At 54.9% G+C, this 61,345-nt stretch overlaps 1 protein-coding gene across 4 annotated transcripts; it reads right to left on the bottom strand.

The window, feature by feature from the left end:
- Positions 1 to 15,508: 15,508 nt before the first annotated feature.
- LOC133345941 (trinucleotide repeat-containing gene 18 protein-like) lies at positions 15,509 to 55,648 on the bottom strand. Of its 4 annotated transcripts, none has more exons than XM_061557088.1 (28): positions 55,279 to 55,648; positions 44,902 to 45,103; positions 44,555 to 44,674; positions 43,164 to 44,414; positions 40,389 to 40,491; positions 39,608 to 39,825; positions 39,071 to 39,220; positions 38,142 to 38,347; positions 36,086 to 37,181; positions 34,255 to 35,610; positions 32,992 to 33,158; positions 32,294 to 32,442; positions 31,520 to 31,894; positions 30,961 to 31,108; positions 30,508 to 30,847; positions 30,093 to 30,386; positions 26,459 to 26,752; positions 25,736 to 26,265; positions 25,201 to 25,320; positions 24,623 to 24,743; positions 24,002 to 24,125; positions 23,717 to 23,792; positions 23,442 to 23,550; positions 22,727 to 22,864; positions 22,036 to 22,326; positions 19,811 to 21,615; positions 19,405 to 19,641; positions 15,509 to 19,263 (listed from the first exon to the last, which is right to left on the bottom strand). In XM_061557088.1, the coding sequence occupies exons 2-28, from the start codon at positions 45,017 to 45,019 to the stop codon at positions 19,057 to 19,059; spliced, it is 10,143 nt and encodes a 3,380-aa protein (XP_061413072.1). In that variant the 5' UTR covers positions 45,020 to 45,103; positions 55,279 to 55,648; the 3' UTR covers positions 15,509 to 19,056. The 4 variants fall into 4 exon arrangements, with proteins under 4 accessions (XP_061413072.1, XP_061413098.1, XP_061413082.1 ...); XM_061557114.1 differs by having other exon boundaries at positions 25,736 to 26,247; XM_061557098.1 differs by having other exon boundaries at positions 34,255 to 35,607.
- Between the last annotated feature and the right edge of the window lie 5,697 nt (positions 55,649 to 61,345).

The following is a 61,345-nucleotide window of genomic DNA, read 5'->3' as shown; positions in this document are numbered from 1 at the left end:
TCTGCAGGTCCTGAGCGCCGGTCCAATGGCACGGTTGACTTGGCCCTGAGAAAGTGGAACCTTTCCATGACTTCCATTCTGGCCACTCGTACGGGAGGCCGTCCAAACGATCGATTCGCTGTCCACCTCCGATTAGCACGGTTGGCTACGTAGGGTCCGAAAGAAGTTCAGCGTACATACACGCGTACAAATCGATGGCGCAAGTTGTGAAGGCTCATGCAAAGAGGCTGGGCCAGGCAGCCAGGAGGCCATCATCCGGCCCTACCCAAGACCTTCTCATCACACGCAGACTACACAGCAATCCCGGCTGTCGCGCGTTCGCCGCTCGTCTCAGACCTTCGTTGTTCGAATCCAGCGGCAAGCCCTGATTAACACTCCCGGTGTGGTAACCAAAATAATGACTACGCAGCCGTCTGCTGCACTCACTGTGACCGGCGTCGCGGTCCAAATTCGAAAATGTAGTTGGACTTCTTTCGCACCGTACGTAGCCAACCGTGCTAATCGGAGGGTGGGGTAACAAGCATCTACACGGCACGTGTCTCAGTCGGGACTACACACCGCAATCATCGCCGCCCCCCCTCCGCCTGGCAGTCTGAAGCTCCAGGTCACCATGGCAGTGAGGCTCATTCCTGGTCTCTTGCGTCCCTCACTTCGCCGGGTTGAACAAGAAACAAAAGGGAAGAGTCTTCTTGGTTCTTTCGGTATAAAACCAGGACTGTCGAGGCGACAGACCTGGTTTTCACCTGAGGACGGCTGCTTGCGTTGTGGCCGAAACATCGTGAGAATTGTTTTATTATGTTTTATTTTTATTATTTTATTACTTCCCTTCTACGTGACTTTACCGAAAGAACCAAGAAGATGAATCCCTGCAGTCACGAAAGCTTTAAATCGAAAAAAAGGGAAGAGCCTGGGTTTTGGTTTTGACCCCAGGAGACCTGCGATGCCAGTGAGGTCAATCCCCAATGCCAGATCACATCGACAGCCCACGCGGAATGGTCCCAGCGACGGCACGGAAGCCGTGTCATCAGCAGTCAACGGCGGCGGCGTGGAGATCGCCAACGGATGCGTCACGCTCCCCGCTACGGTCCACCCAGTGTGGTGAACAGTGACCCTTACTCTGACCTGCCGACCCCAACACTAACCCGCTAAACCTCACTCAAAGTCCTCACCCCGACCAGACAATTCACCCCGGCCCTTCGCCTCGCCCCTTGACCCCCATTTAAAACAGTGCAGTGGAGAGCACCCGCAGTGTCACGTGATGGAGCCGTGACGCGCGATGATTGTGATGGAGGTCAGGATCTCGTGATGATGACGACGATAAGAATGAGATGATTAGAATGCATAAAAATGTTATTCGGAGTAGAATTGTGTCGTGATGATAATGATTGGTTGATGAGAATCAGATGATGATTAGAATTTGATGAGTAGGATTTGATGATGCTTGCAATGAGATATCGATGATTCGGATTTGGTGATCGTCATTAAAAACATCTCCCCCCTTCCTCCACTCCATCCCTCGACCCAACTCATGCCCCCCCCCCCCGCTCGCCATCTCCCGTTCCCCCGCCCCCGCCCCTCCCGGCTCCCCGTGTTTATACAGGTGGGCCCGTCCGGCGCCACGTGTCTGACCACGAACGCATTCCCGGGCCCCCAGTTTGGGGGCTCGGGAGGGAGGAGTTGGGGGGGGGAAGAGGAGAGGAGTAGATGGGGCGAGCGGGGAGACACACATCCCTCGACTGGCATCGTTATGACCATCATTAGCGTTTGATGTCGCCGTGGTGGTTGCTGTTGTTGTGGTGGTGGTTGTGGTTGTTGTTGGAGCCACGGCCGCTTATTACGTGACTCACATTCCTGGGGCTTGGGTCGCGGGGCCACGGAGTTTAAATCAACTTCATCATCAAAAAAACCCAGGGTGGCGCCAGCTCTCCCATCAACCCTCCCCCATCAACCCAGCTCTCCCATCAACCCAGCTCCCCCATCAACCCAGCTCTCCCATCAACCCAGCTCCCCATCAACCCAGCTCGCCCATCAACCCAGCTCTCCCATCAACCCAGCTCCCCCATCAACCCAGCTCGCCCATCAACCCAGCTCGCCCATCAACCCAGCTCCCCCATCAACCCAGCTCTCCATCAACCCAGCTCCCCCCATCAACCCAGCTCTCCCATCAACCCAGCTCTCCCATCAACCCAGCTCTCCCCATCAACCCAGCTCCCCCATCAACCCAGCTCTCCCATCAACCCAGCTCTCCCATCAACCCAGCTCCCCCATCAACCCAGCTCTCCCATCAACCCAGCTCTCCCATCAACCCAGCTCTCCCATCAACCCAGCTCCCCCATCAACCCAGCTCTCCCATCAACCCAGCTCTCCCATCAACCCAGCTCCCCCCATCAACCCAGCTCTCCCATCAACCCAGCTCTCCCATCAACCCAGCTCGCCCATCAACCCAGCTCCCCCATCAACCCAGCTCTCCCACCGTCCCAGCCCTCCCATCATCCCAACTATTCTATCTACCCAGCTCTCCCATCAATACATCTCTCACAAGTAATTAACACAGTATTCGATGCCTTTTACTCCCCAAAACTTGGCAGGACCCTCCTGCAAAAACAGTCACGAGACTCGGCGAGGCTTTCCTGGGTAAACATGCGAAATAATACTACTACTGTACTATAGTAACGTTTTCTTTTTCATCTAACCGCTAATGGTGGTGTTGATGGTTTCGCTCCCCCATCCTCGCCGGCCACGCTGTTTGTCGTGCGTAATGAGACGAACTCTGCTTCATTTGCACTGCGAATCCATCACGCGCGCGTGTGAGTACAGCTGCCTCTGGTACTCACCCACACACACCCACCCAACCAAACCCTCCCCCCACATCCGCGCACACCCAACCAGACGCACCCACCCACCCACCCAAACAACCACACACACACGCACCCATACACCCAACCATGCTTCGAACCAAGCAGTTACTGACCCAACCACAAACACGTTCACACGTCCACCCAATCACGCACATACCCACGGATACGCCCATGAATAGCTTCCACCCGTCTGCGCACTCACCCAGCCATCTACCCACTTAGCACGGACGCACAATTGCCCGTGTATGTATATTGGATATTCACGGTCTCATATACCGCCCAGCCACACAGCACTTCCCCATTCAACAACACCACACATTCAACGACCACTCACCCACCTACTAATACAACTCCACTCCTTACACACATATCTACCCGACCACTCACCCATAAACTTACATAATCACGTACCCATGCGTGCACGAGTCTACTCACGCACGCGCCCTCCCGCGCACACCCTCCAACTTTCTCACACACACACACGCCCCCATGCACGCAAGTCCACCCCGTACCCACCCACCTACGAAATATGGCTCCATCGTTTGATCGACCGAAATAAATGTAGCTCGCGTTAGACGCATCGAATCGCTCTCACCCACGCAACCACACACGGACTTATCCACGCAACCACACTCACCCAACCACCCACAGACTCACCCACCCACACTCACCCAACCACCCACACTCACCCACTCACCTACTCACTCACCCATCCACCCACCGACTCACCCAAATACCGTATTTTCAACTAGTAAATGTTCATTGTATTTTTTATAAAAATGTTAATTAACTTTGCACCACCAGATTTAACACGCAACACAAAGCTGGTATATTCACAATAATGCATAATTGATTATGCATATGAAGGATGTACATTGCTCTACAGATTGATATCGATTATTAAGATCGCCGGACGTGAATTGAATCGTGGTCCCTCTCGGCACTAGATGCCGCTATGTTCACCACGTCGAACAATTTAGTTTTTAACTGAATTGTAACAACTAATATAATCCCGAAGGGAAGGAATCATTGCACCACAAATACGAATTAATCACAGGCCCCCTGGGTGGCTCCCCCTGGTCAGTCCACGTGGGTTCCCCTAACCACTCCACGTGGATCCCCTTGGCCACTTCACGTGGATATCTTTACGACTCCGCTTGGGTCCCGTCAGCCACTCCACGAGGGTCCCCTTAGCTCCTCAACGTGACACCCCCTTAGCTACTATAGATTGGCTCCATTGACCGGAGGGGTTAGTGGGGGGGTGGGTATCCGGGTCCCCTTACCCCGCCCTCCCTTGGCTCCCATCCCCCCCCTACACCGGCGCCTCCTCGGCGTCTGAAAGTTTTTAACCTCAAAGCCGCTGCGGTTTTTTCCGTAAAAATAAAAATTATAAATAAGATTATTTATAGCGCGACCACAAACCCACCACGCGCTCAGCTCACACACCGTTGACACAGCAGGCGTCTTACACGAAGATCCCCCGTGTAGCCTCTAACGGATTCGTTGGGGCAAGTGCTGTTAGAGCACCGATTAAGGCCGGAACAGCACCATCTTATCCATATACACACGCGTGTGTATATATGCAAGTTGTGCTAAACCTGGAATGCCAAGTGTGATTCCTGGTCACTGCTAACATCAGTGATGAGGACTTCACTTCACGCAGAACATGTTACGGTGCACTGGGAGACTGGTAGCAACGTGAACAGTGGTAGCCGCAGCCATGACGAGAGGTACATAAGGCTGCCAGGAGGCGATCCGGCGCTATCAACAATAGTTCTATATTTACTATGATGTTTTCAGTCAATCAATACGCGTTTATACACGTCCGAAGAAACCGGAGCATGCAAAGAACACATTCCTGCGGAGGGAGCTGGTAGGAACGTTGGGTTGCTCGGTCAATGGCCAGGGTCAACGGCGGCGTGGTGTATTCCGCAAATATGCCCGACTGTGAGGGCGGGCACAAGCCGGCGTGGAGTAGGTTAAAGGTTGAGTTTTATAAAGGGCACCACGGGGTGGCCATCCTCTCCCCACCCAGCCCCCACCCATCCCATTTTTGATTCACGACGGACACAAGAATCCCGTGGGCTGGTGTAACTAGGTTCCTACCAGTAAAACCCAAGCATGTGTGAGGGTGGCAATTTGCTCCCGTGCGTTTCAGCTGCAAGCCACGGTATTGCACCTCGATATCCATGGGGAGTCTCTCAATGCCGAAGTGAGGGCGTGAGGCCCTGATGGCGAGTAACATCTGAAAACCGCCCTTAGCACACCACACCCGCAATCCCCACAGCACACACCAACCCCTACTGACCAGTGTGGGTGAAGTATGATCAAACAACCTCACCCAACCCCCCCCTCAAGTTGACACGATGGAGGGGGGGTTCATTTAGCAGTGGGTTGACGAAGAGGCTTGTAATTATCAGACGTTTGGACGGCGTTGCCTGCATAAGATCCTTGCCAGTGAATTCCTGGAGCGAACTAGCAAATGAAAGTGGACAGAAGTTGGTGAGCGAGAACGAGAGATGGGGGGGGTGTGATTATCGACCACAATCATTCGGATATCTGCTCACGATGGATACCACAACAGGTTTCCTGATACAATAAAAGAGACCAAATGAATAGGTAAACGATGAAGCCCTGATAAGATGAAAATACACAGAATATAGATTCGGCATAATGTAAACTAACAATAACCACGCAGAGAAGACAGGTTGCAGATGAGAAGTCGAAGGACCAGATGGACGGCACAGCAGAGACACGGAATGATGGGATCTAACAATACCTGAAGAAAACGCGCCATAGTCGGTAGGGTGGAGGGAAGCGGCGTCGACAGAAAGTGTCAACAGCACTCCGGTGCATATCAAGCAGCTGCTCTTCCCAGACCCAGCGTGCCGGAAAAAACACAGGAGTGAGATATCGCTTTACAGCTCAAGTTTATTCGTAACAACAATAATGTTCCACTTGGGTCCGACGGCTCGTGTCCACCACGGTCAAAAGTCCAGGAGCTGTGGAGCGCAAACAGGTTAAGCGAATGACAGCTAACGAGACACAGCGCTTCTCCCTCAATCGGTCTGTCATCAAGGAAAAGATTGAAACGGCAGATATCACACAAAATTACTGGTGGTACACCCCGAGATCACATCGGCAGCTATCTGAAACGCTTTTTCCTTCCAATATTAGGAACCCACTGGAGCAATGTACTTTAAAATCTAGATTGAAAAGTAATTTCTTTAGAACTGCTTTTTGTGTATAGTTGTTGTCCTTCCCCCGTACCTCCGATTAACATGGTGGCTACGTACAGCGCGAAAGAAGTTCAACATACATCAGAAAGCGTACAGCACACCGTGAAACCCACGTGGGAACAACAGGTCACCAGTGGTGCAGCGTTGTTGGGCATGGACCCCTCTGATAGTGATCGTGCAGGTGGGGTGGTTGTGATAGTGTAGGTGGTGAAGATGATAGTGGTGGTGCTGATGGTTGTGGTTAAAGCGACGTTGCATGTGGTGGTCGGAGTCGTAGTGGCGATGGAGATTGTGGTGGTGGCGCACTGTGTTGGTATTTGTATGGGTGATGGTGATGGGATTGCTGGAGTCACGCACCAACTGAGGCAGCACTTTCTCCAGGGTGCCACGTCCACCACGTCCACCGCCTCGCTCTCTGCCTGCCTGCCCGCTCGCATGGCGCCTCTGTCCGGGGTTGACAGGGCAGTGGGGGCCACATTGGTTACGAGTGGGGTGCCACTTTGTCCCGATTTTCGCAGGATCATCTTTTTGAGGAAGCTGTTAGTTTGGGAAATGTGTTAAGTCTTCCCGGAACTTTAAAAGTCCCAATTTTTTTTTTGTCAGTCACTTGGCCTGTGTCCAGCAAGCAGTATCAATGCATACACCACAAGTCTGTCGATCAGCATGTCGCATCGGTGGGGTAAAGTGCGAGTACACCCATCTCTCTCCCAACACGCCCGGTGAACGTGGAAGAGTAGACCAAATGCCCTCAAGAGTTCACTCTCTCGAGGAGGCCCTTCTGCCAGCAGGGTCGCACCTCTACAAATCTTCTTGGTTCTTTCGGTAAAGTCACGTAGAAGGGAAGGGAAATAATAAAAATAAAACATAAGCTTTACATCGAAACTCTACAAATCTGTTTTATATACTGGCTTGGGAAGAGACTACGGGAGGGAATACCAAGGTGTGGATGGGTAACCCAGCTCCCGCCTCACCGGTGACAAACAGGCGGAGGAGGCTGGTCAGAGCTTCAGGGCGTCCGCGTTCACTGCAAGGGAGACGACCGTGAGCAAAGCGGCTTCGAGGATGACAGCAACAACAGCAGCAGCTCTTTACCTTCAACCGGTTTTATAAGGCTTTACTGTAAACGATGAGAACTCATCGGGAGAGAAACGTCTCGATGCCAGCTCATACGGGTGCCGAGGCATTGCTGCTCATCTCGCTCCTTCACAGCCCTGAGGCAATGGAGGAACTTTCACAATCCTATGGCGGGAGCGGGTCCATCCATAGGGAAACCACTGTCGACTTTCATACGGAGTTGTATTCATGTGACAGGATAGTGTACAGGCTGTAAACAAGAGGATGACACTTATGATTTCTTGACGGCAAAATGTGAGGTGTTGACCGTTGGATTGGTCCTCCCATCATGCCTCGCGTGTCATGTGACATCACGTTGTTGTGTATAATGCACAGCCTTGTTTTAGACTGCGAAGAGTCAAAATTACGGACATTTATTGTAAAAATTATGCCTATACTGTGCCGACAAGTATAGTTGTCCTCAGTGTCCTGTCACTCTCGGAAGGGAATTGCAAATTATTTTTTATTATTATTATGGGCAGCCATTGCCTGGCATTCGAGTGTCGTTAGAAATGCCATCACTGGTGGAGTTGTTGAGACGTTCACACCTTTGGTCCTTTTCATCCTTGAAGTGTAGCGCCAGCAGCTTCCCAACCGTTTCCTGCAATCATAGAACACAAAACTTTAGATAACCATAACAATTTAAATTTATATAGCAGTTTTATTAGTTCCAGCCTTCGACTAAAGCATTCCGAAAGGTGTCCAATCTCGTGAGACCTCTAAGGCTAAGATGGGCTGAGCTTGGATGGTGCTCAGATCGGTGACAACGATGATACACCAACTGGTTGTCATAGCACTTGGGGAGCTTCGTGGTTATATAGCAGAGGGCAGTTATAGTAATACTCTTTGGTTTTTTCGGTAAAGTAACGTAGTTAAAATTTTTAATTAAATACATGAAAACTAAATTTAATCACGTTCGGGCGAAACACAAGCGTCCTTCTTCAGGTGGGGACAACGTAGCGAAAGCACAAGACACACTTAAGCGGTTGTGCTTTAACTAAGTTGTCCCTACCTGAAGGACGCTTGTGTTGCGCCCGAAACGTCGTGATTTAATCTAGTTGTTTCCATTTATTTAATTACTTTTTTTACCTGCGTGACTTTACCGAAAAAACCAAAGAGTATGAATCCTTGCAGTCACGAAAGCTTCACATCTAGAAGTTATAGTGTTATCTATTGTTATACCCCAGGCTCACACGTTTCCTGTCTTCAACAACCCCTACTCACGGGTGTGGTGAAGGTCAAGTCTGGCATGGGAAGGCCCTCACATCCAGCAATGGCCGACATCGCAGTTGACGTCGGCCGCGGCCAGGAACCAAATTCAGGTGGCAGAGTTCGGAGAACAGCGCATCAACCACTTTGCCATCACTCCATCCATAGCACACCCCGTAGCCAACTCAAAAGCGAATTGCTATAATCCACTGCCCACACAGCTTGCCAGTTCCCGGATCTGTCCAACCTCTGGGAGATTGACCCTAAAGCTTTCAACAACAGTTTTGTTGTTGTACAGGTAGTCCCCGAGTTACGATGGTCCGACTTACGATATTTCGATCTTACGATGGTGATAGCGATACGACAAATTGCAATAAACAACCTAACATCGTTCAAGTATGCAGACGGACAGAATCTTGGTGAGTACAGTACTATATGATACGTTACGATACGTTCAATTCATGTATGATACGTAGCTTTAACGATTTCATTTTAAGGTTACCACGATACGATACGTTCAATGCATGTTAAAAGTTTTATAGCAGATAGGATTGTTTTCTGAATTTTTTTAAATATTAAATTGCAGTTCATATAGGTAGGCTAATAATTGACCTTGTTTTTTTTTACTTTACATTTTACTGTGCAATACAGTATTGTAATTAATAAACACATACGGTATATAGTTTATACAGTACGGTACTGTAAATTGCTCTGTTTTGTTAAATTATCACCATTCTTTAAGACTTCTGGGTAGGCTAGGCCATCTTCGACTTACGATGGGGTCGTCGTAACGCATCTTCATCGTAAGTAGAGGACTACCTGTATTTGTTTTATGCACCCATGCTGCTGTTGCCACGAGCGCTACCGGCATGCCGGTTTGTTCGCCACGTTGCATTCACGACCCCTGGCGGACACGTAGCCAACCTGCCCCTCCCACACACGAGCGGCGACACTGCCCGGGACACATGGCAAGTAGTAACCACAGGCAATGCCGTGGGGTTTGTACTCATCCCGTCAGCCACACGGCCTCTTGTGAGTCGTAGACTTTCGGCGGAATTGGTCCAACACGAGAGAAACTCCCAAGTTCGAACCAATGCTGCCGGTGTGAACTGTCCAGATGGTTAGAGGCGAGCACCACCACCACCACCATCTCTGTTAGATATGGGTCCCGATTCACACGCAAAGCAATTGAATGCATCGGGGCCGTCCATAAATGACGTCACGCGATTTTGGACGATTTTTGACCCCCCCCCCCATCAAATATGACGTCACAAAGCTCTGCCCCCCCCCCCCCCCAAAAAAAAATGCTTCAAATCGCTTTAAACTATTGTCATTGTAGTGCGTATTAATGTGGCGCTGCACTGTGATTTTGTAGGAGAAAACATTTATAAAAAAGTTTAATTAAGTAGAACGTGTTGTCTATATTATTTAAAGTTGCGCATTTTGATGTGACGTCACATTTCTCAAACCCCGCCACCCCCCTCGTCACAAACGTCTGACACCCCCCCCCCCCCATAGGTGCGTGAAGTCATTTATGGACGGCCCCATAACACAATACGTTCTGGCGAGGGCTAAAAATGATTGTGTGTACATTCGTTAAATCGGCGCGGGTGTGTCCAGCAGCGTCGACGGTCAACACACAAACCCCTCGCCACTATCAGGCGCGTGCGGTGCGCACGAGATGGGGGGGTGGGTGGTCGTCACTAACAACGCGGACACATCTTCTTGGTTCTTTCGGTAAAGTCATCACGTAGAAGGGAAGTAATAAAATAATAAAAATAAAACATAATAAAATAATTCTCACGACGTTTCGGCCACAACGCAAGCAGCCGTCCTCAGGTGAAAACCAGGTCCGTCGAGGCGACAGAGTCTGAATGAAACAGCACACGAACTTTTTTAAATCCTTTATATTAAGCTTGCTTGCATGCTTAGGACCGTGCAAATCTTTCGGTCGTTATTTAACCCACTTCCCGTGATCCAATCGAGCTGACATTTTCCACACAGACTCGTTGTGCGAGACAATTAATTTTCGTGAAAAAAAACTTTCCAAAATTTTACACTTTTTAGGGAAATAAATTATATTTAATTACCAATTGTTTAATACTGCAGACAATCATCTGACCCATAGGTGGCAGCCATCTCAAGCCAGAGGACGAGAGGACTCTAGCCGCCACGCATATAAAGGATTATAGTGAAAAACTTTGTTTTTACGGGTTAATTTTTTTCATTCAGACTCTGTCGCCTCGACGGACCTGGTTTTCACCTGAGGACGGCTGCTTTGCGTTGTGGCCGAAACGTCGTGAGAATTATTTTATTATTATTTTATTACTTCCCTTCTACGTGATGACTTTACCGAAAGAACCGAGAAGATGAATCCCTGCAGTCACGAAAGAAGCTTTAAATCGAAATTTAACGCGGACACAGGCGGGTGGAGTATCGTGAGGACTGATGGAGGCCGAGACTCTGAGGGCAACATCCACTGCCCCTCGGGCTCCGTGCTGTGGATGCACCTGCACTCCACTGCTGGATGAGAACCACGCACTTTGACCATACTTCACCACGCCAGTCAGTGCGGTTTGGCGGTGGGGGGCAGCAGAGTTTGCTGGGCTGTCCTCTGCTACCCGCAACGCAGCAAGTCTATAGCACCTGCTATGCACGATGTCGCCGCCCATCAAAGCCCTAACCAGGCTCAACCCGACGAGATCTGACGCACGACGGGTTATTCTCTCAGTGAGCCGGCTCCCGACTGCGGTTGATAATAAGTTTGTGCAAACACGACGTTAAAAACAACAATAACTTAATGAGTTGTGAGGAGACGCGGCCGCTCGTTCCTCACCCGTTTGAAGTGGGCGCGCCATTGCTGATCCATGGCGACGCGAGGCGGGAAAACCACGGCGGGTTTCCACGCCCCTTTTATGGGCGTGGCCGTTGAAGCTCCTCCCCCTTTTGTAGGCGTTGTCATAGCGACACCCCGCCTCCTTTGAAGGTGGTGGCCATCGACGTGTCCCGCTCCTTTTATGGGCGTGGCCGTTGAAGCTCCTCCCACTTTTGTAGGCGTTGTCATAGCGACACCGTCGCCTCCTTTGAAGGTGGTGCCCATCGACGTGTCCCGCTCCTTTTATGGGCGTGGCCGTTGAAGCTCCTCCCCCTTTTGTAGGCGTTGTCATAGCGACACCCCGCCTCCTTTTAAGGTGGTGCCCATCGATGTGTCCCGCTCCTTTTATGGGCGTGGCCGTTGAGGCTCCTCCCACTTTTGTAGGCGTTGTCATAGCGACACCCCGCCTCCTTTGAAGGTGGTGTGCATCGACGTGTCCCGCTCCTTTTATGGGCGTCGTCGTGTGGGCGTGGTCATGACGTAGGACCCGCCCCGTTGTGGGCGTTGTCTTCCGGAGCCACGCCCATTTCAAGTCTATATTCAATCTGTATTCTTAGGTTTTTTCGGTAAAGTCACGTAGGTAAAACATCAAAATTAATAAAAATAAAATAAAGATCAGGACGTTTCGGAGGCAACAAACGTCGTGATGTTTATTTTATTTTATTTTTTTATTAATTTTGATGTTTTACCTACGTGACTTTACCGAAAAAACCTAAGAATATGAATCCTTGCAGTCACGAAAGCTTCAAATCTAGAATTAATGCCATTCAATCTGATTTAAATACATTAAATTAGCTTTATATTTTCTTGGTTCTTTGGTTCTTACGTGACTTTACCGAAAGAACCAAGAAGATGAATCCCTGCAGTCACGAAAGCTTTAAATCGAAATGTAGCTTTATATTCTTAGGTTTTTTCGGTAAAGTCACACGTAGGTAAACATTTTTAAAATTAATAAAAGTAAAATAAAAATAAAATAAAAATAACGACGTTTCGGAGGCAACACAAGCTTCCGTCTTCAGGTAATTTTAATTTTAATTTTTTTTTTACCTACGTGACTTTACCGAAAAAACCTAAGAATATGAATCCTTGCAGTCACGAAAGCTTCAAATCTAGAATTCAATTAGCTCTTTAAATAATAGTGACCACGGGGAGAGAGAGAGAGACACGCAAACTCCAAATATACAGCATTTAAAATGGTACCGACGCGGGCGATTGCCAATATAAAAACACGCAGGTGAAGAGAGAGATCATCTTTCGTGAAATCTTTCATTTAAAAAAAAAGGGGGAGGGGGGGGCACATAAAGCAAAGCATTGAAGAAAAAAACGAAATGATGAACGAAGCAAAGTGCCGTCTACACCAAGCATCTTCTTGTTTCCTCTGGCGGGGGGGCGGGAGGCACCGTTTGTGACACATTTGCGAGACTTTGCAGATCTTCTGTCCTATGGTTTTCTACAGGATAAGAGACCTATTGCAGGGGAGCAGCAAGTTGTTTCAAATGTTTATATCAAAGTTCTGTAGCCAATCCAAGGCCTCTGGCGGCGAGGTTGTGGATGGCTTCATCATCTCATGCGGCCGATGTGACCGTCCTGTGGCCAGATTGTCCGCGTATCTAAACTTCCGTGATGTTAATTGGTTTTTTACCCTTCTATCTGGCAACAAAACTGACACCTTTTTACAAGGAGTCATGTGTGCATAGACCGAAATATCTGCAGTCATAATACAAACAAAAGACATAACTCTGATAATGTGCACTGTCGTTGAAGTTGATTGGTCCACACCCGAGACAGCTTTTCTTAGAGCCTAGTCTCACATGGGTTGGACCAGATGACGCCAAAAGGTGCACAACTCAAAGACAATGCACCAGTTATGTCTTTTGTTTGTATTATGACTGCAGGTATTGTGGTCTATGCAAACATGACTCCTTGTAAAAAGGTGTCAGTTTTGTTGCCAGATAGAAGGGTAAAAAACGAATTCTCATATTTTTACTGGCAAATGAGGTTCCCATGGGTTTCCGTGATGTTGTGTCTGGCATGTCGCCCGCGTCGGGAATCCGGTGGGCAGCTGACGTTTATTCCCAATGTGGATGCGGTGTCTGTTGTTGTATGTACCGTTGAACTTCTTTCATACCGTACGTAGCCAACCGTGTTAATCGGAGGCACGGGGGAAAGACAACTAAACACAAAGCAGTTCTAAAGAAATTAGTTTACAGTTTACATTTAAAAGTGCATTGCTCCAGTGGCTTCCTCCTATCAGAATGTTCCAGACGTGTCTGAAAGCGTGCGATGCAGTGACCGTCTTTGTTCGATGGTTAGCCAAAAAGGCACCACGAGGATGACCGGAGTTTATACGATGGCTTGTGCTACTTGACGAAATCAGCAATGTATCGTGGTTCTTGCCACGAATGTGCGACCTTATAAATGTATTCTAGATTTGAAGTTTCCGTGGTTCTTTCAGTAAAGTCACGTAGGTATAACATTAAATAAATTAAATCACGACGTTTCGGGCGTAACACAAGCAATTGTCTCTGGCTGTGGTTGTCCCACCTGATGACGGGCGCTTGTGTTGCGCCCGAAACGTCGTGATTTAATTTATTTTATACCTACGTGACTTTACTTATACATTTATTCGTTCGGCAACCAGAATCCAATGCAGCTCAGCGAGCGCTGGGCGGACATGGTCGGATCTTGCAGTCCCCGTAAAAAATAATTTTGTACATGCTGCAGCTTGGTAAATGTGGCTTTTTGTGCCAGACATTGGTCACGATGGTTTCCCAGCAGGTGCGAGAGAGAGCAGTATGGACCGACCTTGGCCAGCATGAGGCCGTCTCGCCACACCGGTGCCACATGCCGCCGAGAAGTCAATAAATGCAGCCCCCTGTTTTCTGTTTCTTCTCGACTCCCGCCTCAATGTGCTGCGCTTTGAGCTGAAGGACGCCTGTTCCCTTAGGATGGCCGCTTCAAAGGAGCGGGGCGAGGTGACCTAACAGCAGTTTGCGGTGCGTTGTAGGTCATTTTTGTAATTTGCCAAATTTGGATGATGCTAGCAAGCAACGCCGTATTCTTCTCAGTGACGCGAGGGGGTCCTTGACATCCACTCTGAAGCATGAGGCGCATGTTTTACGGCGAATACACCCACGGTATTAATCAGGACAGCCCACCAGATTGTAAGTGGACCTCGACAGCGAGCGGTGAACGCACTGCCCTCTGGACCACATCACTGCCCAGCCAGACCGCTTATTACACGTGCATTATATCAATATTACGTCTATGTATTTCTTTTTTTCTAGAAGGCAACCAATTAGGGTGCACAGCAAAGCGGCTTGTGGCAGACGATTAGATTTTTGAGGTCCCCGTGGAAAGCTTGAGATACCATCCGGCTTGAAGAAAAGATTGCAATCGACCGGCAAAAAGTCTCTCGGCCGATTATGGCAAGAGTTAAAAACGTGCACTCGTCATTGGCCATCGGAAGAGCCAAGGAATCCTCGAAATCTAATTTTGCTCCAATTAAATTGACGAGCGAGATGACACAACCGCATCTTCACTGCACGCGAGGAGGAGTCTGGAGAAGCAGTGACCGAGGACGGACGGATGAGATGCAGACAAATGGCTCGTATGAGCGGGCGTGGTGCACTGGGAAGAATTTCTACCGAATTTTAATATTCTAGCCAAGAGGTTGCATTGTGGGGGGGGGGGGCGTAGGACGAATTGGAGAGATCGCAGCCAGTCGAGAAGGAAGCAACAGCAGCAGCGTCGCGGATGCGGAGGAAATTACGAATCGATCGACATTGGGGGCGGGGGGGGGGTAAACTGGTGGTGTCGGATCGTGTTCTTTAACAATATATCTGTACAATGACACCCTGTCATATTTGCACTTTGTTACCCTATTTGCATTTTTGTAATTTTATATTGCATATTATAGATATTGTATATTGTTTTTAATTCAATTATTACATACTTTAGCTCCTTAGTATTAGTTAGACTTTGTACCTTTAGTATAGTTAGACTTGTACACCACTTATTTAAGATTCCTATATGTTGAATGTATGCACCTTCCTGCCGAAGTAAATTCCTTGTCTGTGCGAACTTTTCATGGCGAATAAAACCCTTTCCGATTCAATGGAGCGGAGCCGAATGGTGGTTGCCGTGGTCGTCGTGGGCAGCCGGACGCACGCGCGCGCACACTCACTCGAGGCTCCACACGCGTCGCTCTCTCGGGTTTATTGATGCCGCCACCGCCATGGTTCGCCTACAAAAATACAAACTCTCCCCCGGGGGGGGGGTGGTGGTGGGTGGGGAGAGGAGGAGGAGGGGGGGGTTAAGTGCTCGAGTCGCAGGCATCGTGTGGGGTTGCCGCAGCGTCGTTCGCGCTCCCCAGAGCCAAGCGGCGCGTCCACGTGAGGACACCACAGCGTCGCTCCGGGCCGCCCGCCGCACCGGCCCCCACGGGGAACAATCACACCGATCTCAACCCGAGACGTCACGTGCCCGATACGATTGCTAAACGACGACCCCGCTAGCGATCACTTGGTGTTGTGGAGAGCCGTGCGGCACAGTGCGTGGTTTTGCGGGCAACTAGGACCCCCTGTCCGAGGGAGGTCCTCGCCGATAGAACATCTTGCCTGTTAACCAGCATTGGTTTCGGCAAGCCTGCCTGATAAGACTCTGCTGATGAGACACCGAATATCAAAGCCGTTCCAGGTTAGCTTGTGTAACCAATGCTGATGAAATTATGCACTCCCAGTAGGCCGTTTAGCCGATGGGATTTTTTTAATGTGCAAGGGCAGATATCGGTTAGGAGTTGTCTACTTAACATCAATTAGAACGAGCACCAACGTGGAAAGTGTTCAGCAATCATCAGGCGCAATATATCGCTTGCATCGTCTTGGGTTTGTAATCGAGAAGAGTCTAGTTCGGTGAACGTGGAAACCGGACCGTGATGGGGCACGCAAGGAGTGGGAGTTGGAGGAACCCTGCAGTCGAGCAGGTGAGCGAGAGGACACCTAGCCTGGCACAGGTACCGCACGGCTCCGAGACGGGCGAGTGGGGAGGGAGGCGAGGATGACAGATTGTGCAGCATTAATTCATTCGTGAATGAGTCGCACCAGAAACACCTTGCAGAACTCACCCTCCCCATCTTCCCCCCCCCCCCCTCCAACTCACATCCTCATTTTACATTCTTTTGGTCTCAGGGCACAAGGAAAAAAAACAATATCAACATCGTAATCATCGTCATCGTCACATAAACAATCTCATCACTGGGTACCTCTCCGCTCCCCCGGGGTGGGAGATTACTACTCCCATGTTCGCACTGTTTCCACATGCTCCCCCAAACACTCCCAATTTACATTGCTCCCATTTGTTCTCTTCTGCTACCCCACGTGACCCGCGGCCGCGGAGGAATCCAAGGCCGTGAACCTGACCCGAGGGCAGCCTCGGATGGGTGGGAACGGGGACAGCCAAGTAGGCGGTGCACACCCCTACAGCACGTGCACACAGCAGGACTGCCCTGACTTTTTAGGAACCATCCCCTCGCACACAGAGGGGTTTCTCCGGGGTCTTGGGGCCTTTTCCTCCGATACGCAAAATTCGCCACCAGCGGCACACTCGCTCTCAAGGGAGGGGGGGGGGGGGTAGTTGGCGAAACGTTTTAGGGCAAGGGCCCACTTGATAAAGTGTCGCGAGACTGCCCTGCGCTAAACAACGATAGGGGCAAACTAAACCATTACAGCTGCTGCCGCTTCCCTGGGAACGTGGGCCTCACAGAACGGGGGGCGGCCTCCAGCGGTAACCCAGCGGTGGCGACCCAGCGGCCGCCACAATTACTGCTGCGGGCGCGCACGCCATCAATTTTTTTTTCCGAATTCGAAAAAAAGTGACACCGCAAATTTCATCAAGTGGGATGCCACACGCAGTGGACTAATGCCACCTCCAGCTTCACTCTTGCGCCAAATGGAGACTCTCCTACCCCCGGTCTCTTCGAGTTCTCACCTGGTTAAAACAAAATAAACTTGAGTACTTGGACGTATATACATCTATGAGATTATATATATATATAAAAATGCAGTACACAGACAGTACACGTGTACCGTTAGCTTAACACTTGCGGCGGCGTCCTATCCGCTAGTGTGAATACATTCGCGCAAATTATCTTAGCGATCGTTATACTGGAATTATGACACGGACTTAAACATTATTTGCGTAAATACCTTCGCAGACCGTTTACTGCTACCTATTACAGTAACACCACGATAATATTGTTTATATTGTAAAAAGGTAAAATTAAAAAAAGGTGGTTACGTTGCTAATTGTGGACTACCATCGTCATCACGTTCAGCAGCTTCAACCCCTGTAGAGATGCGTGGGGGGGGCTTTAGGATGGCGAGTCACATCGTCAATGTGTGCTCCATCATCATCCCATCCCCATGACCTCCATCACCATCATCGTCCTTCGCCACCACCATCTTGCAGAAACCATCGAGGATAAATGCCAGCATTGATGGCTCTATTCAAAGTACAGTCTGAGCAAACGTTACCCAAACTCCACACAGGACCTTCCTGCTCCAACTTCCACGTCAATGAAGGTGCCGCCACCTCTGCTGACGTGAGACAAGGTTTGAGGCATCCTTGAAGGAGGGCGTGCAAGTACACGTGTGTGTGTGTGTGTGGTTTAAGTGCTCTATATACGTGTATATATACAAGGCCACACACATGCCTGCTTGCTCATGTGTTCCACCCTGACTGCGAGAAATTTTAAAACTAAATCAAATACGATCATATTTGCTGGTACAAGTATCTCATTCGCTTGTCTGGTCCACTAAAGCTATTGAAGGGTTCTCTTACTCCCTCCGAGACATCTCACTCGTCTACCTCGCTCACTCACACCCAGCTACTCACCCAACCACGTTCTCTCTCTCTCATCGTTCGTACAGGCACACCCACGCAATCACTCACCCAATCAAATTAATTCAACCGCCCACCTACTTATCCAGCAACCCAACCACTCGCACACGCGGTACCCCCCCTTCGCTAACCGCATTCCACCACTCGCTCACTTCTTCAAGTCACGCAGCAGCCGGCTCGGCTCATCACCATCATCAACGGTGACCACGACCCTCTTCCCCCACCACTGCCGCTCTCACAATCATTTCGGCTAGAGAGGGGGTGTGGGGACCCCGAGCCTGTGGAAAGGGGGGGGGGGGGTCTCTGGACCCTTCCTGCTGCCCCCCCCTTCCACCACCAAAGGCCCCCAGGCGAGACGAACGCGGCGCAACGAGCAAGCGTCGTTTCACACCCGCACGCGGCTCCAACCTCGCAGAGACGTGACCAGTGGGGGGGGAAGGGGGATGGCTCACTGGGGGCCCCGTGCAAGGGCCCTGTTGGCAACGACGTAGCTATCGTCACCCGTGGGTGGATGGGCATCGCCCCCCCACGCACACTCCGTATCGCCCTGCCGGGCTTCCACACGCACGTACGGCACCACCGGCACCACGTCTCGCAGTCGCAGACGCAGACGCAGTCCCACGCTGCATTTGCCGTTTCCGGACCGCGCCGGTCGATGCCGCAAGTGGCAGCGGAGCAGTGGTGGCACGAGCCACGAAGGGACAGCGAGAGCGGGCATCGCGGGGAAGGGGCCGCTGGGCGTGCCCGACTACAAATCCACTGCGCCGCCACCGGTGGCGTCGTTGCCATCGCCGCCGCAGCCACCGCCGCCAATCGTAGCCACCGCCGCCACTCGTGGCCTCCGCCGCCATCGCCGGGCCTGTCAGCAGATGACGGGCACGCCGTCGGGGTTGAGCACCATGCCGGTGGTGGGGTCGTAGGAGCCGGCCAGGTAGTAGAGGTCCTCGCTGTTCTGGTAGCGCTTGGTGAGCACCATCTGGGCGTACTGCTCGTGCGCCACCACGAGGCAGCGGTGCGAGATGGTCTGAACGTCGTTCTCGTCCAGGTGCGACGACTGGTACAAGGCTTGCTGCTCCACACCACACACAACGACAAAGACCCCCCCCCTCCATATAGCCCATGCGACACAAGCACGCACGCACGCGGGTACACGTGCCTTGGTGACTGCAGGAGTGCAGTGCCCCCCGTAGTTGTGGCGCGCGCCCCCTACCTTGCCGTCGCGGTGTCGTGTGCCCAACTTGGTCTCCTCGGGGTGGTAGAACCACTTGACGCGCACCACCATGTGGCTGCCCCACGACTCCCACAGGCTCTGGATGCGGCCTATGTAGGGCAGGTTGGGCCTCCCGGCCGACAGGAAGACCGCGCTGTCGCCCACGCGGATCGTCTCCTTGCCGCGCACCACCGCCTTGTAGAACAGCTTGCGTGCCTTGCCCTTGAGCCCACGCCGCTGGGGGAAGCACGGAGATACACCTCCAATTAGCACGGTTGGCTACGTACGGTGCGAAACAAGTTCAACATACATACAGACGCACACGTGAGTGACGTGGCACGACGATACGCAACGAAGCACGCGGCGTGGACGGCGGCGCCGCGAGACCGCCAACACCGGCGCTCACCTGGGTCGGCTTCCCGGACCACTTCCACAGTTGGCGTGCGGGCAGGAAGGCCGAGATCTTGGGCCGGTTCTCCACGGATGGCAGCCGCTGGCGCTTCACCAGCTCCTTGGTGGTAGGGAGGTGCACTCCCTCGCGCCGACGGCCCCGGGCCCGGCCGCCCCCCCGATCACCGGAGCCGCCACCACCACCACCACCATCACCAGTGCCACTACTGCCACCACCACCACCACCACCGCCCCCTCCAGACCCACCACTGCCACTGCCACCAGGACCGCCGGCGCCACCAGCACCACTGCCAGAGCCACTGCTGCCGGTGCCACCGCCACCACTGCCAGAGCCACTGCTGCCGGTGCCACCGCCACCGTCGCCACCAATGGAGCCACCACTACCACCACCAGCTCCACTGCCACCACCATCGGCACCCCCACCATTGCCACCACTGTAGCCCCCGCCACCACCACCACCACCACCATTACCCCCACCACCGCCTACGCCTTTGCCACCACCACCAGCCGAAACCTTGGCCAGTGTTTGGGCCCGTACTGGTGCCGAAGCTTGGACCTCGGCTGCCTGTGCCACCTGGGGAAGAGTGGGAGGGCTGGGCTGGACATTGCCACCTTCTTTCACCTCCTCCATTTCCTCAACCTCCTCCGCTTCCTCCACCTCCTCGCCGGAGCTGTAGGAAGAGTCCTCCTCGGATGACGACGAGGTGGCAGTGGAGCGAGACGAGTCGCCGGCGGACGAGGTCGATGACGACGACGACGACGTTGACGACGATGTTGACGACGAGGAGGAGCTGGAGGAGGAGGAGTGCGAGCAGCGCTTGGCTCCGGGCTTGTGTTTCCGAGCGGACGTCGCGCCAGCCTGGCTTGCGCCCGAATCAGACTCGGAGCTGCTGCTCAGCTCGCTTTCCTCCGTCCTCGAGATTTCCTTCCAGTCCTCCGCCTTCCGACCACTCTTTGGGCAAACACCACTGCCGCCAACAGCGCCACTACCGCCAGCGCCGCCACCAGCGCCACTGCCGCCAGCGCCGCCAGCACCACTGCCGGCATCACCAGGCCTCGGAGCCCTGGCGGTGGTGCCGGTGGTAGCGGCGGCAGCAGCGGGAACGGAGGTGGCAACAACATTATCCCTGCCGGCAGTGGCGGTGGGAACAGTGACCATCGGCTGTGGCTTTTGCGCAGGCGAGGCTTTCCTGATTGGGCCAAGGCGCGGGCGTCCTCCGCTAGCGCCAGACGAGGTGGACGGCGCTGCTAGCCGCACGCCGCTGGCAAACCGCTGCGCACCTCTGTCGCTGCCGACCGCCACTGCCGTCGTCGTCATCATCATCATCATGGCCTTGGTCTTCTTGCTCTTGGGCGACGTGACGCCCTCGTGGTCCAACTTCACCAGCGGCTCCTCGTCTGTGCCCCGCCGGGCACGTCGGCAAGCACCGGGACGCCCTACGGCGGAGCCGGCACCGCCGCCTTCGGCACGACCGCTCCCGCCGCGGCCGCCGCGAATTCCGCCGCCGCCGCCAAGGTACACCGAGAAGGCGCCGGCGGTGAGACTCTCGAAGGTGTCCACGGAGAGCGAAGCCCCGAACAAGGACGTGGGCGAGAGGGGGGCCCGGCCGGGAGGGCCGGCGGGTCGGAGCGGTGGGCCCCGCCGACGGTCGGGGTCCGCGCGGGGCCGGGGGACAGCACCGCGGGCCCCATGGGCCCCTGCAGGGGGCGGCCTCTTCTCCCGAGGCTCCGAGCCAGTCGGCGCGTCGTCAGGCGGCGAGTCGGTGGGCCTCGCGTCGCCACTCCCAGCCACTCCGCCCTCTGGGGATGAGAATCGGCACGGGCATCGTTTCTGTGATGAGTGACGCCTCGTTTGCAGACATAGCCCACGTTCGTTATCTTGCCTTTTGGTCAGGTTTGTTACTCACATGGGTGGACGTGTTAGGATCACTGCAATAATAAGACAGACATTAGTTTGAGCAAACTGAGAGACGATATACCTTCGTGGGCTACTGCAAGTTGGCTAACATTTTGTTTCTATGGAAAGCCAACTGGAGTCAACTCAAGCTGGCGCTCGGTCGCATTTATGGGATTTTAGTTTTTCCATCCTGGAGGGAGCCGCTGTGCTTCTTCTAAGAGAGCATGATCAGAAGCTTTACTAAATCCTGCGGAATCCACCGCCCTGCCGATGAAATCACATGGAATCTATTTCAGCCTCAAATATAAATATGAAATACTCACCGGTTGGCACCTTGCCAGGAGGCCGTCCACGACCTTTCACCTTGCTGGGTGGCGGCTCCCCGGGGGGCCCCACTGTGGGGACCAGAATGGGGGCAGGGGTTGGGGTGGGGGCTGTGGCGGGCGGGGAGGAAGGCTCCACACTGGCGCGACCTTTGCCCCTGCGCTGGGGGCCGTGCTGATTGGCCGGCTGGCAGATTGCCGGACCGCCCCCTTCCCTTGTGTCACCAGACGGCTTGCGTGGGCGGCGTACGACGGCGGTTGGGACGAGTAGTGCTGGCGAGGCCTCGGCACCTGCGCGGGGATTCGGAGGGGGAGGTGGGGATGGGGGGGGGGCAGGTGGGATACATGCGCTGGCGCTCGTATCATTACAGTCAAAACCAGGGACAAAAATCTGAACCAAAACCGGCGAGAAATTCCAGCTACCATACATCCCGAATTGGCCAGGTCCCTACGTTTTAGTGTCTCTCCGAAGCTTTTATCAAAGCGGAGTTTGTCACCATTTTGCAATGCTCTTGGCTTGTGCCAGACCTCATAAACATGGTAAGAGGGCGGAGCTAATCAAGCAGAGGGTGGTGCTCGTGGCAGAGTGGGCGTGTGGCTGTATGAAAGTAGGCTGCGAAGACGGGGCATGGCTTTCCAGCTCACCATGTGTCCTGGTTGAGTTTCCCGGAAGCGTGTCAGTGGTACTCACACTGGATGGTGTAGTCGGGCGGAAGGAGGCGGATGTGCGAGATCGGAATCTTCCCCGTGTCGCCATCGTCAAACTCGACCGTCACGAAGGCGCGTTCCTCCTCCTCCTCATCGTCCTCCTCGTCGCTGCTCGAGCCATCTGCCAAGCGCCAAAACGACGGCACGGCAATTAAACAAAACACGCTTGCGAACGAAATCGGCGAGGCTGGCACCGAGTCCTCCTGCTCTTGCGAATCGTATTCCACAGCCGAACGTGTCGGACAGGGGGTTCTGCTGCAGTCACTCATTTGTCTTTTCTCCCCATGATGTGATCCCAATTGGGCGATCGGTGTCGCGTCCTCACGATACTAAGAATCCACCCAAAAATCTTGCAGATCCGTGAGATCCGTCACATTTCTGACCTCTGGTAGGCACAGGAGAGGCAGCATTGTCCCAACCGCCTCACTACGGACGGCTCGGTTTGGTCGCACGACTGCCAAATCGACGTCCGTAATTAAACTAAAGTTCAAAACAAAATTGAATGCTATGGTTTGGTTTGTAGCAAGCTTTGGCTGCCAGGCCCGTCGACTAGCTCCGCTGGAGAACCCAGGTAACCACAGGCGGCCGCCGGTTGGACTCGAACCCAGCGGTGGCCCCGTCGCAGACAAAACTCGGTCACTTCCCACATCCACTCTGGATCTCACACACGTCGTCACGCTCGTCCCACCCTTGCTCACCCCTGGTGACGGTGCCCGGGTAGAGGCACCGGTGCTGCTGGCTCCAGTAGGCACAGACGCGCGTGTCGGGTGGGAGACAGCGCGAGGAGGGCGGCTTCACGTCCACGATCTAAACACGAGACACGGGGACAGAGTGGACGCAGGAACAGGAGACGTAGGGAGAGAAGGAAACGGGGAAGCAATCATCGCCGCCCCACCACATCATGTGGCGCGTGTCCCAGCATCACTGTAGCTGTATATCACGGTGAGCATAGCGGTGTTGCGGTACTACTCACCGCCTCCTGTAGGAGCTGCTCGAGTGAGTAGATCCTCGGGCGGTTCCCACGCTCCCCCTCGATCACCACACCGTACCTGCGGCAACACGCGCGCACAGCGGGTGCTAAGTTGCGGTGGCACTTGTGGTGCTGCTGGCGGTGTCGGCGATGGTGGTATTATCAGCAGGAGTTTCTGGCGGTTGCTTTTGTGATGCCCTTGCGCCGGTTGCGCCAAGCGTTTGGTGGCGGTGGCAATGTTTGTGGTGGCACCACGGCTGCATGGGTGCGGGCGGTGCGGGCGCGTACACGTCGGGCGGGTGCAGGATCTGCACGTGCCCCGCGTAGAGCAGCTTGTCGGGCTTGGGGATGAGGACGCGCAGGCCCTCCGACAGCTCGTCCTTGTCCAGCACGCACGAGCGCGGCGCTGGCGCTGACACGGGGCAAGCGTGGGGCGAGGGGGGTCAGAGGGTGGACCAAGGTCAGAGGGCACAAATGAGGGTTACAGTGAGTGCTCCCAACCACACGCGCGCGAGTTCGCCAAGCGACTGGAGATGACTGGAGATGTCTGCTGGGTGGACGGAGGTCGTAAGTGGAAAGTGGCTGCAAGCAGCAGCAGCAGCATCATCTGTGTGGCTACTCCGAGCCAGGGCAGGTGCCTGAGGCTCATTGCGATCACAGCGATGCCAAACGAACATTCGACATCCCTCGGCTACAGCTCAGCGGTCTTGCCCCTCTCTGCTACAGCTCCTCTACGCAAAACCAGTCTTTCTGAACTAACGTCACAGAGATACGTGCGGCTCCACCCAAATCCTGCTTACAGACTGTGCCCGTCCCCCACCCCAGCCTTGTGAAACAAAGGCCGGGTCCACAGGCGGGCGGGCGGGCAGACGAGTGGAACCCCCCCCCCATCCCTCCCCATAATGTTACCTGGTGTGGCGCTGGGCTCAGGGACCCTGCCCCCCTCCCCCTCGGAGAACGAGCTGTTCTGGGAGAAATCCACGTCCGCCTGGAAGCTGCTGAGCAGGCGGCTCACAGGCCGCGGGCGAGCCTAGGGGAGCCAGCGAGACACAAGATCAAGATCCCCCGCATAGCCCGAACACGCTGTTGGGGCAAGCGCTGTAGGGCGGCACGACCTACAGCATACGCTGCAATATGACGCGTCATTCGAAAGCTTACGTGAACCCCTGCGTGCATGTGCCCGTTAGCGTGCCGTGCTACGAACCCGGCGACCAGCGTTCGATTCTTGCCCACAGCCACCAACATCGGTAGCAAATAAGTGCACCAGTTCTGGGCATCTCCAAAGTCAACTCCGCTTTAAATGAGTATCTGGTGCAGTGTGTAAACAGCAGCACTGAGGACACAAAGGTGGCCAGGAATGATATTGACCACAGACCCCTTTATATGCCGGCTTTAACGGGTGCTCGATGACGACATTTGCCCCAACAGTCTGTTCAAGGCTGTACTGGGGGTGGGGGTGATAGGTGGTGTTGTTATGCGTTGCTTACTCGTCCTATCGGGCCCTGTAGGCTCCGACTTCGACTGCGGCCTGGACTGCCCACCGACGCCACGGCAATCGGGCCCTTCACCAACACCCCGTAGGCGTCCGCCACTTTCGCCTTATTTTTCTGCGACAAGGAATCGGACGGAAAGAACGGTCGCAAATTAACGGTGACGCGAGCGACAACATGCAAACTCAAGCACGGCTGCCGGACGGCGCAAACGCTCGTGGCAAGAGCTCGGGGCGCAGCCACCAATTTAAAACGGAGCGAGCGTCAACGCCGCCGCTCTGCACAGGCAGCGCAAGCGAGAAGACACGGGAGTGGCAGCCTCTCTTCTCCTGGATGACTGCCCTCTTCTGGTCCACGAACAAAACGCGACGACCGTTTATGTATGGCACTTAGAGACCCGGCCACATGCAGACGCTCTATGGCCCTCCACCCCCCCCCCCACCCCGTGCTATACGATCGTTGTGTTCCATGGCTGGGCACCCCGGTGCAGCGTTCACAGACCACAGCAGCGCCGCCGTCGCGCTCCCCCTACCTTGTTGCCGTCCCTCTCCGGCTGACTGCAGCTCCCGCTGTGACCGCCGCCACCGCCACTTTTGCACGGCCGCCCCTTCCTCACACCGGCGCCACCAGTCCCGGGTCCCGTGCCCAGCGGCAGCGACTGCGAGCGACCCAGCGGGGGACGTCCGGGCCTCCCGGCAGAACTTCTCGGCGGGCTCACAAATACGGACCCGTCGTCGTCGTCCTCGTCCTCCTCCCGATCCTTGTCGCCATCGCGACCCACGTTCTTCACGGCCGCGGTCCCCCGGGCGCAGATCCTGCCGGCGCCGTTGAGATGGGGGCGGCCCGGGAGCTTGGCTCGGGCCGGAGCGGCCTTCCAGGGCACAGCGCGGCTCGGCACTCCCCCGGCGGGTCGCGCCGTGCCGAGGCCGCCCGGCACAGCGGCGGTCCCCGTGACGGCGCCCCCTCCCCGGCCGCGCGGAGGGCCACCCACCCCCACGTAGGCCCTGTTTGTCGCAGCAGGAGACGATCGCTTCATCCGGAAGTCTGTGGCGAGATCGAAGCCTGCAGAAGATCAGAATCTTTATTTAGACTGGAGGAATCTCTTATTCAGAGAATGGAGAGCGGGGAAAGCTGGAGGAATCGAACAGAGGTAAGGGGTGGGGAGGCAGTGCCGAGTCTTGGGGTGGGCAGCGGGAGACCAACTCGTGTGGCGGTGGCGCCCGCAGTGTCCCGTCTGTGCAGGGGGTGCACTTACCAAGCAGCACCATGGTCCTCCTCTTGAGTTTGGCGGGCGCTGCGTGCCGGGCTGCCAGAACGTGTGGGCCCGGCCCTCGGGGGGCAGATCTCGGGGGGCGGGGGCGGGAGCCGGCGCCCCCGGAGAACGGAGAGAGCAGAGTCAACCCTGGCGGTGCTGCCAGTCGGAACGGCGCCCCCCGCCTGCCTGGCACCAATCTGCTGCTGCTGCCGCCGCCGCCCCCAACATTCTCATCGTCGTCATCGTCGTCGTCATCGCCGTCATTCACGTGGTCCTCATCCTCGAAGGTCCAGCCTGGGGAGGAGATCAGAAATGCACACACGTACACGTCGACAAACGGACGCGTGCACACATCGGGCATACAGCGGTGCACAGGGCACCAATGGGTGCACAGGCCCGTGGAGACACAAGTGTACATTAGGTACAGGCACACGTGTGTCTATGACAGACAGGCATACAGACTAGCACACATGGACACACAGGTACGACTTTAAGCCCAGACATGGGCAGCTAACGTCTCGCCGGCCGCCATGGATAAGGATTCGTCATGTCATGGCCCACTCCCCTCAGGTTTCATCGCTTGACTCCAGAATAGATTGACGTTGTGGTGGGTGCAGGGGCCACTCAAGCAGATTACAGGCAGCTCATTGATTTTCTACACACGGACAGACGCCTCGAGTTCCGAGCGCAGGGATCGCTGCACGTCGAGTATCAGCATCATCCGCAGAGCCACTGCCGATTCATCCCCAAAAACATTTGTGCCAAGGGTCACATTTTACGTGCTCCACGTTGCGTTAAAATCACGGAGCACTTCACCCAACAATTCTACAACAACGCAAAACACGTACACATTGTATCATTATTATCAGTGTTCTCTTCAATGGTCGAGGGGTGGGGGAGGGGGAGCCCAGGACCAGTTCACATATTGCTCGCCACCGACGTTAATTATGTCTGGGAATTGAACTTGGGCGGTCGGGTTCGTCCACAGCTACACGCCCCCCCTCCCACCCCACATCATTTTAGCGCCACCGTTAATTAACGAAGAGATGCCGTTCAAAACCAATCGATCAGCAAAACGAGGCGAGGGGTTAAACCTACACTGTGCAGTTCACGCCGACCTCACAGCCACGCACCAGCCAAGCGTCGCAGGGGTCAGAGGTCAGTAGGTCATAGGGCACAGCTGGGGAAGGAGGGGGCAGGGCTGGGGAGAGGGCAGTGTTAGCGAAGCGGTTAGAGCCATGGCTCCCCAAACTCCACTCCCTGCCGCCACACCAAACCTCCGGTGCGGGCGGGCGGGGGGGGGGGGGGGGGGTCATCTACCACAATTGCTCCGATTGGCGGAACTAATCGCTTGATGACACGTCCAAATCAATTGTTTGGTCAAGTATTTAATAAGTTGGCAGAATTAATCGTGTTGGCAGATAATGTTCTTTGGCTGCAAATCAATCGTTTTGCCAGAATTAAAAAATCGGCGGCACCACTCGGCGTTCATCACCGCAGGCTGCGGCCATCGTCTGCGGCGCGAATCCAACCCGGCACGGCGACCGGTGGAATCTTCCTGGAGGAAGATGCGTGTTGTCGAGAGCGTTGGCATATTGGCTCGCATTCTCTGGTGACATCGGCAGCACCGATGCCGCTTTGTGGAGTGTAGAAGATTTGGATGAGCCACGTACGGACCGGTTAGTGGAAGCGAGAGTGCATGCAAGCGTGTGTGTGGATGCGTGCATGTCACACATCTTCAGATGGTGCATGCGTTTTAGGTGCGCACGTAAATTTAAGTGTGCATGTTTGTGCGCGCATGAACGTGCAGAGGGCATGCAAGCATGCACTGCACCACGCATCCACAGCTCCCCACACAAACGCACCACACCCTACAGGCCACACGATAATCGGGTGTCTAAACATCAACCCAGATCAACTCATCTGCTCATGGTTCGGCCTGTCGAGTGGATGGAGGGCATTGGGGTCCCACCCCCGTTATAGTGTGTGCAGGGAGGCGATTACAGAGCTTGTGATATTTAAACGGGTCCCATCGAGTTAAGAGATAAATGCATAATCAATTCCTGAATTGAATCGCCACGGGGGCGACTTGCTGCATGTCGAATCGTTTCCAGGCAGAAAACAGATTCGCCGATTAGAAAAAGCGATTCTCACACTCGCACTGCCAACTCGTTCGCTGCTGCTACTGCAGTGCAAACTCGCACGCTTGCGCGTTCGAGCAGACAGTGCGGGTGGGCGACGTGGACCAAAAATCGAGAAGCAACACAAAAATGAGACGAAGACAAAAAGCCATCCTCACATTTTAAACAAACGCCGAATCCCGACGAGTCATCCGATCACGCCCGGGGGAAGTGGGAGACCGCACGCCAATCAGCAGTCAGTCGACACAAGCAAGGGGGGGGGGGGGGGACGCGGTATCACAGGACAGAGCGCGCCATGCCTGCGACGGTGACCCGACCGCAAGGTCAGGGCAAGGTCGGTGCTGTGCAGCCACGTTTCAGGGAAAGGAGCTTTATTGCCATGCGAGGAAGCAGAAGGATGTTGCGTTCATTGGAGAGCGGTCCGTGACAGCGGAAGAAATTACTCGGCATCCGTGCACCCCCCCACCCCATATCGCTTACAAATGACGACGATCAAGGCGATCGATTTTTATTTTTCAAAAAACAAACGCGGGGGGGGGGGGGGGGGGGGGAAATCGGCAGCAATTCTGGACACAGAACAGGGGAGGGGGTTGTGGGACGAGGCACATGGCATTGTGGGTAGGTTAAAAAAGGTAAAAAAAAAATTACCTGATTGGCCAAGGAGAAATTTTATCGAGAAAAACAGGGGCTCCCAAACATTGACACCCAGAGCTGGATTTGAGCCCATCGCCAATTTCCCTTGAGCTCTCCTAAAAACTAAAACCACACAATCTGCCGACTTCCACCGGAGATTTACCAAAAGACGGCATCTTAAGCTCAGTCTTCAAGTCAAGATGGCCCGCGAGGCGAAGGTTAAATACCCAATGTGGCTTTGCGATGTTAAAATGTTGCCAAGTCCATTGCGAAGGGGGGGGGGGAAGCAAGGTGGTGAGAAGCTTTGATTATCAAAGGCCGGTTGTGGCACGCTGCATCATCCTGCTCCACACCGTACCACACACAGGAGTCTCCTACCCTCTCAGGAGAGGCCCATCACGCATGCACACACACATACAGTGACATTGCCCCACATACACAGAATGGTCATACTAAAAAACTCAAACCAGCACACAACCACGTGCATTTCCCAGTCACACACAATATCAAACACCACAAAAAGCACACGACACCACACTTATACGTCTGACATCGGCTCACATTCTCTGATCCAGACAACCAACACGCAAGTACATTCCACACCTCCCGTCTACCTCACTCCCTGACACCAGCCATACATTTTACACATTCCTGGCACACCGACACGCTCACACCAAAAACGAAGTTCCCCTGGACAGTTTGAATGCTCACACCCGACACAACTCTATACCTCCCAGAAACACTCCCCCCACACGCACAGTACCCAACATCCACACGCACACCAAACACTACTAGACACACAGACCTCGCTCCCCCCCCCCCGCCCCATTCTCAGAGAGTCTCGTGGAGGTTTTGGGAACCTGCTGCTGCCGAGCGGCAGTAGTCCACGGGCCCCTCGCTGTCCGAACACTGCGGCCCCGACGAGAGGCCGTGTTCGCGTGCAGGACCCCGTGGCCCAAGGGCCCGAGGGGCCCCGGAGCTACCGGGCGGCACCGCCGGTGTCATCCCCTGGGGCCGCCGCTGAGAGGGCCTCTGAGAGGGCCTCTGCCGCGGTGTGGGCGTCTTGAAGGCGGCCCCCCCGGCGGCCCCGGGGTGCGGAGGCCAGGCAGGTGCGGAGCGGCGCTCGTCGATGTCCGGGTCCGAGTCGGAGAGGCCTGCGCCACACAGAGACCACCGCTCTGTCTGCATGTGCCAAAGAGCGCGAGAGAGAGAGAGCGAGAGAGAACGAGGGAGCGCGAGAGAGAGAGAGAACGAGGGAACGCGAGAAAGACTCACAGCAGGAGAAGCTGCTGCTGTCAGACCGGTGCAAAGCAATAGCGCGTGACGCTGCTGCCCGTGCGCCATCCTGGTTGCCCACGCGCGCCACCTCCGGGCTCGGAGCCCCGCGGTGTCGCACGCCGGACCGCGAGAGCTTGGCGCCAGCGCGCTCGTGGCCCGCGGCAGGACGCGGCGGCTTGCCGAGCGTGGGGCGCTTGCAGGAGAGCGAGACGCCGAGTGGCGGCGCCGCCGCCGGGAGTGCCGGTGGAGTGGCGCGGGAGCGGCCAGACGGCGCCGGCGAGCGGTTGGAGTGACGGTGCCGCGCGGGGACAAGGGGTGCACGTGTGCAGGGCGCGGCCTGAGGAAGAGCGCGACAAACCAGAAAACATCGTCACGCAAGTCGCGTTCACAAATGTGACGTGTGGCAGTGACACGGCAGACACGATGGGTGGGGGGGGGGGGGTGTCTGACCGTGTGATTTGGGGACGTGGGTCGCAGGGCAACCCTGGGCAGGAGGCGAACTTGGCTCCTCCTGCTGGGGGGTGCACAGTCGCCACTCCGCCTTTTCTTCTTTTTCTTCTTCTTGGCCAAGAGCGCTCGCATGCGCTCCTCACCCCGGCTGGAGGGGGGGGGGGGGGGAAATAGGTGCAGTGCTGCAAGTTGTTCGCTTGCACCACTGGTGGCGGTAGGGCTTCCACTCCCCGCAGCTCCACAGAATTTATACTCAAGACCATTTACACCACTGGGTAAACAGGTGTGTGTGTGTGGGGTAGTGCCTTTGTGAAACTCTTCCCCCCCCCCCCAACCCCCCCTATTGGTTGAACTGCCGCACCTGGAGATGTACCGGCCACCTAGATTGCAAGTCCTGTACGCTGCGGACCACTTCATTGAAATGCAGCGTTAGTCCATCCCCAAACATGGCTTCCGCCGATACAAAACAATCGCGAGAATTCGAAGAATCTACTCTTGACAAACCGCTACCCGCCCCACACACGTAACACTCGCGTGATGCCGTGTGCACGTCACTCACCCGATGAGCGGTTGACCAATCGGAGGAGGGGGCGATGGCGACGACCGCTTCCTCTTCCTGGGCCGCCCTCGGCCGCGTTTCACCGGGCCTAGGCCGTCCTCGCCCCGCTCCTCCTCCTCCTCATCCTCGTAGTCCTCGTCATCCTCCCTCTCCTCGTCCAGCTCGTCTGCCACGTCCACCCCTCTGTCCCCTCGGCTGCGCTCCACCTTCACCACCTTCCTTCCCAAAGCCACCACCGCCTCCAGCCTCCTCCCCTCCACCACCAGGCGGTGGAGAGGCTTCTCTGCACCCCCCCTGGCGACAGCCCTGGCCACGTCCCTCGGCGGGTTTGGCACCAGCGGGGAAAGGGGAGTGGCCGGTTCCCGCAGGTGGCACCTGAAGCGACATGCCGGATTTTGGCACCACTGCAGACAAGTCTAGAACGTCAACGCGATCTCCTACTTCAACGAGAGAGTCTAGACGGTGCTCATCTCCCATTCACAGCCAAGCCAGTGGTGGAAATTCCACGTTCAGATGGCGGGGGCAAGGCTCTCCGTAGGACAACCACTGCCAACTTGCCCCATGTGCTATGAAGTAGAGCCATGGCCTGAAACACCACCGTTTGTATTTATATTCTTTTATTTTTTTTCAAGCCCAGGTGTTATTGATGAACGAGTATTATTTGTGCTTTTGCAGCACTACCAACGAGTATCAGCAACAAATTTTACTTCCCCCACAAAGTGGGTCGGGCGACCTCCACCACCACCGCCGCCCTGTAACCATGACAACACCTACTCGCTGGTGGGCTGGCTGGGTGCAGGGACGAGGCGCGCGAGCTGGCGCTGCCGGTGGCGGTAGCGGCGCTGCAGCGTGGCAAGACGGCGCCGGATTTGCACTTCCAGGGGCCCCTCGACTTCCAGCAACGCACGGCGGCGTCCGCAGGCCTGGACGCAAGTGTCGCACAAAGGTCCAGCGTGTACGATATGTAGGTTGCTGTGCCTCACCGTCGCCAATTTACCTCGTTTCACTCGCCTACCTACCTCCAGGCCATTGAGGCAAATGCTGTTAAGTGGGCAGTGCCTACGAGGTGGTGGTGTGGACAGTAGCACACCTGGCCACCTTTGTCTCTCCAGGTACTGTAAATCGGCTACTCTAGTAACCCCGACGCATGCTGCGAGACGCAGTCCACAAATCGTCTCAGTCTGCCAACTCGTAGAGCGGCTGTGGACACCGCATCATCACTACGAGCCCCATACCGGATACACCGAGGACTGCAGCACACGTGAACATTGCCAGTCGGATTGCTGCCGGCAAATCTGTGAACCCAGGGAGCTCTCGCGACCAATGAGAAATGCTTATTATACGATGGGGGGGGGGGGGGGGGGGGACCCATCATTACGGGTTCATGGTGCGGTGCACCGAGCGCTACGCCACCGCACTGTCACACGTAGCTCAGCACGGGCACGCCGACGCGCCGTGCATGTCCCACCCACCGGCGCGCCGCGTCGCCGCCGCCAGCTGCAGCGCTTCGTGGGGTCCAGGAGGTGCTGGGGCCTCCGAGGCCCAGGGCCTCCGTCTCCTGTGGCGATGCCGTCAGCACAGGCCAGCAGCGCGGCCACACGGCACAGGGTCAAGAGGTCACCCAGTCCCCCGCTCCGCCCTGCAGCACAATTGGAGGCAGTACCACCGTCACTATTAGCCACGATCTAGCCACTGCTGGACAAAGGATAGAGCCATTTGGCACCTGTGGTCTCCATTTCAGACGAGCACCTTGTATCACGTAGGCTTTCGCGACCAATATTATTTCATAAAAAGGTTTTTGGGTTAGATCGCGTTATTTAGAAATGTGTCGACAAATTGCCTGATGCTGGATGTAATTACCAGCGAAACGTCGTACTCAAAAATTGTAAATGTTGCGGATTCACTCACACCGGTGGGCTAAAATAGTGACCCATTTGTCTTTTGTCAACGTGACACTGTCTTACTGATTGGCCGTGTCGGGTGGTGGAGGGTTACGACACATTTCTAAATAACGCGATCCGACCCAAACACCTTTATTATGAGCACCTTATATTTGGCAGTCACTGTCATTAGTCTCAGCCACCAAGCCATACTCCTTTCTATCCGTGATGCGTCCTGCCCAATCCACTTAGTTTTCTCAGCAGTCAGCAATGTCTGTAACCTGTGTGCATTCTCTAATCCCGCACGTATTCCTCTGGGTCTCAGTACAAATGCCAAGCATGCTTCTTTGCGCTCTCTGGGCGTGTTGCAGCCGACGGCTATCGCGCTATGGTTCTGGCACACGGATGCGACGCGAGTTGGCGCCCATCGATCCACAACTGCGATCAAATAATCCATACATGAACTAAATACAAGCGTTTGTTTACGCATTCCATTAGGTACAGCCACCTGGGAGTGCAGAATATCAGTAACACAAGCTCAACTCTGGAATGGTTTCAACATTGGTGTCTCGTCAGCAGAGGCTTAGGCTTGCTCGAGCCAATGCTGGGGAACTCCCAACACTTTATAGGGAGATAATCCTCTGCGACACCCAAGCTGACGAGGTACAACATTTATATTTTCTTGTGGAGAGACATATGTGGAGGACACGGTGTCCACTTGTTTCGGTTGTTGCTTGCATTCTGCAAGATGGCGAATTACTAATTTGATCAAGAGCTGCAGAAGAAAAATAATCAGGAGCAGCGAATCAGCAAGATGGACTGGAGGCAGCGCCACTGCAAACTCATCTCACTCACCCATGAAGCCGCCCTCTGCCAACGCCCCCAGCTCCACCCCAGCAATCTCCCCCAGCAGTGCCAGCCCTCCCTCCCGCGTCCACTGCTCAGCCACACATGGCGTGGACCGCGCTTTCGTCTCCGGTGGCAACTGGCCGTCGGCTCCGTTGCGGTTGAGGGCGGCAACCAGCACAGGCAGGGGCTCGGCGACGGTCGTCGCCTCCGCTAGCACCCACAGCCCCGAGCAGGCAGGGCGGGCCTCCGGCGGTGGCGGCAACGTGCAGGCGGGGCGGGTCTCCAGCGGCGGCGACGTGCAGGCGGGGCGGGTCTCCGGCGGCGGCGACAGCAACGTGCAGGCGGGGCGGGTCTCCGGCGACGACGGCGACGTGCAGGCGGGGCGGGCCTCCGGCGGCGACGGCAACGTGCAGGCGGGGCGGGTCTCCGGCGACGACGGCAACGTGCAGGCGGGGCGGGTCTCCGGCGACGACGACGACGTGCAGGCGGGGCGGGCCTCCGGCGGCGACGACGACGTGCAGGCGGGGCGGGCCTCCGGCGGCGAGTAGTCGAGGCGGTCCTCCGGTGGCGACGAGCAGGCGGGGCGGGTCTCCGGCGACGACGGCAAAGTGCAGGCGGGGCGGGCCTCCGGCAGCGGTGCCGTGCAGGCGGGGCGGGTCTCTGGCGGCGGCGAGGAGTCGGGGCGGGCCTCCGGCGACGTGCAGGCGGGGCGGTCCTCCGGCGGCGGCGACGTGCAGGCGGAGCGGGTCTCCGGCGGCGCACAAGCATCTGCGTCGTTGCCTTGGTTTTGCCGAGCCACGGTGGTGGGTGGCGGCGGCAGCGGCGGCAGCGGCAGCGGGCCGTGCCGGTCCTCCACAGCCGGTGTAGCGGCAGTGCTGTCGGGGAGTCCTGGGTCGGGCTGAGTAACCCCGGCACGGCCTGGTGTTCCATCGTCAAGCAGCCTCACCTGCTGCTGCTCCTCCTCGTAACGCCGATGGGGATCCTGGAGATCGCGATGGTGACGGTGACGATGCCGACGACGACGCGGTGTCGGTTCAAGGATGCCGGCCATTGCCACCGATGACGTCGAGGAGACGAGGAGATCGGTGTTGCGTCCGGCGGGATCGGGGGCGTCCGTGGAGTCTGGCTCCATCGTCTCGTGCCGTCCTGCCGTGACATCGCCTTCCCATACGGGAGTTTTTACGTCGTTGTTACCGTTCTCGGCGCCGAATGACTCCGACTCTGGCACGGTGGAGGACAGCTCTGCCGACTGGGGCCTCCGTTTCATCCGGCACGACTCTGGCGCCACAGTCTCGGTGGCGATGGGCTGCAGGATCCGCGATGTCCAGGTTGGCGGAGGGGAGAATGCAGAGACTCCGTCTGCTGGGAAAGGGAGATGCTAAGGAGGTTACCGAAATGGCACGGGGAAGAAAACTCCAGGAGGAGACAAGACGGCACAAAAACTCCACACTGCGGGACAGCAGGTCCAAAATAATCTGTTCAAGGGACCAAATGACAAAGCTTTGAAATGGGATTTCAACAGTAAAGTTACTTAATTACTTATGCTGGAAAGGCTCAAAGAACAGGCTTGTTTTATTATTCTAAAGTAAGGTTTAGCTTCCCGTGGAAAGAAACTGGGGTATGGGTGATCATCCCTCCAGGCATACAAGTCTACTTGGTCGTGCTCTTATCTTCCAGCTATCACAGCGCACGAAGTTTGCAAGTTTCACAAATCTGTACGATCCACCAACCCTCGTCTCCAAAGCACTGCACCTCCACCGCCGCCACACCCGGGTAAAATCCCCCACCCACGGCCACCAGAAAAGTCGCGAGCACACGGACAGACTACCGGACTCACCGTGTCGGCACAGAGGGGGAGGCCACGGGAGTCCCGACGACGCCGAAGAGGGGGGCAGCATGCCATGGGGCAGCAGGAATCCCCTCCCAGAACCAAACGCCGCCACCTCATCCTGCGGCTGCCGATGCATTTGTTGCAGTTGACGCATGTGCTGCTTTTGCTGCTCGTGCAGCAAAAGCTTCTCCATCTGCAGCCGCTGCTGCTCGTGCAGCTGATACTGATGCTCTTGCAGCCGCCGATGCCGCTGTCGTTCTTGCAGCTGCTCATGTAGCTGCCGCTCCAGCCGTCGCTGCTGCGCTTCCAGACGCCGCTGCCGCAGCTGCTCCTGCAGCTCCTCACGATGCACTTGCAGCCGCCGATGCAGGTCCTGCTCTTTTAGCTGCCGCTCCTGCTCGTGCTCTTGGTGCTGCTGCCCTTCCAGCCGCTTCTGCTCTTCCAGCTGCTGTTGCTGCCGCTCTTCCAGCTGCTGCCACTGGTCGTGCTTTTCCAGCTCCTGCCGCTCCAAATACTGCCGATGATGGTGGTGGTGGTGCTGCTGCTGCTGCGATTCGTGCAGCTGCTGGTGCACCACGTCCAGCTGCTGCGCATCGTGCAGCTTCGCAGTGTGCTGCTGCGCCATTCCCGAAAGTCGCTTGTCCAGGAACGGTGGAACCGAACGGGGGCGCCGGATATTCCAAGTCCGCGCCGGCGACCTCCGACCCCTGGCCACCCTCTCTCCGGCCTCGGCGTTGCCGGGCTGCAGTTGCCGTGGCGACAGCGCCGGCGGGGACAGGGAGCCCGGCCGTCCGAGTGGCGCAGGCGCCTCCTGGCCATCGTCCTCCCGGCGCAGCCGTGGGGGAGGCCCGGCGTCGTCCGGGAAACTGGGGGGCTTTGCATGGTCGAGGGCAGGAGGGGGCCCCGGGCGTCGAGGGGATTTACACCGGAAGGGCGGCGGCGGTGGTGGCAGCACAAGGGAGCCGGCGTGGGAGGGGCTTGTGCCGGGAAGCGTGGGCGGCGGGGAGACTGCGCTCTGCTTGGGCAGCACCGCCGGTGTTGAGCGATCGTTTTCGTCGGAAAGCAGCAGCGGAGGCGGCTCTGGGGGTGGCCTCCCGTGGTCCTGCACATGGAGACGGTGGTCACGTGACTTGCCAGCTTTGTTACCGATTTTATGAGTGCAGTCGAACAACGCACGGGTTTTTAGGTCGGGCTTTGCGAGGGGGGGGGGGGGGGGGTAAGCCACGAGATTTAGGAATGCAATGTTGTACTGACATTTATACAAAAGTAGCCCAAATGCATACCAAGAGCTGGTTTTTTTAAAATATGTCCAGCACCACGCCTCCCAAGATAATGATTACACATCGCATACAGATAATAATTTATGGTCGAGTTGATCTCGGGGAAGTCCAGGACCGATTCAGTTATCCGTCACCGATGTTGGCTGCGCTATCCCACCATCCTACCGCTCCCCCTATTACAGGTGTAATAAAGGTCGTGGAAGCGACTTCTGGAATCCGGTCTTTATTTGTCTTTCTTTCACAACACTCCTGTCTTACTCCTTCACGCTGCTGACAGACAGCGTGAGAGGGAGAGGGAGATAGAGAGAGACACGCGCGGCCACGTGGCAGCCTGGACCCCGCTCCAGCGTGGCCTCACCCTCCGTTCATTCCAGATCTGACCACGTGTTGTCCGTCTCCACCCCTTTTAATACCCGGGTCACGTGGTACCTTTCCACCAATCCTGGTTAACCTCTATGGAATCTTCTAGACTCCATGTATGTTCCCAGGACCGCACCCCTGACTCGTCCCCCCATTGGCTGTGGCTAAAGCCAGCAGAACCAATCCTCTACTTACAGATGTCACCTTCCCATTAGGTCAGGGCCATGCCCCTAGACTTCCCCCCCATTGGCTATGGACCAGGACCGGTAGAGCCAATCATCGTAACGAGGTGCGATCCATCAACAACCCGGATATATCCTCACATTACACAGGCAACACACACGGCACTCGAAAAAATATTCAGCAGCCGACAAACTTGGGGTATACCCGACCTTGCTGTACCACTCCCCACAGCCACTCGCCTGCATGTGCGGAGTGTGCTGCAGCTGCAGGGCATGGGCGTGGGCGCTGGCTGCCGCGGCCTGTTGATGAGCCACGTACAGCTCATGCTGGCGCAGCATTGTCTGGTAGGTGAGCGACAGGGGGTGGTGGTGGTGGGGGGCGGGCGCCCCCCCTGCCAGCAGCGGTGGCCACAGCGGGGGTGGCGTTCGCTCCAGAAGTTCTGCCGCTGGCAGAGGGGAAACGGGGTCATCACAAGGACGCATACAGTGCCGGTTACGAGGGCTATATGACCATACTTCACCCCGTTGGTCAGTGCGGAGGAGATTAACGTGGGTGACCCAGCACCATTTCAGACAGCGCTGGCCACTGGACATCAGCCGTCACGGGCTTGGTTCGTAGAGCACCATGCGATCACACCGAGAGAGATTGCTTGGTATGCAGCCCAGTGGGAGGGAGGGGTTCTCCTATCACTGGTCGACGGGACCTAGTGGATGCGATGCTCTAGTTCAGGGGCGGGGAACCTTTTTTCTGCCAAGGGCCATTTAGATATTTATAACATCATTCGCGGGCCATACAAAATTAAACTTAAAAATTTGCCTTTTATATTTGGTCAAGCATTTAATTAACTCACCCCCCTAATGCGATGGCTGGAACTGCTTCTCTTTGGTGAAGCGCGTGATGTTAGCTGCTATTGATGATGTTGCTACTCGGAACTGCTTTTCCAGGTTTTCTCCGAGACTTATTGAATTTCGAGTCCCGCCTGCGGTTGCCTCGGCAGTGCCAGACCAAATGATTTCGCGGGCCTTATACAGCCCGCGGGCCGGACGTTCCCCACCCCTGCTCTAGGCCCAAACCTTAAGCAGACAGCCTCAAAACCGAGCCTCGGGATATAGTGGGTGTGTGGGCGTATGCGTGCGTGCAGGGCCGCATGTGGAGGTGTCCATGCTACCGTAGTGAGAGGGGAAGTCGGTGGGCACCACTACGAGGTGGCCCGTGGCTGGGTCACGCGCAAGCTGGTAGTTCGGAGTGGCAGGCGGCGCCGCCAGGCCGGGAGGGAACGCTCCTGCCATACTCTGGTGGAGAGAGAAGCCACCCAGGCCTGGGCACACACGCAAGGGGAGGGACGCACCAGTGATTTACCTATGCCAAAACGCAGTCAGTCAATCTGCAGCCGGCATCTACGGTTAAAATAATTGTCTACGAGGCCTGTCCATAAAACAAGGTACGATGTGGAGTTATACATGCTAGCATAGACTCAGAGAGCTATAGACCCACATATGTAAAAGATGAAATGGTAGATCTGTGTGTGTCCGAGTTTCTGCGGGAGTATATCGGTCTATGCATGTCAAAGAGTCTACGGGAGGGAGAGAGGCACACTCGTAGGAAGTTGAGACGAGGAAGATCTTCAATCATGGACTTGAACAGGGGCAGGGAGTGCACAGTATGGGCTCTGAAAAAGGCGGGGCCCACGGGTGGAAGCGCTCACCGTAGGGTGGTGCCCCGAGCCAAAGCGAGGGACTTTCGGTCCTCGGCAGCCAATGGTGCGGGGCGACGTGAGCGTGCGGCGCATTGAGCTCTCCCCACTGGCCAGCGTGCATGATGGGGGCAGCCCCCCCTCCAGTGGTCACCACGAGGTTGGGGTCCAGGTCGGCGAACGAGGTAGGCCTGAGGCTGCGCGCAAACTCTGCCAACTCCTTGTTCTCCCTGTTCCCAGAGACGCCCCACCCCCCCAGCACAGAGGGGTACGAGCACAAACGAGATTCAGAGTCGTCAAAATCGCCCACCCTTGAACTACAAAACGCTCAATATCAAGTTAAAAGGTTAAAGTCACGCATTTTTTTTTCTGCCCAAAATCGTAAACATTTAGATTCTGTACGCAAATTTTGCTTTTAAACTGTTTGCTTAAATCGTGGGATTACCCAGTGTGCCAGGCATTTGCATCGGGAACACTGCCCGCTTCAATCATTGGCCAACACCAATCCCGATATGCCACGTTCCGTTCACAACCTCCAAGTTGCTTACTCCATTCGTCACCCCACACCACTACTTGTATTACAACCTCACCTTTCAAAAAAGACAGCAACACGCACCAATAGTGCCATGGTGGGTGGGGGTCGGGGGATTGCATTAATTTCCTACAGTGTCCCGAGCAAGTTATGGAAACTCCATATTCCTGCAGCGAGGGCAGTTTACACCCAGGACGAGTGTCATTGGAGAGCGAAGGAGGTGGAGCGGACGATGCATTTCGGGGGCTAAAGGGGCTTCACCTGAGCAGCTGCTCACGCTCCCGCGCTCGCTCAGTTGCATGGTCACGTGCCGCCCTCTCCTCCTCCTCCTGTGCTTCTGGCACTGGGCCTGCGTGGACACAGCCTGCACGCACACAAAGACATAGACCCCCTGTATAGCCTTAACAGGACTGCTGGGATAAGTGCTGTTAGCGAGTAGTAGCTCGGAAGGCCATGACATATGGGGTTGGGAGGGGGTGGCCAGCACCACGCCTGGCCACTTTTGTTTCCCCCTAGTGGCGATGTTGACGACAAGCACACCAGTAAACCGAGGCGGGGCCCAGGACCAGACGCACACGTATGGACACAAATGGTTACTTAAAAAGATACGCGGATATGTATGCACATACGGGTATGGTACATGGAAGTACAGATGCAGACAGATGGACAAACACAGATCCATAGAAAAGACAAGATACAAAAAAGTAGTGGCTGGCACTAAAACACTGCCCCACCACACACGCGCAGGGCTACCTGCCTTACACACCACGGAGACCCCGACCCTACGCATACCACCACAACCGCCATTCAGTGGAGGCGACGTCACCAGGGCGATGTGCCAGGCAAGGTGGACACCGCGCAATCCACAAACCTCGGCACCACGAACACCACCACTGCCCACACCATAGATACCACCGGTCAAAACCACACTACGTCATGCTCTTGCAGTGCTGCGAGCGAGCACCTATTAATGCCGACGTACACCGTGCTGTTGTTGTGCATCGATGCGTTGTCACCTGGCGTTCCCGGCTGAAAACCGAGACGTGGAGGTCGCGCGAAAGTGGAGATTGGTGCGAGAAGTTCCCCCCCCCCCCCCAATGCCCCTGACCCCCCCCCACGAACCTCCAATTGCCCCCCACCTCACACTCCTCCCTCCATGCCGCTCCCCGTTGGCAGAGGCTCCTCCGCACACCGCCTTTGTATTTCTCAAACAGATCGGAGCAGAGTCGAGACGGGTGAAGCCCTCCATTGGGCCGCCACCCATTCTTCTCCGCCACCCCCCCCCACACCGAATCTCTCCCTTCCCCCAGCTGACCGTGTCGTACACTCCCTTACCGAAAGCCCAAGCGTTCGTGAGCTCTACTAGGCTTCCCTCTCACCTCTCCCATAAGTGCCACGGTGGCGAGATAGTAACTACCTCTAGATTTGAAGCTTTCGTGACTGCAAGGATTCACTCTTAGTTCTTTCGGTAAAGTCACGTAGGTAAAAAAATGAAATAAAAATTTTAATTTCATTTTTTTTACCTACGTGACTTTACCGAAAAAACAAAGAGTAATAACTACCTCACTTGGTATGCAAGAGGTCGTGGGTTCGATTCAGACACCCATTGTGGATTTCAAGTGTGCGTGCCTCTCGCTCAGAATTTTTTTTTTCTATCCAGGTCGTCTGGTTTTTCCCCCTCCACATTTTAGACATACGTGAGAGTGTTTGGCTGCCACTATAAATTCCCACAAGCCACTTCGTTGCACCATCCTTTGTGGCCAGGTTCGCTTCTGAAAAAGATCTACATAGCTCAGGTGGGCTTTAGCTGGTAAATAAAAATGGTTTAGTTTATAGTTTTATTCACATTAGGACCCAAAGACTCAGATAGAAACCAGATGCATTCTAAGACCATGCTAATTACATGTTTGTTTCAGAGTTGACTATGTACGGTTTGAAAAGGTCACACAAATTCATGCGCCCACTGTTTGGCGTAGCATCTTGAGCTGCGACCACATTCGAACGCTGCACAAATCCAAAAAGTTTTGCCTTTATAAAAACCACGCACAAAATAACTTTGCTCGTCCAGAGACTCATTTTTCAGGAGGGTCCTGCCATACTGGGATGATTGACCAATTACATTATTAATGGCGAGTGTTTGGCTTTGTGCGAGGAAATCGGAGAAGCTGGGAAGACAACCCATGCAATGTTCTACCCAGTCTGTCCGTCCGCATCCGTTGTTCCGTCCGTTCCCCCGTCTATCTATTTATTCACTCTTACTTCCGTGCCTCTAGTGTTCCGTCCACAATTATGCTTCGGTCCTGGATGCATTTTCCAGTCTCTCTTCATTAGTCTGTCCCTGCACCTCACCACATGTGCCACGATCTTTGCCTCTTCATATGCGTCAGTCCCTCTGGTCTCTCCGTGCCTCTGCAAGTGCCCGCGTCTGTCAGTACGGGGCCCATTTCCCCGTAACCTGTTTGCGCTCTGCTGCAGATTAAAATCTGCCGGTGCGGCGTCACGATAGCGAATTAAATTAAACCCGCGCCGCTCACCGCGACGGTGGCAGTGCAACAATGGCGCTATTGAGCAGACAGCTGCGTACACATGATCTCATCTCCTGCGCTCAGAAAAAAGCATCGTGGCAAACGCCACTTAATTTTAAAACGCGCGCGTACAGGAACACACACGTATGCAGGCACACACGCACCACGGACAAAGAACCCCCTATGGCCTCAAACTGGTTGGGGTAAGTGTAGCTAGCGAGCACCTATGAAGGCCAAAGTGGCGTGGCCAGAACCACGTCGAGCAGCCCTATGACCTTTTTTCAAAATGTACAACTTCAGCAGTGCTGGTTGTTGCTGGCCAGAGGAAACAGAATCAGTGCAATATGAAGTCATGCATACATAGAGATGAGGACACAGGGACAGACAGTTGGTCTGGTTAGAGCAGGCAAGGTTGCACCTCCGATTAGCGCAGTTAGCTACGTACGTTCCTAAAAGAAGTTCAACATGCAAGGTCAAGTTTAGCTAAGGTCTCGGATCAAGTGGGTCTTACCCTTGGGTATGCCGGTAGGAGTTGGGTGCCGCACCCTGCGATCGGATGTCTGGAACCCACCGCCACTTCCACCACCATCGCCACCACCGCCGGCTGACGCGGCAGCACCACCAGACGAGGCTGTGCAGGAGGGCGTGCCGGCCCGAGACTTCAGAACAGTGTGGTGCTGCTGGTTATGGCTGTTATTGTCATAGTTATGGCGATTGTCATCGTGGTGCTGCTGATGGTTATTGTTGTGGTGGTGGGGGTGATCCCCCCTCTGCCTGGCAACCGCCACGGCGATACCAACGGGCGGGTGTCTAACCTCGCCAGCGCCGACTGAAGGGGCGGCCGCGTCGCTTGGTGGGTGGCACGCGTCACCGCAAGCACTGGAAGTGTCCGGCCCCGCCGTGCCGTCGGGGCCTCGCGGCACGCGGCCCAGCCCGCCGAACGGACTTCTCTGACCGGAGGCGGCAGTGGCACCGTTGGACGGCACAAACGGTGACGGCGATGAAGACAGCGACGACGAAGCCGACGCCGACGAGGAGAACGAGTCGCTGTACTGCAGGAGGCCTCTGATAGCCGGCGTCTCGCCAGGCGTGGGTTCCGGCGCCAGCAGCACGGGCGGCCGCTGCGTTTGCCACGCGGCGAGGTCGTACCGGGCAGCGGCACCACCACCATCGGGGTCCTGGTGGCCCGCCGACAGCATGTACGTGGGCGCCACCGGACGGTGCTCACCAGAACTGCCATGGGCTACCGAGTTGTGGTGCAGCCGCCCTGGGTGGCCCAGCCCGCATGATGCATAGGAGCTAATGGCGCCGGCACACTGGCGCTCCTTGGGCTTTGCCGATCTCACCCCGGCGCCCACCGCGTCGTCCCTCTCGTCCGGGGCGAACCCGTCTCCGCCGACACCCATGGAGTGCGACCGCACCACCCTCGCCAGTTTGGCATCGCCGGATCTCGTCATATCGCCGGCGCCGCCGTCACCAACTCTGCCTGGCGGTTGCACCGAGCAGACGACTCTGGTGCCGGCATCCCAGGCAGGGGCCCCATCGCGGTTGGGTGGCTCCCCCGCCAGGGCGGTGCCCGCCCTCCCCCGCCGGTCACCCCGCACTGCCCTCGGGGTGCCGCTGGCTGACGAGGGCCGCTCCGAGTCACGGGCGCCGGTCCGGGCCAGCGCCCGCCCCTCTCGCGGCGCCCGGGAGGTTGTCGGCACTACGACATCACGGTGGAGAACGGGCTGGACCGGCAGAGCCCCGCCGAACGCACCGTCTGCCAGGAGAAAGAGAGACCCGCCCCGGACGCATCACTGGGAACGGCGCCGGCGAGTGCACATCTCTCCACCCAACCGCTACTACAGGCGGCCTAGCGCGGTGGGGTCAGAGTCGTGTCTGGCCAGAAATGTGGCGTACCTGTGTGGGGGTCGTGCGGCCGCGACAGACAGGGGGACGCCGTGGGCCCCGTGCCGTCCAGTGGCCCCAAAGCAAGGTATGGGGGGTAGAGCCCCCCACTGCTCGGCAAATGGGAGAAGCCTGTATAACAGCCGTGAGCACACAACCGGGCGCCCCCCCCTACCATCATCATCCGAAATCACACGTTCATCGCTGCAAGCTTCATTACCAGCACCACTTGTCGCCACCATTATCACTTACATCACCATCAATCAGCCCCATCAGTAATGGAATGCGAGGTCGCCAGATTCGTAGTGCGGTGCACGAACCACTAGTCTACCATTCACGCACACACGGACATTACGTACCGTCGTGTGGTGGTGGTGGTGGCGCCGCCCACACGTGCGTCATGGCGCCCTGTGGTGCCGTCTGGAATCCACGTTCAGCAGAGCTCGACATAGCGGGCGGTGTGGCCGAGCCCCCCATTGAGCCTCCCCCCAGTGGAGCACCCAAAGGGCCCCCCCAGGAAGCTGCCCAGGAACGCAGTGGGTGCCCCCAGGGCAGGGCTCCCTGCAGCAGCATGCGGGTGGGGGGGGGGGGGGGGGGGGGGGGGGGGGGGGGGGGCAGGTGGTGGCCAAAAGGGATTCACAGTTATAGAAAAAAAATTTTATCCCACTTGTTTACCCAGCCTCAGTCACAAATCCTTTTCAGTAGGGTCCTGCCAAGTTGTTGGTGATGGGGGGGGGGGGGGGAATTAGAAGGGCCACATAGATTCAAAATGTGCAATTGTAGAAAATTTGGAAAACATGGACACGTGACGCCCGCATGCAATGGCCGACACTCGAGTGACGTCACGGGATCTTAGCGGTCCGCTGTGAAGCAGACAGCGCTTGGTGTCGTTACCAGTTCATACGCGCATCGCGGCAAATCTGTTGTCAGGTCTACTTTGGGCAAGGACTATTGGAGCTTAGAAGCTCATTTATTTCTTCCCATGGTGACGAGGTTATAATGGGAGATTCAGCCCCAAGATCGGCGGATAGGAAAGGGAGGGTTTACAGGGGGCGGAGTAGAACAAAAGCAGGGGAATGTTAAGATGACTCGTAAAAAATATGAAAGTAATAAACCACCAGAACTATGTACAAAAAAGGAAGTAAAGCTGGAAATCCAAAAGACAAATTAAGCGCGACACTGGCGAGGGGGAAAAAAAAACGCGTGGCATTTAAAAAAAAACCCATCAAGAATAAGTTGCAATTCCGCAATTTGAAAATCAAGTCTCAAGCTCCAGTCAATTGGTTGTGCAGACGAAGAAGGCTGGGTCGGAAGAGATGACATTCATTTCAGAATTCGGTTGCCACAATTGAGAAGGTCCTTGAAACATTTGAAAAAAAAAAATCACATTGTTATCATTTATAACAAAAGTCAGTGCTATAAAAAAAATGGACCAGGCCTGCCTCCTGGATTTGAAATCAAACCTCATGACTCGCAGCAAACACCATCCCCGCAGGGCCACCCGTCAAACTCGCGATACATTTTGGCAAACGGTGTGCAAAATTCAACGTGGGTTTAAAAAAAAAAAGAAAAATCTATATTGTGCACAATTATTTGACGTGGACTCCCCCACCCACAGCCACTGGTATTTCCGTACGTAGCATCCACGGAAATACAAGGACGAAAAAGCATGCACACGCATGGCTTGCCCTCAGAACCATTTGATTGGTGGTAACAATGCGCGTAAAGTCGAGAAGGGAGACCACATAGCAGGTGACGGGTACGCACATTGCCAGAGGATGTCAACATGTTTTGGAAAACCCCTTTGGGAGGAACCTTTCCATCAATTTTTGCCAATTTTCTCTAGAGCGAGCAGCTTGTAGCAATACAACTGGATGATAAGCGTTAGTTCATACCGAATCTTCTTAAGGAGTTATGGCGACCGCACGTTACACAACTAAAAAAAAAGCATCGTCAATGCTTTCACCCTTGATTGGAAGCGGTTATAAAAATTGATCAGACTGAACCAGTGATTTACCATCTCCCCTACACATGCAGAAACACAAAGCGCCCCCATATAGCCTTTGGGCAAGTGCCATTTGCACCACAACTGGCCACTTTGGGTTTCCACAGTGCTGATGTTTACATGGTCACACAGGGTACTCCTTTAGGGCAGAGCCGATCTAGGGCAGGCCCAGAACCAGTTTGCATATTCGCCACTGTTCTGGAGGCGAGCGGGAATCGAACTCGGGTCACCGGGTTCGTTAGTGCCACTCCCTACGACACAAAATAGGAGTTCGCACAGAATTACCTCGATTGCAATCTACACAGCAACCGTCGTCTGCCACTGCATAAAAAAGAACAAGTATAACCCGTAAAAACAAAGTTTTTCACTATAAATCCTTTATATGCGTGGCGGCTAGAGTCCTCTCGTCCTCTGGCTTGAGATGGCTGCCACCTATGGGTCAGATGATTGCATTGCACCATTAAGCAATTGGTAATTAAATATAATATTTTTGTCCTAAAAAAAAGTGTAAAATTTTTGAAAAAAATTTTCACGAACATTAAATTGTCACGCACAACGAGTCTGTGGAAAATGTCAGCTCGATTGGATCACGGGAAGTGGGTTAAAAAACGACCGAAAGATTTGCACGGTCGTAAGCAAGCAAGCGAACTTAATATAAAGGATTTAAAAATGGTAGGATTCTCCTGAAAGACAGTCATGAGACTCGAAAAGCTTTCCCGGCATAAAAACCACTCATCCCCCGGGCACGGCAATCTACCACACGCAGACTTTGTACGGCCACCATCGCTCCTAACGATTTCTGCAGACACGGTCCAGACGGTGGGGGTGGTAGCGGCGGTGATTGTGATGGCAGGTGTGGTGGAGTTGGTTGTCGTTTCAGAAAAACCACAACGGCCGCCATTCACCAAGTGGTGGTGCCTTCACCACGACAACTTGTGCCAGACTAGGTTCACTGCGGAGGCGTGGAAGACTCGCTGCTCCTAGCAGGTCACGAGGAACAGATCCAGGTGTTGTTACAGGTTACCCAGAGTGATTGTGCCCATTGGTTATCACACCCCCCATCATCAGGCTCCCAACTTTACACATCCCTCTGTGGGTGCGAGTAAAGGGGTGGGGGGGGGGGGATTTGTGAGTGGAGGTGTGGATGGGGGAGGGGGTATGGGAGTGGATGCGAGTGGGGGTGGTCTTATGGGAGGGGTTGCTTTTATGGGTGCGGGCATAGGAGCGCGGGTAAGGGTGTGTGGGTGTAGGGGGCGAGTGGATGTCACTCTGGATGTGGCCGTTGGTGTTTGGTTAATAACCCAGCCCCCTCGTCTATTCTTCAACTCCCTTCAAACAATGCACACCTAGTGTAAACGCTCAATGTCATGGACACACCTTTACATGCACCCTCGTACACACACACAATGTACAGCCTCTAAAACTGGTTACAAGTACAAACGTGTGCATCGGATAATGTTTAGTTTAGATCCTATCCAGTGTTCAACCTCAGCTCACCTACCTCACCCACCTCACTCAGATTCCTGCAGTCGAAATGAAGATGGATTTCTGACAAGGATACGCGTTGCACTGAGATCAGTTAGTCAAATCATGCGATTTGTAGCTGGCCGCTTTGAGCCCCCGTCCTCAGCTCTAACAAAAGCAAAATACAAGTTCATATTCGCGATGCACAGTACTCCAAGTACAGAATTGCACGCACCAAAAACCTAACCCTCAAAACTATTATCCCCCGGGTAGCCTTTTAAACAAGGCCGTTTTAGGAAAAGTGTTGTTAGCAAGCACCTATTCAGGGCAGCATGGGTGGGAGGGGCCGCCAAAAAGCAACATGTGACTGGTTAAGGTCAAACCACAGGTTCAGATAATCACTCGCCAAATCTAAAAAACGCAAGGTCAGAGTTTCCAAGGCCGTGCACTAAACCACCACTTCCCACCTCCGACATCCTCTGGGTTACAGATTTGAAAAAAAACATCTCTCGCACGTACAACATTCTCTACACTCACATTTATTACACAAGACAAAGCCAGCCACCGTATAGCCTCAGCCTGTTAGGGCAAGTGGTGTTGGTGTGGCCAGAACCTCCTTAGTCTCGCCGGGGGGTAGAGGGGCGAGAGAGAGTACCGACGTTTTAGACGCAGTGCCAGGTCCGGTTCAGGAGATTCGTCACCGATGTTTGGCTACGAGCTCGTCGGGTTTGTAGCGTACCAACCACTGCGCCACCGCTCCCCACACAAGCACTCATTACACACACACTCCTTCACAGCACGCTCTCACTCGGGCCCGTGAGAGTCGCGGCGGGGTACAGGGAGAGGCCGGTTCTCTCAATGCATTCCTCTCCACCCCCTCTACGGGCCTCTCCCACTCTACATCAATTGTGGTGCCTCTCCCCCGATCACCACCACAACCACATCACGACAATAGCCGCTACCACAGCACCTCCGCCACCAACACCACACAACTACCACCACAACTGTACTCTGTTCTTCACCACAACGGTAGCAACATCCACGACAACATCCCACCACCACTGTACTCACCAACTACCATAAACAACCACCACAACAGCTGCCAAAAATCCACACCACCATCACAATCTCAATAAACACCATCAACAGAAATCCACTGCCCACCATCTCAACCACACACACACCCCGCAATCTCAACGACACCAAATCCACCACCTCCATCAGACCACCGCCACCACCTTCCCACGCCCCGTGTCCCCGAATGACCCCGCCTCCCCCACCGCAGCAGCAGCAGCAGCACGGCCAGACAGGGGTCCCCTACCCCCTCGCCCGACGCGGTTCAAGTTTAGACCCCGAAGTGCAAACACAAGGGAGGGTGGGAGTGGGAGGGGAAGCTTTGTATTGAGGGTGGAGGGGAGGGGTTAGGAGCCTGTGCCCAACAGCCCCTCCCCTACAGGCTCCTCATTCCCGCAAGAAGCCCCCCTTATACGAGGGGGGGCAGGGATGGGGGGGGGGGCATTAACGCCACATTGCTGCTCCCCCACAGATTCCTCGTGAAACTCGCCGCTGCACCGGGTTTGGCAAAACCATCGTTCCACTTCTCCCACCGCTCTCTTCTCATTCCTCTTGCAATTTCCCTCCGTCCTCTTCCACATATCCACATTTCCGCCTCCCCTTCACCCCCACCCCCATCTCCCTCGTCTTCTCTCCTGCTCTCATTACCTCTTCTGCACGTCTCCCACGAAACCCGCCTCTCCTCTCCATCTTCTCACACCCCCCCCCCCCTCACTTCTTCTAAAACCACGACCTCCATGGGGTGAGATTGTGCGCCTCCACGCGAGTCTATTGTGGGTGCAGACACACGCACACACATGCGAATACATGCGTGTGTACACACGCACACACATGCGAATACATGCGTGTGTACACACGCACACACATGCGAATACATGCGTGTGTACACACGCACACACATGCGAATACATGCGTGTGTACACACGCACACACATGCGAATACATGCGTGTGTACACACGCACACACATGCGAGTGTATACCACAAGGGGAGAGGCGGGTTCGTGGGGGACGTGCCCAAGTGCATAAAGATAAAGATCCCCCGTATAGCCTTAACAGACTGTAGGGGCAAGTGCTGTTAGCGAGCACCTATGAAGGCCGAAACGGTAGACGAGGAGGTGGGTGGCCAGCACCACGCCCGACCGCCTTTGTCTCCCCAGTGGCGATGTTTACACACCGCACCAGGCACTCAATTTGCGGCCGAGTCGACCTAGGGGAGGCCCAGGTCCGGTTCAGATAATCGTCACCTGATGTTAGCCGTGAGCGGGAATCGAACCCGGGTCTCCAGGTTCATAGCGCAGCGCCCTAACCGCTACACTACCGCATGTACACACGCACACACGATTAGCTGAACCGGTCCTGCACCTCCCCCCTAGATCGACTGAGCCTCAAATGAGCATCTAGTGCGGTGTATAAACATCGCCACTGGGGAGACAAAGGCGACCGGGCGTGATGCTGGCCAACCACCCCCCCCCCCCCCATTAGGTGCTCGCGAACAGCACTTGCCCTAAGAGTCGGTTAAGGCTATACGGATTGGGGGGGGGGCAAATCCGTCCGTGTTGAGTTTACACGAGTCTGTGTACACGTGTTCGGGTTTGTGCACGAGTGTAGCTATGTTTAGTCAGTCAACTAGAGAGTACAAAAAAAATCGATTAAACCGTGGAATCCTTCGATATAAAAGGCATTATTATATACTGTACGAGCCTTGTTTCTAAAAGGAGAGCCTCAGTCTCAAGACGCTTTTCCTAAAGTTAAACTAAACATTTTTTGTTACATTACCAGGCAAGGCCCACAGATCTATGCAACTCTTTTTCAAAAGCGACAAATGACAGCACTACCAAGTGGTTTATGACCACGTGGGACATTTATAACAACAACACAACTTTTAAAACGCATGTTGATTCTAAAATGGAGGGAAAAACTGGAGGACCCGGAGAAAAATCCATGATACTACAGGGGAGAGACATGAAAACTCGCAATATACAGGCGTCAGGATTGGGATCGAACCCAGGACCTCCTGTGTACCAGGAGAGGTAGTTAACATCTCTACACATCTTGCCGTGGAGAGGCACGAGCGCCAACACAAATATAGAATTGGTTAAAATAATTAATATCCGCGCAGAAGGCTCAACTCGTGTTTTAGGACAATGTAATCATGAAAGTGCGATTATAATAGACTCCCATTTAGCATGTGGGGTTACGCGAGTGTTTACCAGCGTGCACGCGTGCTAACGTGTGCAGTCACGTCCTGTGGTGCGAGCTAAAGCATGGCTAATCTATATATATAAAATCGTGAATCTGTCTGTCTGTGTGTCTCCGGAACATACGCACTTTCATTGGACGGCGGTTGCCCCTGCCAACCGCTAGCCACGCCTTCGCCACTTTCATAAGCTCCGTAATTAATTAAATAATAGCCATTACACAGTATTGTTGGCGCGCTAGGGGGGGGGGGGGAAGGAACGCCACCCGTACCCTGCCTCTTCCAAGTCGACAATTTTAGGCGAGGCCGCAGGCTTTGCACGCTACTAGGCCCCGACACCCACCACGCCACTCTGAGGTAAATTCATCAAAGTTTTTCCTACACTTCACTACACCCCCACCACAATGTGTGCTATTAATATTACTTTTAAACCCAACGCGCCAACAATCGATTACTTTAATGTTCACTGTACAAATACTCATTAAGCTGGGTGAGTGTACTGACAGTCTATTATGTACACTGTAGCCTGCTTATTAAACTCTGTCAGCGTACTGCCACTCTATCATGTAGACTCTAGCCTGCTTATGAAGCTGAGTGGGTGTACTGGCAGTCTATAATGTAGACTGTAGCCTGGTTATTATAATCGATTCTTTCAATGTTCTTTGTACAAATAGTCATTAAGCTGCTTTAGCGTACTGCCCGTCTATTATGTAGACTGCTGCCTGCTTATTCAGCTGACTGGGTGTACTGCCAGTCTATCATGTACACATTAGCCTGGTTAGGAAGTAAAGTTAGTCAATTTGTAACACGTACGCTTTCGCAAACATTATTCATAAACAACGTTATTGCGTTTAGATTGCCTTATTTATTAAGGTGTTGTCACCCTTATCCACCACCCGACACGCCCAATCTCCACAAAATTGTCACGTTCATAAAAGACTAAGACTTGACTGCTTTAGCCCACCGGTGTGTTCAAGCAGAAAACCACAACAATTGCCATTTCTCATGAAAAAACTACTGTATAATTATGTTTAAACCACACGCGCCAATAATGGATTTGTTTAAATGTTCACTCAAATACTCATTAAGCTGGCTGAGCGTACTGCCACTCTAGAATGTACAGTGTAGCCTGGTTATATTTCTGGGTGGCTCTACTGACAGTCTATCATGTACACATTAGCCTGCTTCTTAAGTAAAGTGAGTCTTTTTGTAACACGTACGCTTTCGCAACCATTCTTCAAAAATAACTGTATTGCCTTTCGCTCGCCTTAATTAATGTGTTGTAACCCTCCACCACCCCACACGGCCAATCAGTCAAAAAGTGTCCCGTTGATAAAACACTCATAAGTCTCTGCTTTGGCCCACCGGTGTGTACAAGCATAAAACCACAACAATTCCCATTTCAGAGTACGTCCTTTCGCTGATGCTGGATGCAATTACCAGCCAAACGTCGTACTGTTCAGTTGTCTGTCCATCTGTGTACGATCGCTTGCGAGGGATTTGCCGGGAGGCACGTCCCGTGCCCCGCGATGGGAATACGCATGTCACTGTGTATGTGTTTGTGTGTATGTATGTGTGTGTGTATGTGTGTGTCTGCGTGTATGTATGTGTGTTTATGTGTGTGTCTGCAGCAAGCGCGTGTATGTGTACCTATGGACGCGCGCGCGTGTGTTGTGTAGGGGGAACGGTAGTGTAGTGGTTAGCGTGCTGTCTGTGTGTCTGTGTCTGCGTGTGTCTGTGCGTGTGTGCTGTGTGAGGAGCGGTGGGTGTAGTGCTTAACGCTACGCTGCGCTACCAACCCGGCGAACCCAGTTCGATTCCCGCTCACGGCCACCACCGGTGACGATTATTTGAACCTCCCCTAGGTCGACTCTGCCTCAAACGAGTAACTGCTGTGGCGTATTAACATCGCCACTGGGGAGACAAAGGCGGCCGGCCGTGGTGGATACAAGTCCCGGGCGAAGCCGGGTAGTACAGCTAGTGTTTGTGTAAAAAGAACGGACCCTGCGGGGTGGGCTGGTAGGAATAATACTTAGTACTGGTACAGAGATAGATCGGGTATAGAGGAGTTAAAGAAAAAATTACTGTATTCTAGTGTAACGTTAATTAAAAGTGTTTGTTTTGACAAGAAACGCTGTTAGATTTAAAGACTCGTAGTCTTTCATTTCCAACACCACCTCAACACCACCCCTCCCACGGACGGACGGACACATTAATCTATTGGTGGTCTGGTCCACTTCGTTCCTACCAGTATAAACCACTCATTATAGTGCGCGCGTCTCGTTAAAATGTAACTCTTACACGCGGCTACTCGCGTTAATGTTAAAAGTGCAATTTATTTTTTATAAACAAATTAAAATAAACGCTTAATATACCTTGCCACGCAAAGGCCTAAGGCTGTATACGAGGCGCTGAATGACTAGGCCTCAGTAACTTTAAAGTGACTAATACAGTTTATAAACTACTGATTATAGCGAGCGCCTGTCGTTAAATGTAACTCTTACACGCGGCTACTCGCGTTAATGTTAAAAGTGCAATTTATTTTTATGAACAAATTAAAACTAACGCTTAACATACCTTGCCACGCAAAGGCCTAAGGCTGTATACGAGGCGCTAACGGACTAGGCCTCAGTAACTTAAAAGTGACTAATACAGTTTATAAACTAATGATTATAGCGCGCGCCTGTCGTTAAAATGTAACTCTTACACGCGGCTACTCGCGTTAATGTTAAAAGTGCAATTTATTTTTTATAAACATATTAAAATAAACGCTTAATATACCTTGCCACGCAAAAGCCTAAGGCTGTATACGAGGCGCTAACGGACTAGGCCTCAGTAACATAGTTGCGCGCGTCTCGTTAAAATGTAACTCTTACACGCGGCTACTCACGTTAATGTTAACGAAACGCGCGCACTTTATTTAATTTCAAGGTTTTAATCAAAAGCTATCTCAGGGAATAAGGGAATGTTACACGTGTCATGCCAAGTGTTTGCAGTAGGGGGCGATGTTGCTACCAGGATAGCGTCACTGAGTCTAAAGGTTTTTGTAGGGTCATGCCAAGTGTTTGCAGTAGGGGGCGATGTTGATACACGGAGGGACGGACGGACAGTCGGACGGACGGACGGACACATTAATCTATTGGTGGTCTGGTCCACTTCGTTCCTACCAGTATAAAGATTCCCGTACAGCCCAAACAGACTGTTAGGGCAAGTGCACATATGAAGACCGGCACGGCACACGAGTCGGAGGGTGGCCAGCACCACGGCCGGTCGCCTTCGTCTCCCTACGCACCGCACCAAGGACTCATTTGGAAGCAGAGTTGACCTCGGGCTGGTTCAGATAATCGTCACCCGGTGTTGGCCATGGCCGGGAATCGAACTGGGGTCGCCGGGTTTCGTAGTGCTCGCCGCTACACTCCCATGTGCGCGCACACACAAAACACACGTGTCTGCGTGTACACACCTAGCACCCACCCAGCCAACCAATACCCCCCCCCCAGCTCCACTTTCCAAATCTCCCAGCAACCACATTAAATCCGCCCCTTGACAAGCTCCAGGCTCGGCTGCAGTACACACAGGACCCTGCACCCCCAACCACACCACCACACCTGTAATAAGTATAACCCGTAAAACAAAGTTTTTCACTATAAATCCTTTATATGCGTGGCGGCTAGAGTCCTCTCGTCCTCTGGCTTGAGATGGCTGCCACCTATGGGTCAGATGATTGCATTGCACCATTAGCAATTGGTAATTAAATATATTGGTCCTAAAAAGTGTAAAATGTAGGAAATTTTTCACGAACATTAATTGTCACGCACAACGAGTCTGTGTGCAAAATGTCAGCTCGATTGGATCACAGGAAGTGGGTTCAAAAACGACCAAAAGATTTGCACGGTCGTAAGCAAGCAAGCGAACTTAATATAAAGGATTTAAAAATCCGCGTTTGCTACGGGGGGGGGGGGGGGGGTAAGGGGTAGTGGGCTCCCGCATCTCACCTGAGGGGTGCGCGCTGGGCAGGGGCTTCTGTTGCAGGTGGGGGGCCGCCATGTACTTGTGTGGGGGGTAGAGAAGATGAGAAGGGGGGCCAGCAGCGGGGCCGGGATGACAGGATACCCGGCCCCCCGCACTCAGCGGCGGGGGAGGCGCGGAGCCGGGCGTGGAGAAATCCTGGGGGTCCATGCTCCAGGATTCTGGAGTCTTAGGACAGGAGTCTGGAGTGTGGTGAGCTTGGAGCCACAATTCCAAAGCTTGGAGGAGCCTCAGGGCCTGGAGCACGCCGCATGGAGGATTATTGGCTTGTGGAGCCTGGAGTCTTGGTTGCTGGGCCTTTAGTAGCCTCAAGCGTCGGTGCCTGGAACCTGGAGTTATTGATCTCGGGTGTTGGGAGTCGGATCCCGGAGCCTGGATTTTGGATCCGGGAGACTTTGGAGTCTGGATTGCCGATAGAGCTTGGAGTGCGAGGACCTCGCTCCCACCGTGGGGGGCTCTCACCCTGGGCACGTCATGCGATGGAGGCACAGACAAGCGCCCAAGGGCCCCCCACCTGAAAGTGGGAAAGTGAATGGGAGTGCTGGGTTAGGATCACCCGGCTGGACTCTCATACACCTGTACCACACATACACCTATAGCAAACACACGCACTCACCTGCACCAAACCCTGCCACACACACACACGTACCAAACCCTACCCACACACGCGCACCTGTACCACATACACACACACACACCTGTACAACGCTACTACACAATATCAAAAGCTACTACTACATACACCTGTAACAATGACTCTTTACACACGAACAGACAAAAATCCCCTATATAACTTTTAACAGACTGTTCGGGCTAGTATTGTCAGCGAGCACCTATTTAGGTCGGCATGGCACACGAGGCGGTGGGTGACCAGCATCACTTCCGACCGCCTTTGTCTCCCAAGTGTTTGATGTTTACATACTGCACCAGGCCACTCATCTAATGCCGAATCGACCCAAGGGGAGGGCCAGAGGGAGGGATGGAGTTGGCTGGGCGAGCATAGGCGAGGCGAGCAAAATGACAACGGAGTAAGGAAGTGAGGGAGAGGCGGGGTGGGGAAGTGGAGTTGCAAGGGAAGCAGAGATGTGCAGAAGAGGGGGGCAGAGAGATGACGGGAGAAGCAAACGAGCAGGAGGTGTGGAGGAGCAATACGAATCGGGAGGTGCAGGGACGATTTGGAGGTACAGACGCATGGGGGTGGGGGGGGGGTTGCAAAGCGGAGCAAACGAGATGCAGAGGTAGCAAGCACACTGCGCTGCAGCCTGTTCGAGTACTGTACTGAACTGCACTTACCACGTGGGCTCGCCCAGAGAGGCGGGTGGTAGGGGAGTCGGTGATGGAAGGAGGGCGAGAGGGGGGGGGGGCTTTTTGAGGGGATGGGGTGAGGGGGGAGGGGATGATGATGATGGGGGAGTGAGTAAAGTGATGATGATGGTGGGGGGTGGGGTGGATGTTGGTTTGTTGATGATATGGGTGATTGGGGAGGGGTTGATAATGTTGATGGTGCGGGGAGCGGATGGCGATGATGAGAGGCGTGGTTCAAGACGATGTTGGGGGTGACGGAGGGTTAATGTTGATGACATCACCCTCCCCCATCACCTTACGTAAGTATCTGGGCTAAACTCACTGATGATTCCCAATTTAAGCGAGATCAGTCAGTCTCGATGTCGCATTGCAATTCAATTATAGCCACTGCTGGATGAAAGCCTCCCCATGCCGCGTTGACCACGTGGGTAGATTGACCATACATCACCGCACGAGTCAGTGCGGGTCGGTGTTTGCCGTGGCTAAGAATTATCTCGGGGAGCTGGGGTTCGTAGTGCCCGATGCACCGTGCTCTCCCCCCCCCCATCACACACCATCTCCCGCACACCCGCCACTCACCCTCCATACTTCACCTTAAAATACCCTCCATCGCCCTCCCATAACCTTACATCACCTTCTCCACATCACCTTTCCTCTCCCCCATCACCCTCTCCCGTCACATGAAATCACCCCGCTCCCCATCACTCTCTCCCCATCATCCTTACACCCTCCCCCATCACCCTCTCCCCCATCACCCTCCCCCATCACCCTCCCCCCCATCACCCTCTCCCCATCACCCACCCCTCATCACCCCTCCCCCATCACCCTCCCCCCCATCACACTCCCCCCATCACCCTCTCCCATCCCCTCTCCATCACCCTCCCCCCATCACACTCTCCCCCATCACCCTTTCCCCCATCATCCTTACATCCCCCCCCCATCACCCTCTCCCCATCACCCCCCCCCCATCACCCTCCCCCCATCACCCTCCCCCCCATCACCCCCCCCATCACCCTCTCCCCCATCACCCTCCCCCCATCACACTCCCCCCATCACCCTCTCCCCCATCACCCTCCCCCCATCATCCTTACATCCCCCCCCCCATCACCCTCTCCCCCATCACCCTCCCCCCCATCACCCTACCCCCCATCACCCCCCCCCATCACCCTCTCCCCCATCACCCTCCCCCCATCACCCCCCCCCCCATCACCCTCCCCCCCATCACCCTCCCCCCCCATCACCCTCTCCCCCATCACCCTCTCCCCCATCACCCTCCCCCCCATCACACTCCCCCCTCTCCCCCATCACCCTCCCCCCACACTCTCCCCCATCACCCCTCCCCCATCACTTACATCCCCCCCATCCCCTCCCCCATCACCCTCCCCCCCATCACCCCCATCACCCTCCCCCCCCCATCACCCTCTCCCCCATCACCCTCCCCCATCACACTCCCCCCCATCACCTCCCCCCATCACCCTCGCCCCATCACATTACATCCCCCCCCCATCACCCTCTCCCCCATCACCCTCCCCCCCATCACCCTCCCCCCCATCACCCTCCCCCCCCATCACCTCTCCCCCACACTCCCCCCATCACTCCCCCCATCACCTCCCCCATCACCCTCCCCCCCATCACCCTCCCCATCACCCTCCCCCCCATCACCCACTCCCCCCCATCACACTCTCCCCCATCACCCTCTCCCCCATCATCCTTACATCCCCCCCCCATCACCCTCTCCCCCATCACCCTCCCCCCCATCACCCCCCTCCCCCCATCACCCTCCCCCCCCATCACCCTCCCCCCATCACCCTCCCCCCCATCACACTCCCCCCCATCACCCTCTCCCCCATCACCCTCTCCCCCATCATCCTTATCCCCCCCCCCCCCCCATCACCCTCCCCCATCACCCTCCCCCCCACCCCCATCCCCTCCCCCCCATCACCCTCCCCCCCCATCACCCTCTCCCCCCATCACCCTCCCCCCATCACCCCTCCTACCCCCATCACCCTCCCCCCCATCACCCTCCCCCATCACCCTCCCCCCCATCACACTCCCCCCCACCACTCTCCCCCATCACCCTCTCCCCATCATCCTACATCCCCCCCCCATCACTCTCCCCCATCACCCTCCCCCCATCACCCTCCCCCCCCATCACCCTCCCCCCCCATCCCCTCTCCCCCATCACCCTCCCCCCATCACACTCCCCCCATCACCCTCTCCCCCATCACCCTCTCCCCCATCATCCTTACATCCCCCCCCCATCACCCTCTCCCCATCACCCTCCCCCCATCACCCTCCCCCCCATCACCCTCCCCCCCATCACCCTCTCCCCATCACCCTCCCCCCCATCACCCTCCCCCCCATCACCCTCCCCCCCATCACCCTCTCCCCCATCACCCTCCCCCCCCATCACCCTCCCCCCCATCACCCTCCCCCCCATCACCCTCTCCCCCATCACCCTCCCCCCCATCACCCTCCCCCCCATCACCCCCCCCCATCACCCTCCCCCCATCACCCTCTCCCCCATCACCCTCTCCCCCATCACCCTCCCCCCCTCCCCCCCATCACCCTCCCCCCATCACCCTCTCCCCCATCATCCTTACATCATCCTCTCCGCCATCATCCTTACATCCCCCCCCCCATCACCCTCTCCCCATCCCTCCCCCCATCACCCTCCCCCCCATCACCCTCCCCCCCATCACCCTCTCCCCCAGTATCCTTACATCCCCCCATCACCCTCTCCCCCATCACCTCAGATCACCCTCGCCCCATCACCCTGCTCCCCAAACGCGCTGAAGTCATCCGGCGATGACTCACGCACAGGCCACGAAGACATCTGCGCAGCGGTGTTTGTGTCTGGGGAGCGGTGGCGCAGTGATTAGCTCGCTGCGATACACACACGACTTCCATTCCCGGCTATGTCTCACGTCAGTGGCGAGTGAGATCTCACCACATCATCATCATCACTCTACCATCGCCATCACTACCGTCATTCACTCCCATCATCATCACTCACGACTATCATCATCACCTACTACCATCACCATCATCACCATCACCACTCATTTTGATAATCACTCCACTACCACCATGATCATTCACTAATATGATCACCAACAAACATCATCACTCACTACCATCATCATCACTCTACCATCACCAATACTAACATCATTACGACCATGATCTTCATCGCTACCATAATAAACACAAACATCAACACCACCACTATAAAAACCATCAACATCATGAATACCATCATCACTACCATAATCAACACTTCCATCACCACTACTACCATCATCATCAAGATGCATACCGTTATTGTAAACGATGGCTGTGATGATGATGATGGCAAATTTAGGAGCACAGTGTCTGCAACATCACCACAAACATCACGGAAACATCATCCCACACAACCATGGCATGACGATCACATCGCAACGTAAACACAAACGATACACCCATCACAGAGTGAGTAAACATCAATTGCACAACACAACCGTAAACACAGACGTTACATCAAAACATAAACACCAACAACCGCCATTCGCCAATAAGTGGCGGTGACGTCACCACGGCGCTTGTGCCAGGCTATGTGCACGTTAAGGTCACGTGAAGTGTTGTCGAACGCCCGCTGGCAGGAGGTCGTCGGACAGACCCAGGTGCCTATGGGTCGACTGACTGAGACGACTGGCCGATGCACCACCTGTGTCCCCTACTGTGCAAACTTGCTATGCTTTAGCCACCATGCGCGTCGCTCGTTGTGTGAGCGTCGCTCCTCTGCCCTCCGTTGTTGTTGGATGGCTACTGCCTTCCAACTGCCTAGGAGCAGCAGCGTTCTTCACGAGCCTCCGCCACGTAAACACCACCATCAACAGCGCCATAAACATCACAAACTGCGTGTCCCCGAATAAAACTCGGACAATTCACGGGGGGGCGGGTCGGGTGCTCCCCCCCCCCGGGTATATCCGTCGCCTTGACAAAAACCCGTTACATTATTTCCACAAACATTAAATGCATCACGTTTACAGCTTGTTGTCATTTTATTTATACCGACTTACATACCGGTGAGAAAAAAAAAAAACATTTATAACGCAATTTAAAAATAATGTTTTTTTCTTTTAATTATAATTCGCAACTTGAACCACCAACAATCGCTATCCGATTCCGAGACGCGCGACCTGACGATGCCACTGTTTCATAACCACAGAGCTTGCACTGGGTCGGCAATGCTATCTCTCTCTGTGTCTCTGAGCGCTGTCCAGGTTTTGATATCTGGGAGCGCGACTTTTTAATGTTTTCCTTTTTTGGGAGGTCCCCAACCCCATAGCGACCCCCACACACCCTCCCTCTATATGCGGGGCACGTTAATTCGAGGATATACTGGCAACACAAATGTCAGTCACATGAACACACACACCTACCGACACGTACACAGATAGACACACCTAATACGCACACAAACCTACAAGCAATAGCACCCACCAACAGATCTCCACGCACACTCACCCACGCACTCTAAATGCCATCACGCACAAACACGTGCACACGCAACGTACACACACTTGCGCGCCTTCGTAAACACCAGCGCACACCTACACGCACATATTAACACACGGGCACATACACACTTACACACACATAGACGGACGCACACGCGACACTCACCTCCTCCAGTCCCACGCGTGAATCAAACACAAACACCCCCGCTCTTCCTCCTCCTCC

This window comes from Lethenteron reissneri, chromosome 3 (assembly GCF_015708825.2).
Source record: "Lethenteron reissneri isolate LAM-NWPU_2019-01 chromosome 3, ASM1570882v1, whole genome shotgun sequence".
In the NCBI taxonomy this organism is placed as follows: domain Eukaryota; kingdom Metazoa; phylum Chordata; class Hyperoartia; order Petromyzontiformes; family Petromyzontidae; genus Lethenteron; species Lethenteron reissneri.
This window is presented reverse-complemented; position numbering and strand designations above follow the sequence as displayed.

Bases quoted from the DNA above. Each gene is read 5' to 3' on its own strand.
- LOC133345941 (XM_061557088.1), bottom strand. From the start codon at position 45,019: ATGGGGGGCTCGGCCACACCGCCCGCTATGTCGAGCTCTGCTGAACGT. The intron at 33,159-34,254 runs GTGAGTGAGATG...ATTGTGCTGCAG, and splicing joins GGCAGAGGGCGGCTTCATGG to GGCGGAGCGGGGGACTGGGT. The intron at 23,551-23,716 runs GTGAGTAGTACC...TCTCGTGTTTAG, and splicing joins AGCAGCTCCTACAGGAGGCG to ATCGTGGACGTGAAGCCGCC.